The 72,089-nt window shown below is 37.8% G+C and overlaps 1 long non-coding RNA gene across 2 annotated transcripts; it reads left to right on the plus strand.

The window, feature by feature from the left end:
- The first annotated feature begins 10,233 nt into the window (after positions 1 to 10,233).
- On the plus strand, positions 10,234 to 50,535 carry LOC139185643 (uncharacterized). Of its 2 annotated transcripts, XR_011569142.1 has the most exons (4): positions 10,234 to 10,333; positions 29,664 to 29,757; positions 49,480 to 49,519; positions 50,165 to 50,535. It is a non-coding gene; the product is annotated as an uncharacterized lncRNA (long non-coding RNA). The 2 variants fall into 2 exon arrangements; XR_011569143.1 differs by lacking the exons at positions 49,480 to 49,519; positions 50,165 to 50,535 and adding an exon at positions 34,300 to 34,600.
- Positions 50,536 to 72,089: the final 21,554 nt, after the last annotated feature.

Genomic DNA, 72,089 nt, shown 5'->3' on the forward strand with positions numbered 1-72,089 from the left:
CATGCATGTTTGTCAGTAGATATTTTTAAGTAAACCTATACTTTAATTTCAGACCAATATTTCAAATGAGACCTACCAAGAAACTTTATTTCATATTTATTCATTTGCATTTAAATCTGCATAATCAAAAGCAGAGACATTACTTTGCCAACAAAGGTTCATCTAGTCAAGGCTATGGTTTTTCCAGCAGTCATGTATGGATGTGAGAGTTGGACTGTGAAGAAGGCTGAGAGCCGAAGAATTGATGCTTTTGAACTGTGGTGTTGGAGAAGACTCTTGAGAGTCCCTTGGACTGCAAGGAGATCCAACTAGTCCATCCTAAAGGAGATCACTCCTGGGTGTTCATTGGAAGCAGTGATGCTAAAGCTGAAACTCCAGTACTTTGGCCACCTCATGCGAAGAGTTGACTCATTGGAAAAGACTCTAATGCTGGGAGGGATTGGGGGCAGGAGGAGAAGGGGACGACAGAGGATGAGATGGCTGGATGGCATCACTGACTCAATGGACATGAGTTTGAGTGAACTCTCGGAATTGATGATGGACATAGAGGCCTGGCGTGCTGCAATTCATGGGGTCACAAAGAGTCAGACACGACTGAGCGACTGAACTGAACTGAACTGCTAAATCAATCAGTTCTAGAATCTTTAAGTTTGGGTCTAAATAGAGAAAACCACTTACTATGAAGTCCCTGAAGTTTCCTGTAATTAAAAATTAATCTATGGCATTATTCTAAAATTTTAAAAATTATCATTAACAACTATAAAAGTAATTGGTCTAGATAAAGAAACTGGCTTAAGAAAACTGACTGCTTCCTTAACATAGGAAAACATATGTACCTTGATTCTTGACTATGTGAGAGCAAGGATGAGTAAATAAAAGAAGAATAGCTAAAAGGTGCATGAAGCCTGTTCTCAATATTTCTGAAGATCCATTTTATGAAAAGGCTTAGTTTTGAGCCATTTTGCTTGATATACAAAATTCTGTAGTAAACTTAATCTCCTGAAAACTAGGAAGAGAGAGAAAAAGTACTTTATGAAGAGGATTGTTCTATATTGCAATGTTCAAAGGTTAACTCAGTAGTGAACAGTCTTGAATCTAACAACCTCTTACTGCCATAGCTCGTGGTGGTGTTTGAAAGCTGCATACTGGCAGGGTTAAGTCTGGGCTCAAATTCTAATTCTGCTACTTTCTCCCTGCATGTCCTCAGGAAAATGAGCCCCATATAATTCATGTGTAAAAGGAAGAATATAGCAATTTTCGCACAGGGATGTTGTGAGGACTTCATGAAACAAGAAAAGAGCCTATAAAGTACATGCATAGAGCAGGTACTCAGAAAATGAAGGCACCCTGCCCTTGTCTGTGGTTTTATATCCCTACTGAACATCAAGCTGAGTGGCAGATACAAGAGGAAATTAAATACTTGTTGACTTCAGGAGAGATGGAATCAGGGCAAGAAGAAAACATAAACTTACAGTGATTGAATTTGTAAAAGGACTAGACCTGAGGAGAGACAGGGCAACAAAGCAATATATCTCAAACAGGTAATGAAAGAGCTCAAGCTTCCATATCTTTAATTCTTGTTAGTTTGAATCTCTAAAGGTCTTTCTCCTACTTCAATAACCTCTTCCGCATTCTCCACTGGTCTCCAGAAAAACCTGTGCCTTTTACTTTGATTATATTGGTGTTATAGATTTAAATTAGGCTTATTATATTTACAGTCATTCAAAGGAAGTGGACTTAGGGTGACAGTACATAATAATATTTCTTATTTTTTAATGTCTTAAGTTGAAATTTAGGTAATAAATCGTGAGGGGATGGGTCCCCCCGCCACCCTCCAGCAAAGAGTTGGAGTTCATTCTCTGTGCACCAATACTACAAGACAAAAACAAGATGCCGATCAAGGGAGGAGTCCGGGCCATGCTCACAAGAGAGGCCAAAGACCACATATTCCTCATTCTTGAAGTTAAAGAGACCTCCCTGACTACATACGTGCATAAAGACTCCTGAGAAGGTCAAAAGAGAGGGGTCATCACCTCATGGTGAGTGATGCAACTACCCATAGGCCTCTTCACTAGAATCCATCTTGGCTAAAAATGTGCATGCACACCTGAGAGGACACTGAGACATACCAAACACAGACTCAGAACCAGGCAAAGCCAGGTTAGTGGTCAAAGGAAAGCTGGAAGAAATGCCCCCCAAAAGTTTTTCAAACTACTACTATGGCAGGACTCTTCCTCTGAGTCTGCCTGTGTGTCTACCCAAACATGCTCTTTTCCTCCTAATAAATAGTTTACTTGTTTCACTACTTTCTGTCCTTGTGGGAATTCCTTTTCTGCAAAGCCAAAGAGCCAGGGCCTTGTCACTGACCGCTGGTCTAGTGGTAAGGATTTGGTGCTCTTACCACCATGACCTGGCCTCAGTCTCTGGCCAGTTTCAAGCCACTATAGTCTGAAGCCACCTGAGATCAGATGGGTTGTCCCATTCTAAGACCCTACAGCCCAAATGGTTGGCTTCCTTAAATAACAATAAGTGAGAAAGGAAGGAAAATGAAAAAGAAAATATAAAGGAGAGTAATAAAGAGGGAGGCAGGAAGAGGAAATAAAAAACAGAAAAAGTAAATAGGACTTTTTAAAAAAATCTAATCAATTAGGTGAGTAATGGGTATGGGTACATAATAATATTTCTCAAGTGGGTGGCCACATGAGAACAGAGACATATGGTGCTTCTGTAAACTAAAAGTCCAGGTAGGCATGGATTGTTTGCAAAAATATAAGAAAATATTTTGCCTATTCCTTCTGCTTCTTCATCTATAATCCTATATATTATTTTGTTGTTGCATTTTCAGAAATGCCAAATGGATGTTGTAAAATTTCAGAAAAGGAAACCTCAAGCAATCACAAGGATTCAAAATGGCAACAGTGCTAGGGAAGACAGCCACCAATGCAAGAAGGAATTGAAAGCATAAAACTTTCTAACCTGGAAAGACAAAACCAGAGGATGCAACCAGATTAAGATCTTAAAAATACAAAAAAAAAAAAAGTAGTGATTGATACAACTAAAACAAGCAGAGACTTAACTTTCAAAATCTAAAATACTGGAGCATTCTTTACCATCTGAGCTACCAGGGAAGTCCAAGAATACTGGAGTGGGTAGCCTATCCCTTCTCCAGGGGATCTTCCCAACCCAGGAATCAAAGTAGGGTTTCCTGCAGTGCAGGCAAATTCTTTACCAACTGAGCTACCAGGGAAGCCTGAGTCTTATTTAGGGGAGATCCTTTTTAAAACTGAACAGAGAAACATAGGACCAAAAAAAAAAAAGGAAATACTTAAGTAATTCTTTATACAACAGATAATAATTTTATGAAACTCTTAATCCCTAAGAGGTAGATACAGATTACGAGGAGCTGACACATGCTGACTTACTTCTAAACTTGATGTCAGGATGAAAAATTACAACCACTCATTCACAATTCAATTCCCAGGGCCATTGTTTGCACGGATTTGGGGTCTGGATGGAACATTAATCTGGACCAGCCATGGTTATTTCTAAATTTTTAAGCATTATCCTCCTAATTTTGAAACTTATAAAGTCATGAAATAAGCTAAAAGAAAACTTGCTGCTGCTGCTGCTAAGTCTCTCTTCAGTCTTGTCCAACTCTGTGAGATCCCATAGACGGCAGCCAACCAGGCTCCCCCGTCCCTGGGATTCTCCAGGCAAGAACACTGGAGTGGGTTGCCATTTCCTTCTCCAGTGCGTGAAAGTGAAAAGTGAAAGTGAAGTCGTTCTGTCGTGTCCGACTCTTCGCAACCCCATGGACTGCAGCCTACCAGGTTCCTCCGCCCATGGGATTTTCCAGGCAAGAGTACTGGAGTGGGGTGCCATTGCCTTCTCCAAGAAGAAAACTTAGAACCTATCTAGTTTACTTCCTCATATTAGTCTCAGAAACTTGAGTCCCAGAGTCATACTGACTTACCTCACCTCACTTGGTGGACAGAAGAATAAGAGATAACATCAGTTCTTGTGATTCCTAGTCTGAGAATTCTCTAAAATTTATAGATAACAGAATCTACTTCCTTCTCTCCACACTGCAAACTATAAATAAATTTATAGAACATATGCATCAAGATGCATGGCCTGAGCAGGAATCATTATGGATCTCCTTTCTCAATTAGGAAATTAATTTCTTAGTAACAGTTTAAGGGGATGGTCTTGATCCCTGTCTCCTGTACAATGTCATGAACCTCATTCCATAGTTCATCAGGCACTCTATCTATCAGATCTAGGCCCTTAAATCTATTTCTCACTTCCACTGTATAATCATAAGGGATTTGATTTAGGTCATACCTGAATGCTCTGTCTAGTGGTTTTCTCTACTTTCTTCAATTTAAGTTTGAATCAAGATTGCCGGGAGAAATATCAATAACCTCAGATATGCAGATGACACCACCCTTATGGCAGAAAGTGACGAGGAACTAAAAAGCCTCTTGATGAAAGTGAAAGAGGAGAGTGAAAAAGTTGGCTTAAAGCTCAACATTCAGAAAATGAAGATCATGGCATCTGGTCCCATCACTTCATGGGAAATAGATGGGGAAACAGTGGAAACAGTGTCAGGCTTTACTTTTTTGGGCTCCAAAATCACTGCAGATGGTGATTGCAGCCATGAAATTAAAAGACGCTTACTCCTTGGAAGGAAAGTTATGTCTAACCTAGATAGCTTATTCAAAAGCAGAGACATTACTTTTCCAACAAAGGTCCATGTAGTCAAGGCTATGATTTTTCCTGTGGTCATGTATGGATGTGAGAGTTGGACTGTGAAGAAGGCTAAGTGCTGAAGAATAGATGCTTTTGAACTGTGGTGTTGGAGAAGACTCTTGAGAGTCCCTTGGACTGCAAGGAGATCCAACCAGTCCATTCTGAAGGAGATCAGCCCTGGGATTTCTTTGGAAGGAATGATGCTAAAGCTGAAGCTCCAGTACTTTGGCCACCTCATGCAAAGAGTTGACTCATTGGAAAAGACTTTGATGCTGGGAGGGATTGGGGGCAGGAGGAGAAGGGGACGCCAGAGGATGAGATGGCTGGATGGCATCACTGACTCGATGGATGTGAGTCTGAGTGAACTCCGGGAGTTGGTGATGGACAGGGAGGCCTGGCATGCTGTGATTCATGGGGTCGCAAAGAGTCGGACACAACTGAGCAACTGAACTGAACTGAACAGAACAGTTTAAGGTATTCTATCTACCTCTTCTTTCTATGTTCCTGCATCAGGTGCTTTGAGAGCAATATAAGTTTAGCTTCTTTACTAACTTTTTCAGTTCTCAGTTTTGAAACCAAAACTAAGGTAAAAACCTTGGGGACAGTTTGTTGTTGTTGTTGTTGTTTCCTGTTATAGGAACTTGAAATTATGGAAATTAGCACCATTACGTCCTACTGGATTTTAAAATTCATCCTGGTGACCTGTCCTACAGAAAGTAAACAGTATGCTTACCTAAGGTTTGGCATATGTAGATGTTTCCACCAAATCACTGATTTTGAAGTAAAACATAGTAAACATTTCTCCTGCTAACATGAGAAAGTGGAGCCACTCAGTCAGAGCTGCTGCTGCTGCTGCTAAGTTGCTTCAGTCGTGTCCGACTCTGTGTGACCCCATAGACAGCAGCCCACTAGGCTCTCCCTTCCCTGGGATTCTCCAGGCAAAAACACTGGAGTGGGTTGCCATTTCCTTCTCCAATGCATGAAAGTGAAAAGTGAAAGTGAAGGTGTTCAGTTGTGTCCAACTCTTCGTGACCCCATGGACTGCAGCTCACCAGGCTCCTCTTTCCATGCGATGGTCCAGGCAAGAGTACTGGAGTGGGTTGCTATTGCCTTCTCTGCTGTCAGAGCTAGTGAGCACCTTTTCTCTTCACTAAGGTGTGTGTACTTATTTTTGACCTTTCTACACAGAATTAAACTATTTGATATTGCATTTGCAGACTGCATTGAAGTAGCTGCTCTCAGATATTTACTAAAAACAAGTGAGAACTATTATTTGAGATATAAGCAGTGTTACCTCACTTCAAGGATAATGCAATTTTATTTCACTGATTGATATTCAGAGAACTCAAACCACAGTTGAAGTTAACCAGTCAGAAACCAGCAAAGATATGGTCACTAAAAGATCACTCATGGAATCCTATGTTAATACCATTTATCAGAACTTAGTAACCAAAAGGATGTGCAAAGTATAAACAGAATAGGTTAATTGAAAACATAAACTGCACATAATGACACCCAGCATATACGTGCCCATAAGTAGAAAAGAATATGAGAACATAATGCAAAAGGAGAATTGCCTATTATTTTGGATGAATGGAATCTATTTAGGGTATGAGTTTTGCCTAGAGTCTCATCTGCCCTCAGACATCTCTGAGTGAGCCATTACCTGGTTGCAACATGGAAATGTTAAGTTATTGGTTCACAGGACTACTCTCAGGACTGCCCAATGTTAAAATCAGGTCACTGGAATTCTTCTCTATATGCCACCCAAGAGTCCTCACTCTAGATTCTGTAAAATTCTAATACTTTATGTTTTATTTTAGTTAATGATTATATTTTATGTCTTGACTGTTTTACTAGATTATAACCTCGTCAAAGGAAACAATAATACTTTAAAATATTTTAAAACTCATCATGTCCCACATGGTAGCTGACCTGGCCCCATTGATTGACTGAGCAGTCATAGATCATGATAGGCAGTCAAAATGGAGCAGACAAGGAAAAGGAGGCCATATTTCAAAGTGCATTTATGTTCATGATCTGACCTTTAGATTCTCAGAGTTTTAGAAATGATTTTTTTGATAAGATAAAATTATTATTTTTACATGTAGTAAATCTGATAAGACTGACATTTTGAAATAAACAGAATTTTTTACACAGCAGAAAAAAATATCTAAATCTTTAAACAGAACTTCAACTCCTGCCTGGTCATCATGGAGCAACAGTGCAGAAACAATTCCTGTGCTGTAAATAAACTTAACAGTGGGAAAATATATGAAACTATTCTTTTAGTCACTGGAAAGCAGATAGCACAGACTTGTGCTGAAAACAGAAGCCCTTGGCTTTCTGCTTGCAGACAGTTTCAGGACTAAACAAAGGGAAAGGATAATTGAGAAAAAGACTGCCATTGGTCTCAATATAGGAGATAGAGATTGAAGTTCAATAAGTCTCAAATTGGTTGGGGAAAGGGATGTAAATACCAAAAGAGAAAGTTATGCAGAGAAAGAGGTCCAGATATGCATAACATTTTTATCATCCTGATACCAAAATCAGCACAGACGTTGCAAAACAAACAAACAACAACAAACTGTAGACCATATCCTCATGCATGCGACTGCAAAAACTCTTAACAATTTACAGTAAATAAAATCCAATAACATATATGAAGGATAACATATGAGGTTTACCCTGAAAATGCAAAGATGATCAAGACTTAAGACCCACAAATGGATCTTACCTGGGGAATTTGTAAAGGCTGAAAGAGGTAACTCCTTTGAATGCAAAGACACCAATACAAGACTTCAAGGAACATAAACCATCAAGAAAACATAATGTCACCAAAGGAACACAATACATCCTTTTCAAAAGTGGTATTGAAACAATGGGTAACCATATAGGAAAAAATAAATCTCAATTCTTACCTACATCTAAAAAAAAATTTTTTTAATGAATCTTAGACTCAAGTATAAACACTAAAGTTATAAAATTCTACAAGAAACTATAAGAGAAAGTTGTGTGATCTTGGGCTAGGAAAAGAGTTCTTAAGTCACACACACACACAAAAACTGAACCATAAAAGAATTAAACCTAATCAGAATTTTAAACTACTGCTTTCTCAAAGACAGTATTAGAAAAGAAAAAGGAAGGCCCAATCTGGGAGAAGATATTTACAATAGATAGTAATGCGAAGGAGATACAATTTAAAAAACGGGTAAATGGTGCTGGTCTTAGTTTCTCAGTCATGTCTGACTCTTTGTGACCCCATGGAATGTAGCCCGCCAGGTTCCTCTGTCCATGGGGATTCTCCAGGCGAGAATACAGGAGTGGGTAGCCTATCCCTTCTCCAGAAATGATTTGAACATACACTTCACCAAAAAAGAATATTCAAATAACTAATAAGCAGACAAAAATTTACTCGACATCATTATCAGAGAAATCAAATGTAAATAGCAATTATATAACATTATACACTCACATCCAAATGTCTAAAGTTTAAAAGACTATTGTCCAACAGTTACAATGTTCCAGTTATAAGATAAATAAGTATTAGGAAAGTAATATATGCCATGACAAAATACAATTAACACTGCTATAAAACTTGTTGAAAGTAAATCCAAACAGTTCTCATCACAAAGAAAAAAATGTATTTCTTTAGTTTTGTATCTATATGAGGTGACGATATTCACTAAACTTGTGATGACTGGTCAATTAATTAATTTAAAAACAAAATTAAAAAGACTATTGTCTTTGCAGTAAAGCAACTGGAAGTCATACATGACTGGTGGGAATACGAAAAGATCACATCTCTGGGAAAATTTGATTTTTCAAAAAATTTAAACATATGGTTACTATATGATCCAGCTATTCAAAGAAGATATTTACCCAATAAAATGGAAAACATATATGCATGTTCATATGTTTCATGGTAACTTTCTTCATTAGTCAAAAACTAGGAGCAAAAAGAATGTCGAACAAGAGGCAAGTGGAAATGAGTTTGTATCATACTACTCCAAGGAATAAAAGAACTAAGACAGTAAAGTGGCTGAATCCAAAAACAGCATGCCAAATGAAAGAAACCAGATACATAAAAGTATAAGCTATATGATACCATTTCTGTGAACCTCTAGAAAATATAAAATGACAGAAAGCTTATCAATGGCTACTTGGGACCCAAAAGTAATAGAAATGTTGAGGTGACAGAAATATTCTGTATATCAATTTTAGTGGTGGTTACACAGATACATACATTCATCAAATCACATAAAAATACATTTAAAATCCCATCCTTTCTGCTCTCTCTTTGGCCATCACAATCAAATACGACCACGTCTGGGGAGCCTTATGGAGCTTTCTTATGATCTGGACATTTATGATATTTACTAGTATAATGTAAAATGTACCATTGCAAATGGAGACATGTGCAAACTGTATACAAGGGTTTGTTAATAGGCTACACTGCCATGGAAAAGTCTATAGACTTTCTCAATGTTGGCTTCAGGTTTCTAAGTTCAGGTTGTTTTTAAATTGCCTGATTATCAGTGTATAAAAATGGCTTATTAGAATTCTTCTTTGGCAATTTTCCTAGACAATTCTGTGAATGTTTACCCCATATATATTTTGAGATTATATTAATGGATGTATTCAAGGTTCAGAACTTGGCAATTTCATGACAAATTTTTCCTTTTATTATTAAATGATAATTCATTATCCCTACCAATAATTTGTCTTTGAAGTCTATCCATTTTAATAATATTGCTAACACAACTGTTTTTTTTAATTTTATATTATTTTTAAACTTTACAATATTGTATTAGTTTTGCCAAATATCGAAATGAATCCACCACAAGTATACTTGTGTTCCCCATCCTGAACCCTCCTCCCTCCTCCCTCCCCATACCCTCCATTGGAGGTTTTTAAATATATATTTTCCATTTCTTACTTTTCAATTTTTTGATATTTTTGAATCATAGGGATGTCTCCTAAAATTAGCTTATAGCTGAATTAAGTTTTGCTTTTGTATTGAATGGTAAGTCTCTCTCTTAGTAAGAGGTTCTCATCAGTGAATTTACTTATATTTACAGTTATTGTAATTACTGATATATTTAATTTTCATTTTTTATGGCTCATTTTTATTAGTTTTGAGCTTTGATATTAAGTTTTTAATATTTATCTCTAGTTATATTTGTAATAAGACTGCAATTTTTCATTTGAAACTTTTGCAAACACTTTCCTAAATAAAATTATTAAAGGAGGGGAGAAGAGCCAGTGGCTCATGTCTATTTCTTAATTGAAATGATCATTCCTTCCCTCAATAATATGATATATTTGAGAATTCTGGAGTTGGCAAAGGTCTTATAAAGGTGGTCTAATCCATTGTACACATGAAAATAGAAGCCTGGAGGGTTTAGATATGTTTTTCAAGGTCACAAAGTGAGTTCGTAATTATGATATCACTGAATAGAATTTTACTCTTTGTCTAGTGTTCTTTCCATTCTGTCCTTTCAGATTTATGTTGTACAGGCTGTTGAATATCATCATCTCTGCAATCAGTAGTAGCACATGTCTTCCTCATAAGGAGCTTGTAAGTTGAATCAATTCTGAGATATACATATTAAATTAAGAAGCATGCAAAGCAGATGGTAAAATGCAAATGGATTAGAGCTCCAAGGTTATACAGATTTAAATAATTTGAAAAGTGATAGTCTGTTTTAAGTCTCATCAGTAACTTTGAAAACAATAGGCTCAACCATAATGGGAAATATGAAATATTTTCCAGTTTGCCGTTGTACTTTGTAAAAAATGTTTTATTTCAATACCCTAATTTATTATTTCTCATTTAGGTATACCCTGCAGCAATATTTTTCTACAAGCTTTACCTTCCCATTGAGTATTCAAATTTTTCTGTCATTTATTTTCCCTCAAAGGCATTAAACTGCTTTTCAGATCTTATTTCATTTTCTTTGTTACTTTTCCAGATACCTAAAATTTTAAAATATTATTTCCAGTTAATCCCATATGGAACACAAAATGAAGAGCCTGTATAGAGAATAATTACTCTGTATTTCAAAATGCAGAACTGCTGGCATAAGTTAGATGATGGAAAATTATAGCATCATATCTCATACTATTGACAATGGAAACATGGCAGTCATACTTGGAAAAAGCTTATTATTTCTCTACATGTGAAAAAAAGGAACATAAAAAAATCCAACTTTAAATCACACTTCAATTTCCAGATTCTCTTCTTAAAATATACATTGCCAACCACCCCCCCACTCCCCGCTTCCCCTTGCCCTGACTCAATTCAGCAGGTCTTTCAAAAACCAGCCTTTGAGATTTCATCTAGGGCTACATTCTGAGCATACACTTTAGCAGATAGACCAATTAGGCCTTTTTTCTGACAGCAGCCAATGTCATGGGGCTCTTGTTGAAATTTCTGTCACATTTTGTATTTATGAAAATGAACTATGTCCTTGGGAATTTCAAAAGGCTCTGAAGCACAGGCCTGAGGAGGGCACCAGAGGGAGGCAGAGCAGAGTGTATTGCTGTGAAGTTCTGATAGGGGTATTTGGATTCTAATGATAGTGATGATTCTCTATGGTAGGAAGTTAGAAAGAATCAGAATCAGAACGAAACCTCATGAATCCTCCAATGTAGGAAAAAAAAAAAAAAATCTGATTTTGAGTAAATTTACCTGTACTGCCAGTTAATTCTGAGAAAAGATAGGTTTGAAATCTTGTAGTCTTTATTTTTTAGAGACACACTTAAACCTGAGAAAAGGCAAACACGAGCGATCCACAGTCTTTTGGGCATAGGTGACACTGAGTCCACCTCATGTCTGCGTGGCTGCTCTCCGAGATGGCTCTTCACATCAGGTGGCCGAAGTATTGGAGCTTCAGCTTCAGCACCAGTCCTTTCAATGAATATTCAAGTTTGATTGACTGGTTTGATTGCCTTCCAGTCCAAGGGACTCTCAAGAGTCTTCACCAACATTACAATTTGAAAGCATCATCCTGCAGTGCCCAGCTTTTTTTTATGGTCCAACTCTCACATCCATATATGACTACTGTAAAAACCAGTTTTGACTCTACAGATTTTGGTCAGTAAAGTGATTCCACTGCTTTTTAATATGCTGTCTACTTTTGCCATAGCTTTCCTTCCAAGGAGCAAGTGTCTCTTCATTTCATGGCTGCAGTCACCATCCACAGTGATTCTGGAGCCCAAGAAAATAAAATCTATCATTGCTTCCACTTTTTTCCCTTCTATTTGACATGAAGTGATGGGCTGGATACCATGATATCATACTTTTTAATGTTGATATTCAAACCAACTTTTTCATTTTACTTTTTCACCCTCATCAAGAGGTTCTTCAGTTCTTCTTCACTGCCTGCCATTAGAGCGGTATCATCTGCATATCTGGGTTTACTGATATTTCTCCCTGCAAACTTGATTCCATCTTGTGCTTCAGTTTCTCAGGAGATAGATAAGGCAGTCTGGTATCCCATAAGTTTAAGTATTTTTCCACAGTTTGTTGTGATCCACAAAGTCAAAGTGTTTAGTGTAATCAATGAAGCAGAAGTAGATGTTTTACTGGAAATTCCTTGCTTTCTCCATGATCCAACAAATGTTGGCAATTTGATCTCTGGTTCCTCTGCCTTTTCTAAAACCAGCTTGAACATCTGGAAGTTTTGGTTCATGTCCTGCTGAAGCCTAGCTTGAAGGATTTTGAGCATAAACTTGCTAGCATGTGAAATGAGCACAATTATATGGTAGTGTGAACATTATTAGGCATTGCCCTTCTTTGGGATTAGAATTAAAACTGAGTTTTTCCAGTCCTATAACCATTGCTGAGTTTTCCAAATTTGCTGACATATTGAGTGCAGCACTTTAATGGCATCATCTTTTAGGATTTGAAATAGCTCATCTGGAATTCCATCACTTCCACTAGCTTTGTTCATAGTAATGTTTCCTAAGTCCCACTTGACTTCACACTCCAGGATGTCTGGCTCTAGGTAAGTGACTACAACATCCTGGTTATCCAGGTTATTAAAACAATTTTGCATAGTTCTGTGTATTCTTGCCACCTCTTCCTAATCTCTTCTGCATTTGTTAAGTCCTTATCATTCTGTCATTTATCATACCCATCCTTGCATGAAATAGTCCCTTAGTATCTCCAGTTTTCTTAAAGAGGTCTCTAGCCTTTCCCATTCTACTGTTTTCCTCTATTTCTTTGCAGTGCTCACTTAAGAAGGCGTTATCTCTCCACCATTCTCTGGAACTCTGCATTTAATTGGGTATACTTTTCCCTTTCTTTTTTGCTTTTCATTTCTCTTCTTTATTTTATATTCTTTCCTTTAACAGTTTCCTTCATCAAAATAAATAAATAAATAACCTACTGCCTGCTCTCTTTCCAAGCATGTCCATGTGCACACACACACACAGAGTGTTTAAAAATATACTGAGACTAAGTTCCAAGGCTTTGCTTCATTGAGGTTTCATCTAAAGGGCAGTTTCTTCTTTGCTCTTTCAGTATAAGCTAAAGCTTCACCAGAAAGACTTCTTTCAATATGCTTAGTGTCTGTGTCTTGAATCTCTGTGTTCCCCGGTTAGACTTGTGTTCAGTAGATGTGACTCTATTTGGCTCATCTCACCAAGTTTTCCACATTCTCTGATCATATTCACTGTTGTCTTAGGCTTACATTGGATGCTGAGCCAAACTAGGAGAGAAAGCACATGTTTCAATAGTGCCTCTCCACCTTATTTCCATGCAATGTGACATGGAATTGTCATGTTTTATATTGCAGAATTTGCCAGGCCAATGATAATTGCTCACCTTTGTATGGAACCTGATTTTTCCTACCTTAGAAGTTTTTAAAAGATATTTCCTTTGTCCCCATTATTTTGAAATTTCACAACTATATCCTTTGATGTGAGTATTTTCCCATTCATTGGGCTGGGGCACTCAGTGGGCATTTTCATTTTGAAAATCAATGTCTGTTGATATCTTTTTATACCAGTTTCCTATTCATTTACACATTCTGTGATTTCTCTGTGCTTTCTAATAGTTTATTCCTGCTGTATTCTTTCCATTATATATAACATCCTTTTCTTTTTAATGGATACAACATTGTCCCTTATTAAGATGACTATGAAATATAAATTTATTTAATATTCATTTTCATCTTTCTAAATATAAAAAAAAATTATTAGAATATAGCTCACAAAGGCTTTAATTGTACTAGTTATAAATAAAACTGAACAAGTTAAAGCTTAAAACCTTCATTTTATGAATGTTGAGACTATAGCAATATGCACTTAAATGAAATGTATTGAAGTTGTTCAAAGGACTGTGGAAAATCTTGTTTCTGGCATATGATGGCCCAGCCTTGGAGTGCAGTGAGAACGAAGAACAAAACTAATCTATCATATGTTTTGCTTCTGCCAAATCATGGATCATTCTGAAAGAGCCCATCACCTTTTTATTCCCAGTCCATGAAAGTCAGGAAAAATTGACATGTCTTAATCACTATCAGTGTTTGAATGAAAACACAGAAAAAATTCACTTAACTCCATATAGCTTTTTAAAATAATAGGATAAAAAGGGAATGATCTTAGTCAATTAGAAATCATCCAAAGACCAAAGAAATTTTGAGTAAAATCAGTCCTTGAGGATAAAACCAAATTAAAAACTTCTTAATGGCACAAAGATTCTTAGACATGGAAAGGAAAACAATAATGAGTTATCATTGGATTAATAGCAAAATACCTTCTCTATTAACAAAATCATACTACACTACAACTAAGATGATATGAAAATCCAGTCATAAATAAATGTTCATCTGAGAGTGACAATATAGAACAATTAGTCCAAATCATTTTATAGAAAAGCAACTGAGATCAAATAAAAGAAGCAATGTATTCAACTCCGCACAAATAGTTAATGGCCCATGCAACAAGTATGTTGTTGTTCCATAATCAAGCTCTTTAGTCTTTTTATTCTTACAAACTCCAGTGTTTTTTTTTCACTATGATAATTGGTCTTTTAATATCTAATTCATGTACAATTAAACTCTCTAGGTGAGAAATAATTGGTAGATCCTAGTTATGGCCCATATAATTTAATATTCATTACAATGCAGTTTCAAAAAAGAGAAAGCATTCTAAATTCATATGTTTTAAAGGAAACATCATTTAAAGTAGAACATGAAGTAGTAGAGAAATGGACAAAAAAAGAAAGAGTTTTCAAAAACAGAAAGCCAAATATTTGTAGGGTAATGAGAAGAATTTAGGTTGTAAAACCTAGAGAAAGAATGTTAAGGAGTGACTTTCTATGGTTAAATGACAGATCTAGGCTATTATCCACCATCTTCGTTGAGGTAAAATATAGTTATATCAAGGTGAGTACCGATGTAACCAAGTAGTTCTTAAGTACAGAAAGAGTTATGTCTGGCCCAGACTCTAGTTAGTGAAATAAGAGGGTTATATAGATGAAGCCTTAAAGTTTTGGGGAAAATAGACTAACTGTTATCATCCTACTCTTACTCAAAATTTGCTGGTTAAAGGTTTAGGAGCTAAACCAAGTGACCAACTTGATATCATAATATCACCAAGCAAGCTGTGTTTCCCAGTAAGGAAAAGAACATGTTCAATTCTTCCCAATTAAAGGCTTAGTATAATGATTAAGTCCACATACTCAGGGACCAGAGTGCCTGGGTTCAAAACCCAAGCTTCTTCACTGGTTACATAAATTTAGACAAATTACTTTAAGGTGACTTGGCTCTTCTCACAGGTAAAAGGAAGAGATTTTGTTATCTGTTATTTTTTAACAATTGTTAAGACAGTGCTTAGGAAATAGCAATTATTATTATCTTCCACATATCTGAACTCAAGTCATCTAACATATCCCAATATTACCTTAAAAATAATTGTTGAAAATATCAAAAATAAAGACTTCAAAATTACCTATTAAGGGTATCACAAGCTTATTTTAAGAGGGGAGAATGTAGCTGAAGTTACTTAACAGTACTGAATACATCCAAATGATACATCAGCTGGGCAGTGATGAATACTTTGACTAAATTCTAATCAAGAGTTATCGAGTTAGTGAAATTTTCAAATCTCACAATTGATATTTGTCTGCTCTGAGTAATGTTCGGTTCTATTCACGTGAACACTGGAGAGGCAGATTTCCAGTGTTTTTTATTAGAAAACATGAGGCAAGACCATACCATAAAGGTCTACAAACACTCATAGTATATAGTCTCAAAGTATAACTTGTCTCCTAATAGCTGAGTCTATTGGCTGCCAAATGAGCTCTCAGTTGAAACAATGGAAAAAGCACAACGGATCTAGAATTTAGACTAGCAAAATGACTTGTTAGCTAAACTCACAGTAATGAAAGGCAGAAGTCTTACATTTATTTATGGCAAGCATCTCAGTCAAGACTTTATAAGTATGGCGAAATGACCATAGAGCAAGAAAAGGAGACAGCAGAGTCTTAGCTGGTAAGATATGCCATACAGTCAGTTCTGTGATAATGAAACATATGTGTTTCTGAAACTCACTTTGTTCAGAGCATTTCTTCAGTAAAAATCTATCGAGTCTATGCCAAAAAAAAAAAAAAAAAAGAACCTAATGAATTTGGGATTCCCTGATGGTCCACTGGCTCAGATTCTATGCTCCCAATGCAGGGGGCCCATGATCGACCCATTGTCAGGCAACTAGATCCCACATGCCATAGCTAAAAAAATCTCCCTTGCCATAACTAAGATCTGGTACAGCTGAATCAATATTAAAAAAAAAAAAAAGAATCTAATAAACTCGGTAGAACAGTTTTACATATGTTGCCTAGTTTAAAACTATATAAATAAACAGGGTATTTACCTTAGAAAGGACTGAAGTTGTCTTGTGTACAGAAAAAACAGACAGGTTGCAGTTTGTGTGTGATTGTGAAGAGGTAGAAGGATTAACAAAAGTCATAGGGAAAGTTGTAGTACCAGATCCAGTTGGGTGTGGTGCTTAATACACATGAACTGAGGCAGCTGGAAGACATCAGACGTGTGTGCCTGTGTGTATGTGTATGAATTTTGTGTATTCTTACCCAAACCAGTTCAGCTGAGAATATGCTTCTTCATTCATCTAGTATTTCTCACAGATATATTCATGCATAAGCAAATGTAAAATTCACATTATGCTCAAATTGTTCCCTAAAATATCAATTGCCTGGGAATAAATTGGTACTCAAAACAGGGGATATGTATATGTATATGACAACTTAATCATTGTTATAAAGACTTTTGAGACTGGGAATAAGATTGCCAGAAAAACAAAATAATTAACACTGAACTTTCTAGGACTGAAGAGGTTTTGAATAAATTGACTAATTTAAAATAGAAAGGTTAGCACCTGGAATAAAAAATCTTCCTTTCTGAATTTTTTCCTACTTCCTTGCCTTTTGATGATGAATTGTATGACTTCCTAATATACCTCCAAATTACCTCTCTTCTAGTCTTTTTCTTAACATGACTTTTCCTTCTCCCTGTTCATCACCTTGAATTATTTTTTAAAGTGTTTTTAACATAACATTCATGATTTTCTTTCTTCTAAACAGAATATTAACTTCAAGTATGAGAAGAAAAAAAATAAGTATCTTATTTTGAGATGAATAGGGGAGGTATAGAGATTGGTAAAAGGTATAGGTGGGATTTGAATTGTTTCTAGAGCTTCACTTCCATTCTCATGAAGATTCAATTTGTAAGACAAGTACACTTTTTAAAAAAGCTTTTAAAAAATCAGGTTGCAACTAAATGATATCAAGAGCCTGAAACACCCATCCAACTATATTATAATCCATTTGTTTCTTTAGATCAGGGAGAAAGATATAAAGATATATCACAGAGAAAGATATCTCCTCTCCATGAGGAGATACCCCACTTCCAAGGTCAGGAGTGGCAGCTGCGCTTTGCTGGAGGCCAGAGAAACCCCAGTAAGACTGTAGGCATTGGAGTGGATGTGAGGAGATACCCCATGTCCAAGGGCAAAGGAGAAGCCCCAGAAAGATGGTAGGAGGGCTGAATTTGCATTTAGAATTAAACCCCATTCCCACCAGAAACCCTCAGAGGGCTCAAACAAACCTTGTGTGCACCAGGACCCAAGGACCCCAGAGAGACTGAGACAGAACTGTGTTTGAGCATCTCCTGTGGAGGTACTGGTCAGCAGTAGACTGCTGCAGGGACAGAGGCTCTGGGTATAGCAGACTTGGGTATGGCATAAGCCCTCTTGGAGGAGGTCTCCATTAACCCCACCATAGAGCTGCCAGAACTTACAGAGGACTGGGAAGTAGACTCTTGCAGGGCACAAACAGAACTATGTGTGCACCAGGACTCAAGAGAAAGATCAGTGACCTCATAAAAGACTGACCCAGACTTCCCTGTGAGTGTCCAGGAGTCTGCAGTGGAGGTGTGGGTCAGTGGTGGCCTGCTGAAGGGTTGGGGGCACTGAGTGTAGCCGTACATGCATGGGATCTTTTGAAGGAAGTCACCATAATCTTCATTCAGTTCAGTTCAGTCGCTCAGTCATGTCTGACTCTTTGCGACCCCATGAATTGCAGCACGCCAAGCCTCCCTGTCCATCACCAACTCCCAGAGTTCACTCAGACTCACGTCCATTGAGTCAGTGATGCCATCCAGCCATCTCATCCTCTGTTGTCCTCTTCTCCTCCTGCCTCCAATCCCTCCTGCACCAGAGTCTTTTCCAATGAGTCAACTCTTCACATGAGGTGGCCAAAATACTGGAGTTTCAGCTTCAGCATCATTCCCTCGAAAGAAATCCCAGGGCTGATCTCCTTCAGAATGGACTGGTTGGATCTCCTTGCAGTCCAAGGGACTCTCAGGAGTCTTTTCCAACACCACGGTTCAAAAGCATCAATTCTTTGGCACTCAGCATTCCTCACAGTCCAACTCTCCCATTCATACATGACGACTGGAAAACCATAACCTTGACTAGACGGACCTTTGTTGGCAAAGTGATGTCTCTGCTTTTGAATATGCTATCTAGGTTGGTCATAACTTTCCTTCCAAGGAGTAAGCGTCTTTTAAATTCATGGCTACAATCACCATCTGCAGTGATTTTGGAGAACAAAAAAATAAAGTCTGACACTGTTTCCACTGTTTCCCCATCTATTTACCATGAAGTGATGGGACCAGAGGCCATGATCTTAGTTTTCTGAATGTTGAGCTTTAAGCCAACTTTTTCACTCTCCTCTTTCACTTTCATCAAGGCTTTTGAGTTCCTCTTCACTTTCTGCCATAAGGGTGGTGTCATCTGCATATCTGAGGTTATTGATATTTCTCCTGGCAACCTTGATTCCAGCTTATGCTTCTTCCAGCCCAGCATTTCTCATGATGTACTCTGCATAGAAGTTAAATAAGCAGGGTGAGAATATACAGCCTTGACGTACTCCTTTTCCTATTTGGAACTAGTCTGTTGTTCCATGTCCAGTTCTAACTGTTGATTCCTGATATGCATACATATTGATCAGGAGGCAGGTCAGGTGGTCTGGTATTCCCATCTCTTTCAGAATTTTCCACAGTTTATTGTGATCCACACAGTCAAAGGCTTTGGCATAGTCAATAAAGAAGAAACAGATGTTTTTCTGGAACTCTCTTGCTTTTTCCATGATCCAGTGGATGTTGGCAATTTGATCTCTGGTTCCTCTGCCTTTTCTAAAACCAGCTTGAACATCTGAAGTTCACAGTTCACGTATTGCTGAAATCTGGCTTGGAAAATATTGAGCATTACTTTACTAGTGTGTGAGATAAGTGCAATTGTGTGGTAGTTTGAGCATTCTTTGGCATTGCCTTTCTTTGGGATTGGAATGAAAACTGACCTTTTCCAGTCCTGTGGCCACTGCTGAGTTTTCCAAATTTACTGGCATTGAGTCCAGCACTTTCACAGCATCATCGTTCAGGATTTGAAATAGCTCAACTGGAATTCCATCACCTCCACTAGCTTTGTTCATAGTGATGCTTTCTAAGGCCCACTTGACTTCACATTCCAGGATGTCTGGCTCTAGGTGAGTGATCACACCATCGTGATTATCTGGGTCATGAAGATCTTTTTTGTACAGTTCTTCTGTGTATTCTTGCCATCTCTTCTTAATATCTTCTGCTTCTGTTAGGGCCATACCATTTCTGTCCTTTATTGAGCCCATCTTTGCATGAAATGTTCCCTTGGTATCTCTAATTTTCTTGAAGAGATCTTTAGTCTTTCCCATTCTGTTGTTTTCCTCTATTTCTTTCCACTGATTGCTGAGGAAGGGTTTCTTATCTCTTTTTGCTATTCTTTGGAACTCTGCATTCAGATGCTTATATCTTTCCTTTTCTCCCTTGCTTTTCACTTCTCTTCTTTTCACAGCTATTTTTCAGGCCTCCTCAGAGAGCCATTTTGCTTTTTTGCATTTCTTTTCCATGGGGATGGTCTTGATCCCTGTCTCCTGTACAATGTAATGAACCTCTATCCATAGTTCATCAGGCACTCTATCTATCAGATCTAGGCCCTTAAATCTATTTCTCACTTCCACTGTATAATCATAAGGAATTTGATTTAGGTCATACCTGAATGATCTAGTGGTTTTCCCTACTTTCTTCAACTTAAGTCTGAATTTGGCAATAAGCAGTTCATGATCTGAGCCACAGTCAGCTCCTGGTCTTGTTTTTGCTGACTGTATAGAGCTTCTCCATCTTTGGCTGCAAAGAATATAATCAATCGGATTTCAGTGTTGACCATTTCATGATGTCCATGTGTAGAGTCTTCTCCTGTGTTGTTGGAAGAGGGTGTTTGCTATGACCAGTGCATTTTCTTGGCGAAGCTCTATTAGTCTTTGCCCTGCTTCATTCCGTATTCCAAGGCCAAATTTGCCTGTTACTCCAGGTGTTTCTTGACTTCCTACTTTTGCATTCCAGTCCCTTATTATGAAAAGGACATCTTTTTTGAGTGTTAGTTCTAAAAGGTCTTGTAGGTCTTCATAGAACCGTTCAACTTCAGCTTCTTCAGCATTACTGGTTGGGGCATAGACTTTGATTACTGTGATATTGAATGCTTTGCCTTGTAAATGAACAGAGATCATTCTGTCGTTTTTGAGACTACATCCAAGTACTGCATTTTGGACTCTTTTGTTGACCATGATGGCCACTCCATTTCTTCTGAGGGATTCCTGCCCGCAGTAGTAGATATCATGGTCATCTGAGTTAAATTCACCCATTCTAGTCCATTTTAGTTCTCTGATTCCTAGAATGTCGACGTTCACTCTTCCCATCTCCTATTTGACCACTTTTAATTTGCCTTGATTCATGGACCTGACATTCCAGGTTCCTATGCAATATTGCTCTTTACAGCATTGGACCTTGCTTCTATCACCAGTCACATCCACAGCTGGGTATTGTTTTTGCTTTGGCTCCATCCCTTCATTCTTTCTGGAGTTATTTCTCCACTGATCTCCAGTAGCACATTGGGCACCTACTGACCTGGGGAGTTCCTCTTTCAGTATCTTATCATTTTGCCTTTTCATACTGTTCATTATCTTCATTACCTCCAACATAGTTTGAAGTCGCTCAGTCGTGCCCGACTCTTTGCAACCCCATGGATAGTAGCCTGCACCAAGCTCCTCCGTCCATGGGATTTTCAAGGCAGGAGTACCGGAGTGGGTTGTCATTTCGTTCTCCAAGCAATCTTCCCAACCCAGGGATCAAACCCAGGTCTCTCACATGGTAGACAAACACTTTACCTTCTGAGCCACCAGGGAAGTCCCCCAGGTAAAAGCAGGGAGGGAACACAGCTCCACCCATCAACAGAAAATTGCATTAAAGATTTACTGAGCATGGCCCCTCCCATCAGAACAAGTCCAATTTTCCCCTCTCCCAACAGGAAGCTTCCATAAGCCTCCTATCCTTCTCCATCAGAGGGCAGTCAGATTGAAAACCACAGTCACAGAAAACTAACCAATCTAATCACATGGACCACAGCCTTGTCTAACGCAATAAAACTATGAGCCATGCTGTGTAGGGCCACCCAAGATGGACAGGTCATGGTAGAGAGTTCTGACAAAATGTGGTCCACTGGAGAAGGGAATGGCAAACCAATTCAGTATTCTTGCCTTGAGAACCCCATAAACAGTATGAAAAGCCAAAGAGTTAGGACACTGAAAGATGAACTCCCCAGGTCAGTACGTGCCTGATATGCTACTGGAAATCAGTGAAGAAATAACACAAGAAAGAAGAAAGAGATGGAGCCAAAGCAAAAACAGCACTCAGTTGTGGATGTGACTGGTGATAGAAGCAAGGTCAGAAGCTTTAAAGAGCAATATTGACCCCAGGGTTAGTAGAAGGAAAGAAATCTTAAAAATTAGAGCAGAAATAAATGCAAAAGAAACAAAAGAGACCATAGCAAAAATCAACAAAACCAAAAGCTGGTTCTTTGAAAGGATAAATAAAATTGACAAACCATTAGCCAGACTCATCAAGAAACAAAGGGAGAAAAATCAAATCAACAAAATTAGAAACGAAAATGGAGAGATCACAACAGACAACACAGAAATACAAAGGATCATAAGAGACTACTATCAACAATTAGATGCCAATAAAATGGACAACGTGGAAGAAATGGACAAATTCTTAGAAAAGTACAACTTTCCAAAACTCGACCAGGAAGAAATAGAAAATCTTAACAGACCCATCACAAGCACGGAAATTGAAACTGTAATCAAAAATCTTCCAGTAAACAAAAGCCCCAGTCCAGACGGCTTCACAGCTGAATTCTACCAAAAATTTAGAGAAGAGCTAACACCTATCCTGCTCAAACTCGTCCCAAAAATTGCAGAGGAAGGTAAACTTCCAAACTCATTCTATGAGGCCACCATCACCCTAATACCAAAACCTGACAAAGATCCCACAAAAAAAGAAAACTACAGGCCAATATCACTGAGGAACATAGATGCAAAAATCCTTAACAAAATTCTAGCAATCAGAATCCAACAACACATTAAAAAGATCATACACCATGATCAAGTGGGCTTTATCCCAGGGATGCAAGGATTCTTCAATATACACAAATCAATCAATGTAATATACCACATTAACAAATTGAAAAATAAAAACCATATGATTATCTCAATAGATGCAGAGAAAGCCTTTGACAAAATTCAACATCCATTTATGATAAAAACTCTCCAGAAAGCAGGAATAGAAGGAACATACCTCAACATAATAAAAGCTATATATGACAAACCCACAGCAAACATTATCCTCAATGGTGAAAAATTGAAAGCATTTCCTCTAAAGTCAGGAACAAGACAAGGGTGCCCACTTTCACCATTACTATTCAACATAGTTTTGGAAGTTTTGGCCACAGCAATCAGAGCAGAAAAAGAAATAAAAGGAATCCAAATTGGAAAAGAAGAAGTAAAACTCTTACTGTTTGCAGATGACATGATCCTCTACATAGAAAACCCTAAAGATTCCACCAGAAAATTACTAGAAATAATCAATGACTATAGTAAAGTTACAGGATATAAAATCAACACACAGAAATCCCTTGCATTCCTATACACTAATAATGAGAACACAGAAAGAGAAATTAAGGAAACAATCCCATTCACCATTGCAACGGAAAGAATAAAATACTTAGGAATATATCTACCTAAAGAAACTAAAGACCTATATATAGAAAAGTATAAAACACTGGTGAAAGAAATCAAAGAGGACACTAATAAATGGAGAAATATACCATGTTCATGGATTGGAAGAATCAATATAGTGAAAATGAGTATACTACCCAAAGCAATTTATAGATTCAACGCAATCCCTATCAAGCTACCAACAGTATTCTTCACAGAGCTAGAACAAATAATTTTACAATTTGTATGGAAATACAAAAAACCTCGAATAGCCAAAGCGATCTTGAGAAAGAAGAATGGAACTGGAGGAATCAACCTACTTGACTTCAGGCTCTACTACAAAGCCACAGTCATCAAGACAGTATGGTACTGGCACAAAGACAGAAATATAGATCAATGGAACAAAATAGAAAGCCCAGAGATAAACCCACGCACATATGGACACCTTATATTTGACAAAGGAGGCAAGAATATACAATGGATTAAAGACAATCTCTTTAACAAGTGGTGCTGGGAAATCTGGTCAACCACTTGCAAAAGAATGAAACTGGACCACTTTCTAACACCATACACAAAAATAAACTCAAAATGGATTAAAGATCTAAACGTAAGACCAGAAACTATAAAACTCCTAGAGGAGAACATAGGCAAACCACTCTCCGACATACAGCACAGCAGGATCCTCTATGACCCACCTCCCAGAATATTGGAAATAAAAGCAAAAATAAACAAATGGGACCTAATTAACCTTAAAAGCTTCTGCACATCAAAGGAAACTATTAGTAAGGTGAAAAGACAGCCTTCAGAATGGGAGAAAATAATAGCAAATGAAGCAACTGAAAAACAACTAATCTCAAAAATATACAAGCAACTCCTACAGCTCAACTCTAGAAAAATAAACGACCCAATCAAAAAATGGGCCAAAGAACTAAATAGACATTTCTCCAAAGAAGACATACAGATGGCTAACAAACACATGAAAAGATGCTCAACATCACTCATTATCAGAGAAATGCAAATCAAAACCACTATGAGGTACCATTTCACGCCAGTCAGAATGGCTGCGATCCAAAAGTCTACAAGCAATAAACGCTGGAGAGGGTGTGGAGAAAAGGGAACCCTCTTACACTGTTGGTGGGAATGCAAACTAGTACAGCCACTATGGAGAACAGTGTGGAGATTCCTTAAAAAACTGGAAACAGAACTGCCTTATGATCCAGCAATCCCACTGCTGGGCATACACAATGACGAAACCAGAAGGGAAAGAGACACGTGTACCCCAATGTTCATCGCAGCACTGTTTATAATATCCAGGACATGGAAGCAACCTAGATGTCCATCAGCAGATGAATAGATAAGAAAGCGGTGGTACCTATACACAATGGAGTATTACTCAGCCATTAAAAAGAATACATTTGAATCAGTTCTAATGAGGTGGATGAAACTGCAGCCTATTATACAGAGTGAAGTAAGCCAGAAGGAAAAACATAAATACAGTATACTAACGCATATATATGGAATTTAGAAAAATGGTAACAATAACCCTTTTTACGAGACAGCAAAAGAGACACTGATGTATAGAACAGTCTTATGGACTCTGTGGGAGAGGGAGAGGGTGGGAAGATTTGGGAGAATGACATTGAAACATGTAAAATATCATGTAAGAAACGAGTTGCCAGTCCAGGTTCGATGCACGATACTGGATGCTTGGGGATAGCGCACTGGGACGACCCAGAGGGATGGTATGGGGAGGGAGGAGGGAGGAGGGTTCGGGATGGGGAACACATGTATACCTGTGGCGGATTCATTTTGATATTTGGCAAAACTAATACAATTATGTAAAGTTTAAAAATAAAATAAAATTTAAAAAAAAAAATAAAGAGCAATATTGCATAGGAACCTGAATGTTAGGTCCATGGATCAATACAAATTGGAAGTGGTCAAACAGGAGATGGCAAGAGTGAACGTCAACCTTTTTGGAATCAGAGAACTAAAATGGACTGAAATGGGTGAATTAACTCAGATGACCTTTATATCCAGTAGTCATGTATGGATGTGAGAGTTGGACTGTGAAGAAAGCTGAGCGCCAAAGAATTGAATCTTGTGAAGTGTGGTGTTGGAGAAATTCTTGAGCGTCCCTTGGATTGCAAGGAGATCCAACCAGTCCATTCTAAAGGAGATCGGTCCTGGGTGTTCTTTGGAAGGAATGATGCTAAAGCTGAAACTCCCGTATTTTGGCCACTTCATGCAAAGAGTTGACTCACTGGAAAAGACTCTGATGCTGGGAGGGATTGGGGGCAGGAGGAGAAGGGGATGACAGAGGATGAGATGGCTGGATGGCATCACTGACTCAATGGACATGAGTCTGAGTGAACTCCAGGAGTTGGTGATGGACAGGGAGGCCTGGCATGCTGCAATTCAAGGGGTCGCAAAGAGTTGGACACGACTAAGTGACTGAACTGAACTGACTATTATATTTACTACTGTGGGCGAGAATCCCTTAGAAGAAATGGAGTAGCCATCATAGTCAACAAAAGAGTCCAAAATGCAGTACTTTGATGCAGTCTCAGAAATGACAGAATGATCTCTGTTCATTTCCAAGGCAAACCATTCAATATGGCAATAATCCAAGTCTATGCCCTGGCCAGTAATGATGAAGAAGCTGAAGTTGAATGGTTCTATGAAGACCTACAAGACCTTCTAACATCCAAAAAATATGTCCTTTTCATTATAGGGGACTGGAAACTGCAAAAGTAGAAAGTCCGAAAACACCTGGAGTAACAGGCAAATTTGGCCTTGGAGTACAGGATGAAGCACAGCAAAGGATAATAGAGTTTTGCCAAGAGAACGCACTGGTCATAGCAAACACCCTCTTCCAACAACACAGGAGATGACTCTACACATGGACATCACCAGATGGTCAATATCAAAATCAGACTGATTATATTCTTTGCAATCAAATATGGAGAAGCTCTATACAGTCAGGAAAAACAAGACTGGGAGCTGACTGTGGCTCAGATCATGAACTCCTTATTGCCAAATTCAGACCTCAATGAAGAAAATATGGAAACTACTAAACTAATAAGGTAGGACTTATATCAAATCCCTTATGATTATACAGTGGAAGTGAGAAATACATTTAAGGGACTAGATCTGATAGACAGAGTGCTAGATGAACTATGGACAGAGGTTCGTGACACTGTATAGAAGACAGGGATCAACACCATCCTCAAGAAGGCAATGCAAGAAGGGAAAATGACTGTCTGAGGAGGCCTTACAAATAGCTGTGAAAAGAAGGGAAGCAAAAAGCAAAGTAGAAAAGGAAAGATATACCCATTTGAATGCAGATTATAAAGAATAGCAAAGAGGGATAAGAAAGCCTTCCTCAAAGATCAGTGAAAAGAAATAGAGGAAAACAATAGAATGGGAAAAACTAGAATTCTCTTCAAGAAAATTAGAGATACCAAGGGAATATTTCAAGCAAAGATGGGCACAATAAAGGACAGAAATGGTTTGGACCTAACAGAAGCAGAAAATATTAAGAAGAAGTGGCAAGAACAAACAGAAGAACTGTACAAAAAAGATCTTCATGACCCAGATAATCATGATGGTGTGATCACTCACCTAGTGCCAGACATCCTGGAATGTGAAGTCAAGTGGGCCTTAGGAAGCATCACTACGAACAAAGCTAGTGGAGGTGATGGAATTCCAGTTGAGCTATCTCAAATCCTAAAAGATAATGCTGTGAAAGTGTTGCACTCAATATGCCAGCAAATTTGGAAAACTCAGCAGTGGCCACAGGACTGGAAAAGGTCAGTTTTCATTTGAATCCCAAAGAAAGGCAATGCCAAAGAATGCTCAAACTATTGCACAATTGTATTCATCTTACATGCTTGCAAAGTAATGCTCAAAATTCTCCAAGCCAGGCTTCAACAGTGCATGAACTTCCAGATGTTCACGCTGGTTTTAGAAAAGGCAGAGGAACCAGAGATCAAATTGTCAATATCCACTGGATCATCACAAAAGCAAGAGTTCCAGAAACACATCTATTTCAGCTTTATTGACAATGCCAAAGCCTTTGACTGTGTGGATCACAATAAACTGTGGAAAATTCTGAGAGATGGGAATACCAGACCACCTGGCCTGCCTCTTGAGAAATCTGTATGCAGGTCAAGAAGCTACAGTTAGAACTGGACATGGAACAGCAGACTGTTCCAAATAGAAAAAGGAATACACAAGGCTGTATGTTGTCACCCTGCTTATTAACTTATATGCAGAGCACATAATGAGAAATGCTAGGCTGGATGAAGCACAAGCTGGAATCAAGGTTGCTGGAAGAAGTATCAATAACCTCAGATATGCAGAGGACACCACCCTTATGGCAGAAAGTGAAGAGGAACTAAAGAGCCTCTTGATGAAAGTGAAAAAGGAGAATGAAAAAGTTGGCTTAAAGCACAACATTCAGAAAACTAAGATTTTGGCATCTGGTTCCATCACTTCATGGCAAATATATGGGGGAAACAATGGAAAAAGTGGCAGACTTTATTTGAGGGGGCTCCAGAATCACTGCAGATGGTGACTGCAGCCATGAAATTAAAAGACGCTTACTCCTTGGAAGGAAAGTTATGACCAACCTAGATAGCATATTGAAAAGCAGAGAAATTACTTTGCCAACAAAGGCCCATCTAGTCAAGGCTATGGTTTTTCCAGTAGTCATGTATGGATGTGAGAGTTGGACTATAAAGAAAGTTGAGCGCCGAAGAATTGATGCTTTTGAACTGTGGTGTTGGAGAAGACTCTTGAGATTCCCTTGGACTGCAAGGAGATCCAACCAGTCCATCCTAAAGGAAATCAGTCCTGACTATTCATTGGAAGGACTGATGTTGAAACTGAAACTCCAATACTTGGCCACCTGATTTGAAGAACTGACTCATTTGAAAAGACCCTGATGCTGGGAAAAACTGAAGGTGGGAGGAGAAGGGGACGACAGAGAATGAGATGGTTGGATGGCATCGCCCACTCAGTGGACATGAGTTTGAGTAAACTCCAGGAGTTGGTGATGGACAGGTAGGCCTGGCGTGCTGCGGTCCATGGGCTTGCATAAGTTGGACACAACCTAGTGGCTGAACTGAACTGAAGTAAACTGATCAGGGAAAAAATCTTCAACTAACATGGAAATCAAAAGACTCCTATGTTCTAGATTTAGAGCTGTGCATCCTTGAAATGTTTTAGTAAATACTTTCACATTGGCTTCAGAATGTTTTCTTCCCCTCTGGGTATTTCGTTTCATTTTAACTTAAGGTGCACATGCTAAGTTGCTCAGGCAAGTCTGACTTTGCAATCCTATGGACTATAGCCTGCCAGGCTCCTCTGTCCATGGGATTCTCCAGGCAAGAATACTGGAGTGGGTTGCCATGCCCTCCTCCAGGGCATCTTCCTGACCCAGGGATCGAACCTGGGTCTCTTATGTCTCTTGCACTGGCAGGCAGATTCATTACTATGAGTGCCACATGGGAATCCCAAGCTTAGGGTATAAGGTCTAAAAAAGAAGTTCCTGTCAGACTCTAAATTTCAGTTTCTGGTTTGGCCAACTTATGACCACAGACACACACACACACACACACACACACACACACACACACACACATATATATATATATACTTTCATTTTGTCAAGTTTCAATCAGAACAAACAGCAAATATTCCTTCCAGTATTCAACAACCCCATGGACACAAGAGATGTCCCCCAAAGAGTGCAAAGGTACTAGGACACCCTCCCAAAAATTCAGAGCCACTCCCAAAGAGAACCAAAAGAAATAAAGACTTAGAGAATTCCCTTGAGAACTGGCAATACTAGAGGAACCTAGCTGCAAATGAAGTGCAACCTGCATTTTGTTTGCCCATTTTGGGGGCCTCAAAGTGGTGGTTACCCAGTCAACATTTCAGGACACAAAGCAAGATAAAAAAGAAGGCAACAGCTGTCTTGAGGGAGAAAGGATCCACAACCAATGGGTATTTGAAAACAAATTCCTGAGTCAAATTCAATAATCTAATCCTCACAGGTTTTGTTTTCTGCTTTTGTTTGTTTGTTTTTGCCTGCCAATCTGAATTTGGGAAGGAAAGGACAAGATGAAATTCTACCTTCCTCTCTTGACCAAGCACCACAGATAGAAACCTGGAAGCTCTCAGTTCTGACTTGGTAAGAATCTCACCCCTTACCCTCTTCTCTCAATTTTTCCAGGAACCTGTGTTTAGCCTCTAGCGTACTCCCAGTGGATTTCATCCTGGTCAACTGAAATTATAGAGGAAAAGCAATTTTCCCTCCACCCTTTGTGGTGAGTGCTTCTTCTTTCTCTAGGACATCTGTTAAATAAAAAAGCTCATCCAGGTTAAACATTCTCCACTGTGGCCCCTGTAATTCAAGGCTATCTTTGGTAAAGTTAACAGTCTTGTTCAGCCTTAAAACAAAATTTTCTTCACCTGTAGCCTCATCCTGGACCTAGTCTAGTATAAGCCAGACCCAGTCTGGTTTCAGGATAAGTTAGACCTGGACCCAGTCTAGTTTCTAAGTCAAACCCAGTCTACCTGGACCCACTCCAGTTTCCAAGTCTAACCCTGTCCAACCTTGAACCCAGTCTGGTTTTTCAAGTCCAACGTTGAAGTCCAAGTTTTTCAAGTCTAACCCTGGCTGGTATCCAGATCTGGTCTGAGGAAAAAAGAAAGAAAAAAAAAAAAAAAAGCTCAGAGAAAGTCTGAAAGCTTCTAACACAAAAGTTGCAGAGGTAGGATCCCAGAGGGATGACTCCCAGAAGCAGCAAGAAGGCAGTGAGCTCTAGGGGCTCTATCAGTACTTTCACCTGGTTGCTCGTTGCTCCTGGAGACCGTCAGGGTCTTCGTCAGTTCCTTCTTCTGACAACAGAACTATTAGAAGATAAACTGAGGCATACAAAAAAATTTAAGAGTTTATTTGAGAAAAATCAATTCAGATCAGGCAGCATCAAATGTAGCAGATAGAAAGGAGCCCTGAGGAGCAGCAAATCAAAGACTTTTCTAGGCAGAAGGATGCAGTAATAAGGAAGTTGCACTGGACAAAAACTGGGCTATTACCGCAAGGTTACTTTCCTCTGTGGGATTGCAGGGGTCGATCAGGCAGATAACCAAACTAGTGCTGATCAGATAATTACTGATTGGCTGGCTTAAGATCCCATTTCTGGGAAAGATCAAAACCATAATTAAGTCTGGGTTTGGAAATGTGCGCCTTAACCTAAGAGATTCCATATTGGGCCTATTATGTTGTTTCTAGCCAGCATTTTTAATTTTGTTACTTTCATTGACATGTACTAGATGCATTTTATGAATGTGCCTTTTTGCTAAATTTTCAAAAACCCTCGATATTATTGATTTTTATCATTTGCAATTATCTGATGGATACTTGTAAAAGTGATACTGCATTGTTGGCTTCATTCGAAGTGCTTATATTTTTATTTACTTATTTATTTTTAATTTAAATTTACTTATTTTAGTTAGAGGCTAATTACTTTACAATACTGTATTGGTTTTGCCATGCATCAACATGAATCTGCCATGGATGTACACGTGTTCCCAATCCTGAACCCCCCTCCCACCTCCCTCCCCATACCATCCCTCTGGGTCATCCCAGTGCACCAGCCCCAAGCATCCTGTATCCTGCATCGAACCTGGACCGGGATTCATTTCTTATATATTATACATATTTCAATGCCATTCTCCCAAATCATCCCCGCCTCCCTCTCCCACAGAGTCCAAAAGACTGTTCTATACATCTGTGTCTCTTTTGCTGTCTCACATACAGGGTTATTGTTACCATCTTTCTAAATTCCATATATATGCATTAGTATACTGTATTGGTGTTTTTCTTTCTGGCTTTCTTCACTCTGTATAATAGGCTCCAGTTTAATCCACCTCATTAGAACTGATCCAAATGTATTCTTTTTAATGGTTGAGTAATACTCCATTGTGTATATGTACCACCGCTTTCTTATCCATTCATCTGCTGATGGACATCTAAGTTGCTTCCATGTCCTGGCTATTATAAACAGTGCTGCGATGAACATTGGAGTACACGTGTCTCTTTCAATTCTGGTTTCCTCAGTGTGTATGACTGACAGTGGGATTGCTGGGTCATAGGCAGTTCTATTTCCAGTTTTTTAAGGCATCTCCACACTGTTCTCCATAGTGGCTGTACTAGTTTGCATTCCCACCAACAGTGTAAGAGGGTTCCCTTTTCTCCACATCCTCTCCAGCATTTATTGCTTGTAGACTTTTGGATCGCAGCCATTCTGACTGGCGTGAAATGGTACCTCACTGTGGTTTTGATTTGCATTTCTCTGATAATGGGTGATGTTGAGCACCTTTTCATGTGTTTGTTAGCCATCTGTATGTCTTCTTTGGAGAAATGTCTATTTAGTTCTTTGGCCCATTTTTTGATTGGGTCATTTATTTTTCTGGAATTGAGCTGCAGGAGTTGCTTGTGTATTTTTGAGATTAGTTGTTTGTCAGTTGCTTCATTTGCTATTATTTTCTCCCATTCTGAAGGCTGCCTTTTCACCTTGCTTATAGTTTCTTTTGTTGTGCAGAAGCTTTTCATTTTAATTAGATCCCATTTGTTTATTTTTGCTTTTATTTCCAATATTCTGGGAGGTGGGTCATAAAGGATCCTGCTGTGCTGTATGTCGGAGAGTGGTTTGCCTATGTTCTCCTCTAGGAGTTGTATAGTTTCTGGTCTTACGTTTAATCTTTAATCCATTTTGAGTTTATTTTTGTGTATGGTGTTAGAAAGTGCTCTAGTTTCATTCTTTTACAAGTGGTTGACCAGTTTTCCCAGCACCACTTGTTAAAGAGATTGTCTCTAATCCATTGTATATTCTTGCCTCCTTTGTCAAAGATAAAGTGTCCATAGGTGCATGGATTTATCTCTGGGCTTTCTATTTTGTTCCATTGATCTATATTTCTGTCTTTGTGCCAGTACCATACTGTCTTGATGACTGTGGCTTTGTAGTAGAGCCTGAAGTCAGGTAGGTTTATTCCTCCAGTTCCATTCTTCTTTCTCAAGATTGCTTTGGCTATTCGAGGTTTTTTGTATTTCCATACAAATTGTGAAATTATTTGTTCTAGCTCTGTGAAATATATCGTTAGTAGCTTGATAGGGATTGCATTAAATCTATAGATTGCTTTGGGTAGTATACTCATTGTCACTATATTGATTCTTCTGATCCATGAACACGGTATATTTCTCCATCTATTAGTGTCCTCTTTGATTTCTTTCACCAGTGTTTTATACTTTTCTATATATAGGTCTTTAGTTTCTTTAGGTAGATATATTCCTAAGTATTTTATTCTTTCCATTGCAATGGTGAATGGGATTGTTTCCTTAATTTCTCTTTCTATTTTCTCATTATTAGTGTATAGGAATGCAAGGGATTTCTGTGTGTTGATTTTATATCCTGCAACTTTACTATAACCATTGATTAGCTCTAGTAACTTTCTGGTGGAGTCTTTAGGGTTTTCTATGTAGAGGATCATGTCATCTGCAAACAGTAAGAGTTTTACTTCTTCTTTTCCAATTTGGATTCCTTTTATTTCTTTTTCTGCTCTGACTGCTGTGGCCAAAACTTCCAAAACTATGTTGAATAGTAGTGGTGAGAGTGGGCACCCTTGTCTTGTTCCTGACTTTAAGGGAAATGCTTTCAATTTTTCACCATTGAGGATGATGTTTGCTGTGGGTTTGTCATATATGGCTTTTATAATGTTGAGGTATGTTCCTTCTATTCCTGTTTTCTGGAGAGTTTTATCATAAATGGATGTTGAATTTTGTCAAAGGCTTTCTCTGCATCTATTGAGATAATCATATGGCTTTTATTTTTCAATTTGTTAATGTGGTATATTACATTGATTGATTTGCAGATATTGAAGATGAAGTGCTAGTATTTTTAAAATTAGCAGTTTTCATATGTTTATTAACCATTCACATTTCTTTTTTGAATAGCATATTCATAGTCTTTGCCACTTTTTCATTAAGCTGAGATTTTGCAAAACATTTTACTTTATTGCTATATAAACCTCTATTATAGGTCTTATAAATAATTTTCACTTTTATGCCCCATAATGGAACTTTTCATAATGGAGAAGTTTCCAATTTTTATGTAGTAGATTTTGTCTATATTTAACTTTATGCCTTCTGGGTTTGGAAAAAAACTTGCATACCAATAAGTATTTAAATCTCATTATTCCCCTGATATTTTTTAGATTTTTTTATTGTTATATTTAATATATCTGAATTTTTTGGTATATAAAATGAGGGCAAGACCTAACCTTTTCTTTAAAAGTATAATAAATTGTCCTTACACCGTATGAAATGCCACTTTTATATATATAAATGTGTTATATATAATATATATATAAATGCCACTAAATTTCTATGTACCTAAATATGTTTCTACATTTTTATACCATTTTACTAATCTATGCTAAATATGAATCAAATATTTAAAATGAAATATTAGCAAATTAAATTTGATATTTTATTAAAAGAAAAATTATCAGATCAAGCTGAATGGAAGATTATACAGAGCTTTCTCTTTTTGTCTCTGCTTATTTTCTAATTTTCCTTTTTTTTTTTTTCTATTTCTTATGTTAGCTGAATTGATTAGGTTTTTCTAACTCCTTTTTTCTTTGCTGTATCAGAAGATCACATTTCTGGTACTATTAGTGAAATTTCTTAAGCTTAAAATGTTTATTTCTACACATGTTCTTATGAACTTTGAGAATTAGTATCTGCAACTATTCCTTGCATAAGGCAAACATTTTGCATATTTAATTTCTCTTTTTTTTCCATGCAGCGTGAAAACTCTATTTCTCAATCTTACTTGCAGCTAGACATGACATGCAACTAAGTTCTGGGGTTCTGGCCACAGGGTTAGGAGTGGAAGCATTCTACGGCAAATTTTTGGCACTGTCTTAAAAACAGATACCACTCATTCTTTGGAACTTCTCTTCTTTGTCTCTTCCTCCATCCTACTGCCTGGAATATGGGTATCATGGCCAACATTCTAGATTGGATGAGAGCCCGCATCTCTGAAGAGCAAATCTCCGGATGGCCTCCCTGTGGATTTTTACATGACCAATAAAAGCTTACTTTTTTAAAAGTCACAATTATTTTTATTCTCTTACTTGCAATTAAGGTCAATCCTAACTGATATAGACTTCCTGGACAAATCCTATTTCATTTTTTTCTTACATTTAATATATTTTCATCTTTTTTACCACATTTTACGAGAATCACATGAGGCGGGAGACCAAAATGGAGTGATGAGGCTCAAACAGCACAAATTTCACAGTTGTAAGAATAAGTTCTGAATCTAATGTACAGCATGGCTCAGTTCAGTTCAGTAGCTCATGTCCAACTCTTTGTGACCCCTTGGACTGCAGCATGCCAGGCCTCCCTATCCATCACCAACTCCTGGAGTTTACCCAAACCCATGTCCATTGAGTCGGTGATGCCATCCAACCATCACATCCTCTGTTGTTCCCTTCTCCTCCTGCCCTCAATTTTTCCATCAAGATCTTTTCAAATGAGTCAGTTCTTCACATCAAGTGGCCAAAGTATTGCAGTTTCAGTTTCAACATCAGTCCTTCCAATGAATATTCAAGACCAATTTCCTTTAGGATGGACTGGTTGGATCTCCTTGCAGTCCAAGGGACTCTCAAGAGTCTTCTCCAACACCACAGTTCAAATGCATCAATTCTTCAGGGCTAAACTTTCTTTATAATTCAACTCTCACATCCATTCATGACTACTGGAAAAACCATAGCCTTGACTAGACAGACCTTTGTTGGCAAAGTAATGTCTCTTCTTTTGAATATGCTGTCTAGTTGGGTCATAACTTTCCTACCAAGGACTAAGTGTCTTTTAATTTCATCGCTGCTATCACCATCTGCAGTGATTTTGGAGCCCCCAAAAATAAAGTCAGCCACTGTTTCCAGTGTTTCCCCATCTATTTGCCATGAAGAGATGGGACCAGAGGCCATGATCTTAGTTTTCTGAATGTTGAGCTTTAAGTCAACTTTTTCACTCTCCTCTTTCACTTTCATCCAGAGGCTCTTTAGTTCTTCACTTTCTGCCATAAGGGTGGTGTCATCTGCATATCTGAGGTTATTGATATTTCTCCTGGCAACCTTGATTCCAGCTTGTGCTTCATCCAGCCTAGCGTTTCTGATGATGTACTCTGCATATAAATTAATAAGCAGGGTGACAACATACAGCCTTTGCATACTCCTTTTCCTATTTGGAACCAGTCTGTTGTTCCATGTCCAGTTCTAACTGTTGCTTCTTGACCCGCATACAGATTGATCAGGAGGCAGGTCAGGTGGTCTGGTATTCCCATCTCTTTCAGAATTTTCCACAGTTTATTGTGATCCACACAGTCAAAGGCTTTGGCATAGTCAATAAAACAGAAGTAGATGTTTTTCTGGAACTCTCTTGCTTTTTCTATGATCCAGAGGATGTTGGTAATTTGATCTCTGGCTCCTCTGCCTTTTCTAAAACCAGCTTGAACATCTGGAAGTTCATGGTTCATGTATTATTGAACCCTGGCTTGGAGAATTTTGAACATTACTTTACTAGCGTGTGAGATGAGTGCAATTGTGCGGTAGTTTGAGCATTCTTTGGCATTGCCTTTCTTTGGGACTGGAATGAAAACTGACTTTTTCCAGTCCTGTGGCCACTTCTGAGTTTTCCAAATTTGCTGGCATATTGAGTGCAACACTTTCACAGCATCATCTTTTAGGATTTGAAATATCTCAACTGGAATTCCATCACCTCCACTAGCTTTGTTTGTAGTGAGCATGGTAACTATAGTTAATAACATGGTGTTGTATACTTGAAATTTGCTGAAAATAAATATTAAGTACTCGTATACACACAAACACACCCCCCAAAAAAAATTTAGCTATGTGAGGTGATGGTTATATGTTAATTATCTAGATTTTGATAATAATTCTACACATATATACAGTTGTATATGCATATCAAACCCTGATAGCTCAGTGGTAAAGAATACACCTGCCAATGCAGAAGACATGGGTTTGATCCCTGGATCAGAAAGAGCCCCTGGAGAAGGAAATAGCAACCCATTCCGGTATTCTTGTCTGGGAAATCCCATGGACAGAGGGTACTGGTGAGCTACAGTCCATGGGGTCAGAAAAGATTTGGACATGACTTGCAACTGAACAACAACAAGCAAACCATTATATCATACATTTTCAATATATGCAATTTCATTTATCAATTTACTTAACAAAGTTGAATCCCTTGGATGAAGCTTCCAGTTCAACTCATCATGTGATTTAGTTTCAGCTGTATCATTTCTCCTGACTCCTCTAAGTTTACATTTTAATTTCATTTTCATGTTTTTTTTTAACTCCCAAGACTTCAAATTTTCTTTTTAACTGAGGTCTGTTATTTTATTCTCTCACAGAGAACACTAAAAACTAGTATGTTAAAGTTTTCTTCTTCTCCTATGTTGAATTTTTTGTATATAGTTATTTCTTAATTTTGTTTCCTAATTTATTTCTCTTTGGTTCTCTTACATGCCTGGTAACACTTATTGAATGCTCTAATGTTTAGAATAGCATATCAGATCAGATCAGATCAGTTGCTCAGTCGTGTCCGACCCTTTGTGACCCCATGAATTGCAGAACGCCAGGCCTCCCTGTCCGTCACCAACTCCGGGAGTTCACTCAGACTCACGTCCATCAAGTCAGTGATGCCATCCAGCCATCTCATCCTCTGTCGTCCCCTTCTCCTCCTGCCCCCAATCCCTCCCAGCATCAGTCTTTTCCAATGAGTCAACTCTTCGCATGAGGTGGCCAAAGTACTGGAGTTTCAGCTTCAGCATCATTCCTTCCAAAGAAATCCCAGGGCTGATCTCCTTCAGAATGGACTGGTTGGATCTCCTTGCAGTCCAAGGGACTCTCAAGAGTCTTCTCCAACACCACAGTTCAAAAGCATCAATTCTTCAGCACTCAGCTTTCTTCACAGTCCAACTCTCACATCCATACATGACCACTGGAAAAACCATAGCCTTGACTAGACGAACCTTTGTTGGCAAAGTAATGTCTCTGCTTTTGCATATAAGAAACACTAAACAACCCTGGCAGTGAAAAAATGTTCTTATTTAGGAGTCTGACCTCCAAAGGTTATACAATAGGGCACAAGGCAGCACTTGTGGCTGGTTTAGCATTTTATAAGTGCATGAGAATATTTTGTTCACCTAGGAAGGGTAGGCTCCCTTTCTTCATGGTAAACATAAGTTATTGGAAACTTTCTCCATACCATCTCCATAACTCTTGAAATCTCTTATGAGAATATGTAAATTAGAGTGCCTTATTCATGCCCTCACCCCACCCTGAGGCAAAATTAGGAAATTTTGGGAAAGATTAACCAATGGACAATGTCATTTGTTTTGCTTACCCAGCATCAGAACCCCTTTCTATGTTAGAAGTTTCCATCCAGTGAGTCTTAAGGAGGCAAAGGGTACAATCTGAGATGCTCATGATCTGCTTTTCTAGTTATCTGACCTAGGCTCTGCCATTCAAAATACATCCAGAGCTGAAGCTCCAAAAGCAAAAGCTTGTGTCTATGCTTGAGTGTCCTGGAACAGAATAGGCTCAGTGGCAAACCATTGTGTTGCCACCTGAATGAAGGGACAGAAATTTCATAAGAAGACACTTCTGTGGCTTGGATTTTGTTGTTGCTCTTGGCAGTCCAGACATAGTTTAATTCTCCAGCCTTCCTGCAGCTCTGTGAGCCACTTGAGCCCTTATCTGCTTTACCCAGAGCAGGCATTTCTTGCTTACGGTTAAGAACCTGATTAATACAATTGGCATGACTATGTCACAGCTTTTTAATTAATTACCAAGCAAACCTCATATAACCTCCTTTTCTAAAACTTACTACCTCTAGGGGAAAAAAAGTAGTTTGAGGAGCACTTATCTTTCTCCAGTAGCACTTTTTAGAAATCTTGTATTTCATCATCAGTTGAGCTTCCCTGAGAGCTCAGTTGGTAAAGAATCTGTCTGCAATGCAGGAGACCCCAGTTCAATTTCTGGGTCAGGAAGATCCACTGGCGAAGGGATAGGCTACCCACTCCAGTATTCTTGGGCTTCCCTTGTGGCTCAGCTGGTAAAGAATCCACCTGCAATGTGGGAGACCTGGGTTCAATCCCTGGAGAATTCCATGGACTGTGTAGTCCATGGGGTCACAGAGAGTCAGACATGACTGAGCCACTTTCACTGATATCATGTGTTTCATTTCTTCTTTAAAAAAATGCATCCCCATTTTTGTTTTTTGAAGGTTCCTGCCAAGTTTCTAAATTTCTTTTTATCTAATTTTCTTTTCTATATGTTTCAGTGAGATTTGGGCTGGTAGGAAAAGTAAATCATGTATTTAGGAAGTCATATGGAACTCAAGGCAATGGCACCCCACTCCAGTACTCTTGCCTGGACAATCCCATGGACGGAGGAGCCTGGTGGGCTGCAGTCCATAGGGTTGCTGAGTCGGACACGACTGAGTGACTTTACTTTCACTTTTCACTTTCATGCATTGGAGAAGGAAATGGCAACCCACTCCAGTGTTCTTGCCTTGAGAATCTCAGGGACGGGGAAGCCTGGTGGGCTGCCAGCTATGGGGTCACACAGAGTCGGACACAACTGAAGCGACTTAGCAGTGGCAGCAGCATGGAACTGAAAGGCTTCCCTGGTGGCTCAGATGGTAAAGAATTCGCCTGCTATGCAGCAGACCCAGGTTTGATCCCTGGGTCAGGAAGAACCTCTGGAGAAGGAAATGGCAACCCACTCCAGTATTCTTGCCTGGAGAATTCGAAAGTTAACTATTTTCTACAATTTCTTCCTGCTTCATTTTAAAAATAATAATGGCTATATCAGTGTATTTTAAATATACCTACGTATGTCTGTATGTCTGTATGTGTGTGATCTATAGGACATTTGAAGGGTTTCTAATTTAATGATGATGTAAGGAAATAAGCAGAGTCCTTGGTATCAAAACTACTGCACTTACATGCAACTCTTTACCATCTTCATTGATGTAGTCAGATTCTTTTTACATGCATTCGTTGTCTATCACCAGAGTAAACATTCTATCTCAATTTGTGCCTTAGCTCCTCCTCTGCTTTCAATTGAAATCATCTATAGGGTGTTTATTCTCTTTTGGTCTGTGTGTTTGCCTAAATACCTCTTCGAGATGAAATCACGAAGTTTATGATGCTGTCGGTTTACCATGGTAAATTTGATATTTCCTGATTATCAGGTCCACAATAAAATCATTACCTAGCTTTATTCAACATCATGGTCCATTTAACTTTTGGAATCATGTGCTACCAAAAAGCTTGACTAAAATAATGTTTTGTAAACGAGACTCTACTTTGAATGTAGCTAAGTCCATTATAAGTGGATTTACTTAAAGCTGGTAAAAAGAATCTATACTTGCTAATGCAAAGTTGTCAACATAGAGCATATGCCCAATCACAATTCTTGTGAAATTGATGGTCTCCCTCTCCCCTGCCCCCAACAAAATCCTCTAAGTCATTTGTCCTTTTTTAATGTTCAATGTTTGTACTGGGTTTTCCTAAGACAGAGTACACCTGCATATATTTTTAACAGCTGAATTGTCTGGTTACCTCAACATCATACCCACCCCCAACATTGTCCTAAAGACATTCTCATTTCTGCTTCCTTTACCGTTGGTGGTTTTCTCCTGGTGAACTAATATTTCTCAGGCACTTTTTTCCAATTTATTTTAAACTTCTGACTCTAATCTCTGAATTTTCCTGCTTCTCTTTAAACTCAAATCAGGCTGTCAACACCACTTATTGAATGCCTGCTGTGAAAAGATACAAAAGGAATCAAAGCAACATATTCTATCATTGAAGAAAGTAAAATCTACTGGGTGAGACAGAACACACATTCCCATTAAAGGGGTCTTAATAAAACATTCTCAAATAGTGTGAAATAAGCATGTATTAATTTAGTATAACCCTTATGTGAATTCTGAAAGAATGAATATTATTTAGTACAAAGCAAGATTGATTAAGAAATTCCTTCAGGATCTGAGTTTTGAGTCTCAAGGCTTTCAGACATCATGCCTCCTTCTATAAGAAATATTGTATGATAGCCCTCATTGTCCTTAAATAAAAATTAATAAATGATAAATTATACCAATACATATAATAATACAATACAGAGGAGTCTGGCAAGTGAGAATCCATGGGGTTGCAAAGAATCAGACACAACTAAGAGACTAACACTTTCACTTTCACATATTTCAAAATATAAATCAAGCACATACACACAACATGTGAGAATCAGATGCTGGTCCTAAATATGACAACTACAGATGTGGTAATGACTTGAAAATCAAGAGAGACATGGCTGTTTGAAGTGTGGTTTTCCAAAGTGGTGACCAACTCTTGGTCAAATTCCAAAGGAAAACAAATCTTCCCTTGGTTTATATTGTGGGTTATACTTATATAAAAATTTAGTGTTTGTTTGCTGCTGCTGCTAAGTCACTTCAGTTGTGTCCGACTCTGTGCGACCCCATAGATGGCAGCCCACCAGGCTCACCATCCCTGGGATTCTCCAGGCAAGAACACTGGAGTGGGTTGCCATTTCCTTCTCCAATGCACGAAAGTGAAAAGTGAAAGTGAAGTCACTCAGTCGTGTCTAACTCTCAGCGACCCCATGGACTGCAGCCTACCAGGCTCCTCCATCCATGGAATTTTCCAGGCAAGAGTACTGGAATGGGGTGCCATTGCCTTCTCCGAGTGTTTGTTTAGAACAGTACAAAAAACACCTCATTTCTTCTATGTCAGAGTTAAATTCTGGTATCAAATAATTAGAAACAGGCTTTTCATTGACGTGAATTGCCAGTGGCTATGCAAATATGGTGAGGATTGGGGACAGTCCTTCACTGTGCAAGATTGTCCTCACATTGAAGAATGTGACAATGTGACAGCTCAGAGTGTGACAGTTGTCCAATCATGTGACTGCTCAGCATCTCCACATCCTTGCCAAAGCATCCCTGGGGATGGTACTACTTCCATTGAGAATAACAAGAGATAGGAAGGAAACAGATCTTCAATGAGAAAAGGGCCATGCATTTCAATGCCTACTTTGTTTCATCACATTGGTTTCTAAACCTTATTTGTCCCAAAACCATGTGGAGAAACTTCTGACTCATCTAGTTAACACACTTACCACACACTTAGGTAGTGCTTACTATACTGAAACTGTTACAAACCCTTTCCAAATGCTATCTCATTTAATTTACTTAACAACACTTTAAATAGGCACTACCACTGCAGATTACAGATTAGGAAACTGGGTTACCAAAAGCGAAGTGATTTACCCAGAACACAACTAAGAAATATAGAAGCCAAGATTCAAATATACTGATGTCTTGGTTTTAGGGTAACTGGTAAGCATTATGCTATGCAGTAGACATAATTCCACCCTTGATGATTTTGATGCAGTAAATCTGAAATGACAACAGAGAAACCCGTCGGCATTTGAATAAGACATTTGCACTTAGTGAGAAGGGCACCGATTGGTATTCGGAAACCACAGCAGTATACCACCACTCAGTTAGCAGTCACAGGAAGGAACCTTATCTGATTAGAGTCAAATCTTTGTGTCTGAGTATAAGGAGAAAAAAAGGAAGAACAGTAGGTGGAGGACTATTCATGTGCAACCTTGGAAGACAAGCTAATATACATCATAGTTATAAAACGGCCAGTAGGGAGCTATATATTATTCAATAGAATGAAATAGGTTAAAAACATAGCATCAGCAGAAGAGAATGCATAGCATTAATCAGCATAATAATGTAAGAATAACACATTCAACACCATATTAAAAAGCAGACACATTACTTTAGCACAAAGGCCCATCAAGTCAAGGCTATGGTTTTTCCAGTAGTCAAGTATGGATGTGAGAGTTGGACTGTAAAGAAAGCTGAGCATGGAAGAATTGATGCTTTTGAACTGTGGTGTTGGAGAAGACTATTGAGAGTCCATTGGACTGCAAGGAGATTGAACCAGTCCATCCTTAAGGAAATCAGTCCTGAAAATTCATTGGAAGGACTGATGCTGAAGCTGAAACTCCAATCAATACTCTGGATAGCTGACGCAAAGAAGTGACTTATTGGAAAAGACTGTAGTGCTGGGAAAGACTGAAAGTGGGAGGAGAAGGGGATGACAGATGATGAGATGGTTGGATGGCATCACTGACACAATAGACATGAGTTTGAGAAGGCTCTGGGAGTTGGTGATGGACAGGCAAGCTGGCAAGCTGCAGTCCATGGGGTCACAAAGAGTCGGACATGACTGAGTGCCTGAACTGAACTGAACTGAACACATTCAATAATGTATCACTACAGTCACTCAGTCGAATCCAACTCTTTGTGACCCCATGGACACCAAGCTTCCCTGTCCATCACCAACTCCGGGAGCTTACTCAAACGCATGTCTGTCTAGTTGGTGATGCCAGCCAACCATCTATTTCTCTGTCATCCCTGTCTCCTCTGGCCTTCAATCTTTCCCAGCATCAGGTTCTTTTCAAATGAGTCAGTTCTTCACATCAGGTGGCCAGAGTACTGGAGTTTCAGCTTCACCATCAGTCCTTCCAATGAATATTCAGGACTAACTTCCTTTAGGATGGACTGGTTGGATCGCCTTGTAGTCCAAGGGACTCTCAAGAGTCTTCTCCAACACCACAGTTCAAAAGCATCAATTCTTAAGCACTCAGCTTTCTTATAGTCCAACTTTCACATCCATACATGACTACTAGAAACCAAAGCTTTGACTAGAAGCACGTTTGTGCTAAAGTAATGTCTCTGCTTTTTAATATGCTGTCTAGGTTGGTCATAACTTTTCTCCCAACGAGCAAGCATCTTTTAACTTCATGGCTGCAGTATTCATCTGCAGTATTTTGGAGCCCCCAAAATAAAGTCTATCACTGTCTCCATTGTTTTCCCATCTATTTGCCATGAAGTCATAGGACCAGATGCCATGATCTTAGTTTTCTGAATGTTGAGCTTTAAGCCAACTTTTTCACTCTCCTCTTTCACTTTCATCAAAAGGCTCCTTGGTTATTCTTCACTTTGGGCCATAAATGTGGTGTCATCTGCATATTTAAGGTTATTGATATTTCTCCCGGCAATCTCGATTCTACCTTGTACTTCATCCAGCCCAGCATTTCTCATGATGTACTCTGCATATAAGTTAAATAAGCAAGGTGACAATATACAGCCTTGACGTACTCCTTTCCCAATATGGAACCAGTCTGTTGTTCCATGTCCAGTTCTAACTGTTGCTTCCTGACCTGCATACAGATTGATCAGGAGGCAGGTCAGGTGGTCTGGTATTCCCATCTCTTTCAGAATTTTCCGCAGTTTATTGTGATCCACACAGTCAAAGGCTTTGGCATAGTCAATAAAGCAGAAATAGATGTTTTTCTGGAACTCTCTTGCTTTTTCCATTATCCAGCAGATGCTGGCAATTTGATCTCTGGTTCCTCTGCCTTTTCTAAAACCAGTTTGAACATCTGGAAGTTCACAGTTCACATATTGCTGAAGACTGGCTTGGAGAATTTTGAGCATTACTTTACTAGCATGTGAGATGAGTGCAATTGTGCAGTAGTTTGAGCATTCTTTGGCATTGTCTTTCTTTGGGATTGGAATGAAAACTGACCTTTTCCAGTCCTGTGGCCACTGCTGAGTTTTCCAAATTTACTGGCATATTGAGTGCAGCACTTTCACAGCATCATCTTCCAGGATTTGAAATAGCTCAACTGGAGTTCCATCACCTCTACTAGCTTTGTTCATAGTGATGCTTCCTAAGGCCCACTTGAATTCACATTCTAGGAGGTCTGGCTCTAGGTGAGTGATCACACCATCATGATTATCTGGGTTGTGAAGCTCTTTTTTGTACAGCTCTTCTGTGTATTCTTGCCACCTCTTCTTAATATCTTCTGCTTCTGTTAGGTCCCTACCATTTCTGTCCTTTGTTGAGCCCATCTTTGCATGAAATGTTCCCTTGGTATCTCTAATTTTCTTGAAGAGATCTCTAGTCTTTCCCATTCTATTGTTTTCCTCTATTTCTTTCCGCTGATTACTGAGGAAGGCTTTCTTATCTCTCCTTGCTATTCTTTGGAACTCTGCATTCAAATGGGTATATCTTTCCTTTTATCCTTTGCCTTTATCTTCTCTTCTTTCCTCAGCTATTTGTAAGGCCTCCCCAGATAGCTATTTTTCCTTTTTGCATTTCTTTTTCTTGGGGATGGCCTTGATCACTCCCTTCTGAACAATATCATGAACCTCCATGCATATTTCTTCAGGCACTCTCTGTCTATCAGATCTAATCCCTGAATCTGTTTGTGGCTTCCACTGAATAATCATAAGGGATTTGATTTAGGTCATACCTGGATGGTCTAGTGGTTTTCCCCTCTTTCTTAAATTTAAGTCTCAAATTGGCAATAAGGAGTTTATGATCTGAGCCACAGTCAGCTCCCGGTCTTGTTTTTCCTGACTGTATAGAGCTTCTCCATCCTTGCCTGCAAAGAATATAATCAATCTGATTTTGGTATTTACCATCTGGTGATGTCCATGTGTAGAGTCTTATCTTGTGTTGTTGGAATAGTGTGTTTGCTATGACCAGTGTGTTCTCTTGGCAAAACTCATTAGCCTTTGTCCTGCTTCATTCTATACTCCAAGGCCAAATTTGCCTGTTACTCCAGGTATTTCTGGACTTCCTACTTTTGCATTCCAGTCCCCTATTATGAAAAGGACATCTTTTTGGTTCTTAGTTCTAGAAGGGCTTGTGGGTCTTCATAAAACTGTTCAACTTCAATTTCTTCAGCATTACTGGTTGGGCATAGACTTGGATTACTGTGATATTGAATGGTTTGCCTTGGAAACAAACAGAGAGCATTCTGTCATTTTGAGATTGCATCTAAGTACTGAATTTCAGACTCTTGTTGACTATGATGGCTACTCCATTTCTTCTAAGGGATTCTTTCCCACAGTAGTAGATATAATGGTCATCTGAGTTAAATTCACCCATCCCAGTCCATTTTAGTTCGCTGATTCCTACAATGTCAATGTTCACTCTTAATATCTCCTGTTTGACCACTTCCAATTTGCCCTGATTCATGGACCTAACATTCCAGGTTCCTATGCAATATTGCTCTTTACAGCATCAGACTTTACTTCCATCACCAGTCACATTCACAGCTGGGTGTTGTTCTTGCTTTGGCTCTGTGTCTTCATTCTTTCTGGAGTTAGTTCTCCACTGATCTCCAGTAGCATATTGGGCAACTACTAACCTGGAGTGTTCATCATTCAGTGTCCTATATTTTTGCCTTTTCATACTGTTTATGGGGTTCTCAAGGCAAGAATACTGAAGTGGTTTGCCATTTCTTCTCCAGTGTACCACATTTTGTCAGAACTCTCCACCATGACCCGTCATGATTTCATTGAGTTAGACAAGACTGTAGTCCATGTGATCTGATTGGTTAGTTTTCTGTGATTGTGGTTTTCAGTCTGTCTGCCCTCTGATGGAGAAGGATAAGAGGCTTATGGAAGCTTCCTGATGGGAAAGACTGTCTGAGGGAGAAACTGGGTGTTGTTCTGATGAGCAGGGCCATGCTCAGTAAATCTTTAGTCTGCCTGCAATACAAGAGACTAGGTTTGATCCCTGGGTTGAGAAGATCCCCTGGAGAAGGGAAAGGCTACCCACTGCAGTATTCTGGCCTTGGGAATTCCATAGACTGTACAGTCCATGGGGTTGTAAAGAGCTGGACATGACTGAGTGACTTTCAACAACACATAAAGATAATAAATCTTAATCTGGACAGAGCACATTAGGTCATAAGTATTATGAAGGAAAAAAGTGATAGTATCATCTAACTAGCTGTTGAATAGCTTTCTATTATGAGCCTTTCAAACCAGTTACATAATTGAGGGGTCATAGATGGATAGGCTGGCTTCCCTGGTAGGTCAGCTGGTAAAGAATTCACCCGCAATGTGGGAGACCAAGGTCCAATCCCTGAGTTAGGAAGATCCCTTGGAGGATGGTATGGCAGCCCACTCAGGTATTCTTGCCTGGAGAATCCCCAGGGACAGAGGAGCCTGGTGGGCTACATACAGTCCATGGAGTCACAAAGAGTCATATACGACTGAACGACTAAGCACAGCACAGATGGATAGGCACTGGGAGTTAACTAAAGTTAGAGAGTATTAAAAGTGCAGACCACAAACACAAACACCCATAGGATCAGGTAGATGATGAAGCAGAACAATTCTCATACAACCGGGAGTAGTGGGGAGGGTGTCAAACTAGAATGTGCATGAAGGACAACTGTCACTCCATTGTAGGCAATTTATCAAATAATTATGCTAGTACAATATTAACAGATGAGACAGAGGATGAGATGGTTGGATGGCATCACCAACTCAATGGACATGAGTTTGAGTGACCTCCGGGAGTTGGCGATGGATGGGGAGGCCTGGCGAGCTGCAGTCCATGGTGTTGCAGAGTCAGATACGACTGAGCAACTGAACTGAACTGAATATTAACAGATAAGCTCTTTTAAAGAGAGCCAAGACATTCTGAATTTTAATCAAAGAATTCACTTTTTACCAATATGCTCAAACATATTTTGGGAGTTTTATCAACTAGTTTATTGAAACATGGATAGAGTGTAATTTTACATGTTTCCTAGATTTTATAATGTAACCAAAATGACTGATAGTGACTTTTAAAGTATAAGAGACTATTAAAGTATTGCTGGATGTTCCTTTACTAATTTCTTACCTATGCCAAGTTGAAAAAATAATAAAACCGGTTGTCCCACCTACAGTGACCCCTGCTTTCAGAATGACCGGTGGTAATAAACTACATGATCTGGGAGTTCCAGAGCCATGTTTCCCATTTATTAACATGTTACACTCTCCAAATCACTTAAGCTTCTGTGCCTACTCTGTAAAGTGAAAGGGAAAGTGTTAGTCGCTCAGTCATGTCCAACTCTTTGTGACCCCATGGGCTGTAAATTGGATATAATTCCTAATCCATATTTCTCAGTAGATTGCTATAAAAACCAAATGAAATAGTGTTTATTAAACCTGTAGAATCCTGTACAAAGGCAGCACAATGGGAATATCACTGAACTGGAAATTAGGGGTTCTAGTCAATTAGTTGTTAGTTTTCTAAACTTGATATGAGAAGGTTGATCTAGAGCAATGATCTTTAATAGGAATGTCATGTGAGTCATGCATGTAACTTTAAGTTGTCTAGAGCCCACAATGAAAAAGGGACAAATAAAACCAATTTTAATATAATTTATTTAACCCAATGTATCTAAAATATTACCAGGTCAATACAAAATCAATATGAAATTGTTATTGAGAGAGTTCACATATTCCTTCACAACAATCTTTAATGTGTATTTCACACTTACCGCATGTTTCCATTCAAGTTACTCACATTTCAAATGCTTGATGATCACAGGTGGTAGTGACTACAGTACTGCACAGCACAGATCTAGATAATGACTAAGGGGCTTCCTAGGTGGCTCAGTGGTAAAGAAGCCCCCTGCCAATTCAGGAGACATAAGAGATGTGGGTTCAATCCCTGGGTGGGGAAGATCCCTGGAGGAGGGCATGGCAATCCACTCCAGTATTCTTGCAGGGAGAATCCTGTGGACAGAGGAGCCTGGTGGGCTATATTTCATAGGATTGCAAAGAGTTGGACACAACTGAGGTGACTTAGCAGCAGCAAAGTTATCTTCCACTCTGAATTTTGATACCTGTCTCATTATTATAAAGGTAATTATACATCAATCTTTTTCACTGACTAAAGCATAAAACTACATCATCATGAATTAAATATTCTTTAAGGCTTTTTTTTAAATTAGAAGTTTAAACAGTCTAGCTAAGTCATTCTTCTTTAATTCCAAAGTAAGAGAAGACCTTAAGAATAACATATATAAACAATATCCTTAAAGTTTACATAATCAAAACTAAAATTTTATTAAATGGAAAACTTATTCAGCTCTTTCATTGAATAGAAGGGGCATACACAATTTCACTCATGTAAGCTGCTTGCTCTATTTGTTGTCAAATCAACTGAACACCAGACATATAATTAAATTTTGAAATCCTCAGTCTGCTCTAGGTGATAGCCACCACTGCACTTGCACAATGAATTTGTTTGTTGCAGATATATCTATCAATATGATGGTAAAGAAAACAAATGCTTGGGAAAACTTTCCAATATTTTTTCAGATACACTGAACTATTGTCTTCCATTTTTAACATCTCAGGGAATTTCTTACAATATATGGTAGGATCTCATCAGATTTCTTAGATAATAAATAGAGCCTTAACCCTAAATGCAGGCAGGTAGTTAGTCATTAATTAAACACTTGAGCTTTTAGCCAGGAAAGTAAGAAGGAACTCCCTGATGCCGGGAAGATATGGTTCCAGAGATTTCCCCTGGCCTTCTTTAGGGGAAATTCTTACATCTATACACATTATATTATCAACAATGCTCTAAATTCAACACATCACACACAGAATGCTGAAGGACCACAGCATCACACCAATCCAGAGGGCACTATTTACACTTTATTTCACTGAGCCCACTGCAAGAGGGGCATGGCTCGGCGTTTGCAACTTGGCATCCTTAATGATCTGCGTTTCTCCTAAGAATATTTAAACATGTCTTAACTTGTGATTGATCAGCATAAGTTATTCACTTCAGCCATCATCTACACTTATTTTCTTTCTGAAAATTCTCTAAGTACACATTTATAACCACTTGTTTTGCATTTTCTATTTCTCCATCAGAGAGTCCTAACTCTTTCATTATTTAGTGAAGAAGCTCCTATTCATCATCCTCTACTGTTTATTATAAAATGACAATAAAGCATCACTTTTTCCCTTGCAGATGCTGTCTGAAATACAAATATCAGAAAAAATACCTGGAGGTAAATTATCCATAAAGTGACACATCTTAGCTAATCATATATCTACAATTTTAATAGCTGTTTCTACTACAAGTAAATGAAGCAATCTTATAGAAATTTATTATGTGTATTCTTCCAAAGAAAACATATAATTAATTTTAATTATCACTAGTATTAGTATTATTAAAATCAGTATCATTTAATTACATGAATTATTTATATTTTCTTTGCATATTTATAATAAAACATGATTCAACGTTGAGTATGTTAAGTATTTGGGGTACAGTCTACCATCTGTCTAAAAATCATAATTAATTTGAAGTTGAAAACCTCACCCAAAGTTATACAACACAACAGCAACGTTAAAGAACTAGGTTGAATCTAAAATTTCCATTTAGGAAGCCTTACTTCATAGAATGTGAAAATCCTTTAACCAAAGTTATATATGTATACAAGAGAGTGAAGGAGAAGACACAGAACAGAAAAGATCGCTTACCTCATTCTGTTGCTGTAAATCTCCATTTGTCCATAGTGAATTCAGAACTGAGGCCAGTTTTATACTAATGTCTCTTTCCCCCTATTACTATTGTTTTTAAGTAAAATATGATTTTACTGCCTTAACTACTACCCAACTCTAATTTTCTTTCTTTTTTATTTTTGACACAGGAGAAAAATGAAATGCATATTACCAAGTGAAAGGAATCAATCTGAAAAGGCTGCATGCTATACAATTTCAACTATATGATGTTCTGGAAAAGGAAACACCATGGAGATATTGAAAAGATCATTGGTTGCCAGGTTTTCAAGGGATGTATGGATGAAAAAAACAAAACACAGTGGACGTACCACTCTGGTGCTAGACGTAGATAGTGGGAGAACTTATGCATGTTGCAGACAGGGAGTGTATGGGAACTCTGAACTTTTCACTTCAATTTTGCAGTGAATCTGAAATTGTTCTAAAACACAAAGTCTTACAATTAAAAAATGTTGCTTCCCTTAGGATGTTACTCTTGTTCTCTAATAATTAGTTTTGCAAATATTTAGGCCTCCTTTTTTGAAGTTGCAATAAAAATATATAGCAAAAAATTTTAATTAAAAAATAATCATGTCATCCTTTTGTGTTAAGAGAAAGTTGAACACCAACATTTGCTTCTTACGCTTCCTGAATTGCTTCTATTAGAAAAAACAAAGCAAAGTATGCTGTATTTAAATACTTATTCATTTATTTATATCTTCTTCCAGCTTTGCTGTTGTTGTTGTCTAGTTGCTAAGTTGTGTCCAGTTCTTTTGCAATTCCATGGACTGTAGCCCATCAGGCTCCTCTCTGTCCATGGGATTTCCCAGGCAAGAATACTGGAGTAGGTGACCATTTCCTTCTCCAATCAGTCTCCTGCATTGGCAGGCAAATTTTTTTTTTACCACTGAGCCAGGTCACCAGCTTTACAGAGATATAATTGACATATGACATTGTTTAAATGCAAGGTGTTTAGTATAATGATATTTATATATGTATATAGTTCAAAATAATTGCAGCAAGAAGGTTAGTTTACACATTCATTACTTCACATATTAGTTACCTCTTGTGTGTGTACATGTTTGGGTGCACATATAATCAATACTGTTATATCCTCTAGATGAATTGAACTTCTCCTCACTAGATCCAATTTTGTCCTTTTTTGACTGATTTTAACTGAAATTTTGGCTGATACGGAGGTGCCTGGAAGGCTGCAGTCCGTGGGGTCGCTGAGGGTCAGTCATGACTGAGCGACTTCACTTTCACTTTTCACTTTCATGCATTGGAGAAGGAAATGGAACCCACTCCAGTGTGATTGCCTTGAGAATCCCAGGAACAGGGGAGCCTGGTGGGTTACCATCTCTAGGGTCGCACAGAGTCGGACACGACTGAAGTGACTTAGCAGCAGCAGCAGCAGATGTTTTTAATCTAAGAATAGCCATTTCTATTCTTTTGGCTATCATTTGCATGCAGTACTTTTTTCTTGCATCCTTTCACTTTCAACCTGTGTGTGTCCAAAAAGCTAAAGTAAGTCTGAGACTACCAAAAGCTGCTTTCTTAGTGAGTTTCTGATCAGCTTTTATGATGTAGAAAAAACATTGGGCACTAAGAGTAAAATCAGATAAAGCCATTTTTTTTTTGCATATTTTGGGAAGAACTTGGAATGAAGAAGTAGGATATATGGTACTTGTGTTCTTGGCAACCCCACCACGGTAGCCTGCCAGACTCCTCTGTCCATGCGATTTCCTGGCAAGAATACTGGAAAGGGTTGCCATTTCCTTCTCCAGGGGATCTTCCCTGACCTAGGGATCGAACTCGTGTCTCCTGCATTAGCGGGAGGATTCTTTACCACTGAGCCAGCAAGGAAGGTTAGGATATACAGTAGCTGAGTATTAATTCTCTGTTTTAGATGGCTTACACTGACATATAAAAAGCCCAAAATAAAAAGTTTTTTTTTCTTTTCCTTACAATTTTCTTGGAAGCCTCACATATGTAGTCTCTAAACAAAAAAAAATTTACAATGTGTGTTATATAATAAAAACAAATTTGAGGATGTACTTCAATTTTATATTATATTTAGACATATAAGTATGAGTTATATACATACACTAACTTCTTTTTTTTTAATTTTATTTTATTTTTAAACTTTACATAATTGTATTAGTTTTGCCAAATATCAAAATGAATCCATCACAGGTATACATGTGCTCCCCATCCTGAACCCTCCTCCCTCCTCCCTCCCCATACCATCCCTCTGGGTCGTCCCAGTGCACTAGCCCCAAGCATCCAGTATCGTGCATTGAACCTGGACTGGCATACACTAACTTCTAATACATCTATTCAGCCTCTGGGTTGCATGCTTCCCATTCTGGAAACAGCTGGCTTACCCTATCATATATCCTTTATCTTCTTAATAATACATTAATTATTCCCATTAGTATTTAAGTCAGCAGGTATAGAATTCACCTGCAATGCAGGAGACACAGGAGACAAGGGCTCAATCTTTGTGTCAGGAAGATCACTTGAAAGAAGAAATGGCAACCCATTCCAGTATTCTTGCATGAAAAATCTCATGAACAGATGAACCTGGTGTGCTATAGTCCATGGAGTTGCTAAGAGTTGGACATGACTGAGTACAACAGTCAGGGCCTTTGTGAGGCTGACTGTACCCAAAATCAGGCCAGTATTTTCAAGAGCTCGTGGCACTAGTGGTAAAGAATCTGCCTTCCAATGCAGGGGATGTAAGAGATGTGGGTCTCATTCCTGGGTCATCCTCTGGAGGAGGAAATGGTACCTCACTCCAATATTATTGCTACAGTCTATGGAATCACAAAGAGTCGGACATGACTGAGCATCTGAGCACTTACTCAAGACTCTTTTATGTTTAAGAAAATAAGACCAAATTCCTTGATCCAAATGTTCCCCTCCAGCTATAATGATAAATTTTTTTCTCTTAAATTATCTAGTTTCATTGTGTCCATTTCCTCATCTCCCATCCACCTTCACTCTATGCCATTCCATTCACCATACCAAAATCACTCTCATCAAATTAATTAATGACTTTCGAATTGTTCAATCCAATGAAATTTTAATTCAAATAACAATCTCTATGTAGCGTTTAACATTCTTAAGCATTCTTCTCTATTCTTTTAGTGATCTCTTAATTCTTTATTTGGCTTCTAATATATTTCATGCTTCAGGTTGCCTTCTATTTCTCTAGCTACTATGGTTCAGACTTCTTTGCAAATTCATCATTCTCTAACAGAATTGTACATATGGGAGCTCCCTAAGGTCTAGCTCAATGGCTTCCAAATTTATATCTCCAAGACCACTCCTCTGAGACTAGATACTCATATTAAGCATCCTACCTACCTTTTGCTCTTGAGTATCTTAATAATATTTCAAACTTAACATTACTGAGACAAAATACAAAACTTTCACTATAAAATAAAATCTGCTTGTCTTTTAGTGTTCCATAGCTCAGTAAATGAGACTACCATTTATCTGATTGAGCAAGTCTGGGTAGAACAGTCATCTTTGAATCTTCCCTAAATATCCCTTGAATTCATTCATATACTCCTCTCCATTTCCTTCTCCAGGGGATCTTCCTGACCCAGGGATCAAACTTGGGTCTCCTGCATTGCAAGCAGATTCTTTACATTCTGGGCCACTTGGAAAGACCTTCATTCCCATTCTATATGCTCTAGTCCCACCTAACCTACTATATCAGCATCTTTATTGATGTCTCACTGTTTACTTGGTCCATGCCACCCTGTCACAAAGAATATTTTATCCTGAAGCTAGAGCAATAACTTCAATATAGCAATAACCTAATAACTTCACTGTAATTTGATTATACTCCTGTTTAGAATTCTTCAATGGTAACACATCAAACCTAGAATAATGACCAGAATCCTCAATGCAGTCTCTAGTCCCTACTTGTGTTGGGAAGACATCTTTCCAGCTTTGTGTCATATTCTCTGACGCTAATACTCTGTTGCTTTTGTTTTTGTTTTTAGTAACCCTGGCCTATTTTATTTCCTAGAGGTTACCATGCAAGCACCAGGCACAGAGACTTTTCACATGCTGTCCCTGTGCATGGAGTGACAAATCTTCCTCATTCACCTCCCACATATTGGCTTCTGAATGCCAATGCATTCTTTAGATCTTATCTCAATAACCTCTGCCTTGAATATATTTCTTTGATCCCCTGAGTCCATGAGATTCTTTGTTTGTACATCATGAGATTGTTTCTCTCCTTTAGAAAATTTATCAAAATTTCTTATATTTGTTGTATGATCATGTTTTTAATTGCTGACTTCCTCAGTATACTGTAAGTTCCAGGAATGCATTTCTGTTTCTACTCACCATTGTGCCTCCAATGTTCAGCTCTTAATAAAGTTCTTATTTGCTTTTAAACTGTAATATGTAAATCCACTGAATATGAGTAAATTATATCTGAAAACATACAAGTTGATGCTACATAAAATTACCTGTCAACACACCATCTTACAAAATATTACAGGACATTTTATTGTTTAGCACCTATTTCTAAGGGAAAACAACTAGAGAAAGGTAAATGTAAATCTATAGCTTTATAAAGCTAAAGCTAATAATAGCTTTGGACCAAATAATCACTTTCCTTTATTCCTAGGAGTACAGATTATTTCTATTGAACCTATAACCTAAGTTATAAAAATTTTTAAATTGCACAGGGACTTAATGAAAACCTAAGCAAGAACAACAAAAAGTTGTCTAATTTAAATTCTAGTAGAGCTTTAACTCCCAGAGTTTTCCTTTACCACTGTGAATATGAGAAAATCATTCCAGCCAGAATTTGCCACTAGATCCAGAAAACTTTTTAAAAGAGCTATCAGACATAAAATATATGTTTTGAGTAAGTTTTCATTCAGGCTTTGTTGAAGAGAACCTCCCAAAACAACGGTGGGGTTAAACTCTTTTTCTTACTTTGTGTTTTAACTAGGATCTCACAATTGCCCATCCTCCACACCTCGAGAAGTAAACCTTGCCAAAAGCATGTGCTTTAATATTTAAATGGTAAAGATAGGCCCTTGAGTCCCTTAGCATTGAATACAGAATAAAAATAAATGCCACTGCTTAAACAATTATTTGGTTGTTAAACAATGATTCGATATATATTTTCTAACATTGTCTGGAGTTTACACAGTAATCACTGATAAAGTGTTTAGTATACAAGTGACAGATTCTCCAAACACGGGGAACTTTACATGTGGTCATACAGGAGAAACAGCCAGATGGAGAGGCAGAATATGAGTTTAAAAACAGATTCAGTTGTCAACAACTAATAAAAACAGCCAACATGAATATCAAACTAGAGATGAAATGAGGATCAGCATTGTCAAAGACCCTGAACAAACAGGTAACAAGAAGAGCCCTGTGAATCCTAAGTGAGGCATACTGTACAACCTCCCTTCTTCCCAGCAAAGCATTTTACATCCTTGTAGATTGCACAGAGTGTTAAGCATCTGTGGACAGCATCTCCTTCCTTGTTCCATTGTCACTGGGCCACTTGACTTGCCTTTGCCAATGAAATATGAGCAGAAGAGTCATTTACTGATTCTAAGCATAGGCTTTACCAACAACTGAATTCTTCTGCAGGCTTTCTTGCTCTTTTCTCTGCCACGAGATGGAGAGTCCAAGATTATAGGCTGCTTCTTCAGCCTGGATTTTGGAATGAGACACAAGGACCATACTCATCTGTGAACAATATAGCCACTGTCGTCTACTAGCACTGTTAATAAGATATTCATTTCTGTTCTAATCAGTGAGATTGGGAAATTGTTATAACTAGGTGCCTTACCTAGTAGTGAATGCTAACTAATACATTAAGATCCACCAGAACACTACCATTTTGTGCGTAGTCTGGAATCATTACCACTAAGATTTGGAATCTTAAGAAAGTCAGGTAAGAATGCAAGGGTATTTGCCATGAGCAAGGTTTTGTGCCGAGGGCTGAAGGAAAGATGACAGTTTTTGCGTTGAAGGACTTTAGATTCTATTAAGGAGAACTTTAGGACTTCCCTGGAGGCTCAGACGGTAAAGTGTCTGTCTACAATGTGGGAGACCCGGGTTCAATCCCTGGGTTGGGAAGATCTTCTGGAGAAGGAAATGGCAATCCACTCCAGTACTATTGCCTGGAAAAACCCATGGGCAGAGGAGCCTGGTAGGCTACAGTCCATGGGATCCCAAAGAGTCGGACACGACTGAGTGACTTCACTTTCAAGGAGAACTTTTATGAGGTCACTAACCTGTAAATGGAGATCCTTAAAGTAAAGGAAAACAAATACCAGGGGAGTTTAAGGTTCACTCTTTCCTGAAAGACATTATCAGAAGACGTTTCATAGGAAAGTTAGAATTTAATTTGAATTTTGGAAGGAGTGTAGGATCACCTCTTATAAGTAAAAGCAGGAGAAATATTCATATTTCTGAAAGAGCATAAGCAAATGTACATTTAAGGGGAAATCATAGGTAAACATGCCTAGAAGTGTGGAAATTAAGGTCAAACCAAATTGTGCAGAGTCTTGAATGCCAACCTATAGAGTGCCAGTATGGTGTCTTACCAACAAATTCTCATCGACGCCTGGAAATGACATGAAAAGTGATGGCTGTTGCCCTTACAAAACCTCTAGATAGAAGTCTAAGTAGCAATGGTCAGATTTCACTTTACCTGTCTTGAGCCACTAACCAGAATATAGAAATTTAGCTCAGAAATTCATACACAGCATGGTGTTGCTAGAAAGCTATTGTGTGTTTCTTTAGGCAATCAGCTCATACTTCTTCAAAATCACAACTCTGCTCTCCAGTGCAGTTCTTTTTACTAACCTGCTGTTTTAAACGCCCAGGAAATGTAGCAATGTGAAATCATTAAATAAAGCACCTAGACTAGATGTAACCATATGTATATTTTCTTACTGAAGAATTTTAAAAAATACTCATAAAAATACATATACTAATGAGTTACTTTAAGTTGCAATTTTATGAAACAATTATTTGAGTTAGCCTTTCTTTTTCTTCAACTATTTCAATTATCTTATATTCTCTCTGGAAAATTTCCTTCTAATATAAGAAAAAAAGATTGTAAAAATGCAACTTTACAGATGAAGTTTAAAACTCAAGAAGTATTTTTATCAAATATTATAGCTACAATTTCTAATACTAAATGTATTTTGTTCTGTGGAATGCTCAGTAAGTATTAAAACAATATTGCAATGCTAATTTAATTTGAATACTTCTTGCATTATTTTTATTTGAGGCCACAACTTCAATATTTCATTAACAGTCTAGTAATATTTACATTTGTACATTATAAACACCACTATTAGGGCTTGTGTTACTATGCATTTTCATGCATCTCTTATTTAGGAAATCACAGGACTGATTTTTAAATGTTAGCTAGGAATTAACTGATTTGAAGGCATTTCCTAGATGACAGTACTTGGAGGACTGATTTAAAATCATTTTATAGTCAATCAAGTCTGTATCTACAGTATCTGCAGTATAAAATGAAGAATAAAACAATTTTCCAAACAATTCACGCAAAATTTCATTTGAGGTGTGTTGTTTGCTAGTTTGGTCGGTTGGTTATATTTTGTGTTAAAATAACATTTAGCCTGAATTCCACCAAAGGTATTAATCTATAGTCATCACTTTGCATTAGATATGTAGACACAATATCTATGCTAATTATATTTTGTGTGTAAAACAGGAATAGTTACAGATATAAAACCAGTAATTTTTAGGAGGCTCTTATCATTATGCCTATAGTACAATATCAAACAAAATATCTTGTCCATAATATAAAGAGTATTTACAGAGGACCAATTTCTTAGGAAATTCAATTCACAAATATTTATTGAAGGTATACCAGGGAAAAGGCACTATGCTAGGGGTGCAATCAGAAGGAATCTATAAGCATTTAATATCTATTTAAGGGACAAAGCTTTAGTACCTTAAATTAAGTTAAAAATGCATTTTTCAAGCTAAATCCAAGACTGATCTAGTCACTCCTGTATTTAAAAAATCCCTTCAATGAAATTCTACTGCTCTTGGCCCCTGCCTCCCTCTTCACTTTTCTGTCTAGCCACCCAGAAACTGGAGAATCTGTAAATTTTGAAAAATTTTTTCCATGCACAATCACACATCACCCCATAATAATGAGATTATTTCTTCCTTTTCAGTCATTATTCATTTTATTTCTTTTATCTTTCTGCACTGCCTTGTTTTAAAATTATTATATGTAGCAAAACATTCAAAAAAATGTAAAAAGACAAATAACAAAGAGTATCTGGAAGCCCCAAGTGCTCCTTCTGGATAATAATGCCCATCCTATCCTCAATGGTAACTATGCTACTGAATATTCAATTCACTTGTTTGCCTTCATTTATGGTTTTACTACCAAATTGTTCGTCTTAAAAAACTGTAATTTAATTTATTAATTTCTTAAATGGAGTCAGTTTATGTTCTTTTATACCTAGCTTCTTTCACTCAACATTATGAAGATTTATTCACATTTTTGCATGGATCTGTATATATTGAAATCTAATATTTTTAGATAACTACATAATAGTTTGTTTACCCATTCCAATTTTTGTGGAAATTTAACTATTTCCAATTTGGAGCTGTAATGAACAGCCTTTATATGAATATTCTCATCCATGTTTCCTGGATAGACTTATGTGCATATAGAAATATAATTGCCCGATCACATATTATAGATGTTTTCAGCATCTTCCAGACATCTTCAGTGTCCAGCTGCAATCCAAAGTAATTATCATTTCACATTTCCACCATCAATTTATGAGAGTTGTTGATCCAAAACTTTACCATATTTGATGTTTTAAAATTTTGCCAATCCAGTGGTCATAGAGTGGTATTTAGGTTTTTTTCAGTTTTACTGTACATTTTTAAACTCATCTTTTACAACAATTATACATTTAATTTATTTTGCTGTGATATCAGAAGTAAGAGATTATAGCATGTAGCCATCTCTTTTCTGACCACCAAGGAAATCTTCCCAGTTTTTATTAAAGAAGTCATCTCATTTTCCTAGTTTATGAATTTCAGCATAACTAGGTACTATATTATAGGAAATTCTTGTTCTGAATCTAATGGGATAATCATATGATTTTTCTTTTTTTTCAGCTAATGTGATGAATCACACATTTTATTACACATATTATTTCATATGTTAATGTAAAACCAATCTTGTACCTTGAAATGAATTTAATTGTGAAGTATTATTCTTTTTATCTATAGGCAGATTTGAATTACTAGTATTTTATTTAGGATTTTTATAACTATGCTAATGACAGAGATTTATCTATAATTTCATCTTTTTGTGAATTTTCTAGGAAGTAGAACCAAGATCATACTGCCTTCAAAATATGAGTTGAGAAATTTCTATCCTTTTTATTCTGAAAGAATTTGTAGAAGATTTGGAATTTTTTCTTCCTAAATATTTGGTAGGTAGAATTTGCTGGTGAAGCATCAGTGTGGGCATGTGTATTTCTCATGGTGTCAAAGTTAACTTGCAATTCTCTTGGAATACGTCCATTGCATCCAAATATTAATACATACTCTCATTAAGTTTTTGTAATATCCTTATGTTTTCTTTGAAATTTCTTTAACATTTCTAGCAATATCTTTTTTTCAAACCTCAGTAATACAAATGTATTATATGTGAAAACTGTGCTGTTTTACTTACTGTTTCCTTCTATTTTCTCTGAATTTTTGTTATTCTTTTTCTATCATTTTCAGATGCTTCATCTATGTTTCTTGTGAATGCCATACAGCTTGAGTTTTGTGATCCAAATCCAGTTCAACCATATTTGTCTTTTATGGAGAGCATTTAGGCTATTTACATGTTATATAATTACTAGTATATTTGAGTTCATACCTACTACCTTACAGTTTGGCTTCTATATGTGATGATTGTACTGCATTCATTCCTTTTCCTCTTTTTTCTTGCATTTATTTAACATAAATGACTAGTGTGTCCGAGTTCAGTTAGAGAAATGGTACCACTAGGAAAGGTGATGATAAAGATAAGTTTAAAGAGATGTGTTACATGAATTTGACTTTATGCAATTATGGAAAGTGGTTAAGCAGTCTCTGCCAGCCTGTCATTTTCACATCTGATGCTGGGGCTGGAAATTCAGAGGATAGGCAGTTGGGAAGAAAATATGGAAGTAAAGTACTGGAGTGCAAGAACAAACTGAAATCTGGAAGCATGAACTGGAGCCCACAGGTACAGACTGATACCTGGGTCAGTTTTTGTTGTCTTTAAGCTTGATAGATTGGGTGTCCTACAGAAGACAAGGACCTTCATCCTATTGCAAACACACACTCCCTGGGCTCAGGAGTCAGAGAAGTTGATGGGGATCCAAGGAAAGAAGCAGTTTCAGGTCTGGTCACTGACTCAATTTAATAGGTGAGGGAAAACATGTATTTCCTACATGATATGCAGTTTCATGCTACAGAGTGGCTTTCTATAGCAGTGGCCTTTCTGTAGTTACACAACTATATAGCTACAGAAAGCCTGCTGCTTCACTCCCAACTTCCAAATCCCCCACAAGATTTCTCCTGTAGACTGCTCTAACCAGAAACTTTCAGAATAGAAACTCTAAGAAATGTAGTTTAACTTGGCCAAGTTGATGTTTTGCAACTTGTGTATACTATTTCACGTTTTCCATAATCTGGAAGTCATATACATTTTGGTTTTCTGTACTTTTGCTATATGTGTCCATATGTAGATTTCCTCTTAATTATCTCACTGGCTCATTGTTGGGCTTATTAATCAGTTTTAGAAAACTGCCAATAATTATCTCATATGTTTCTTTTTTCTGTGTTTGGGACATTTTTATCCTTTATACTGATTACTCTCTCAACTATACTTCTGTCTTTCCAACACTTCATTTCATTCTGAATTTCTTCTGTCCTATTATCCTCCTCCTTAATTCTCTCTTCAGTTGTATCTCATGTGCCATTACGGTCATCTGTTAGATTTTAATACAAGTTATATTTTTCAGTTATATCAGTTCTAGTCAAATCCTTTTGATTTTTTAAATTAATTAATTTATTTTAATTGGAGGCTAATTACTTTGCAGTATTGTGGTGGTTTTTGCTAGGCATTGAAATATGCAATATCATAGTTAGCAGTTTCCATTGTTTTTCAGAAACTTTTTGCATTTAGGTTTTATTTATAAGAATATAATAAGCATAATGCTAATACAGTCTGCATTGGGTAATTCCCAAGTTTTTGTCTGTATGAGATTTTTCTCTTGAGTGGTTGTCTCTGCTGATTTTAGTTTATATTTTATTGCCTCCTGTGCATCAAAAACTTTCATTGCTTTCTGGATACTTCATTCAATAGGTCTTCTTTAGAAAGAATGTGAGACCTAGAGCTTTATTATCTGATGTCAAAAAGAATTTCTTTTTAACCTTTCTTCCAAATTCCTGGGAAGCTAATAGTCTAAGGTCAAGGTATCAGGATTTTCTGTGATACCTAGATTATCAGGATATTATTCCTATCCCCAATCTATAGTGAAGCATATTGGGATCCCTGTCCAGAACAGGAGCATTAACACAAGTTTTCCATCTTTGGAGGGGACTGAAATTTGATCTTTTCCCTTCAGTTCTAGGAATCTGCTTCAAAGTTCTGCTTACTTGATAACAACTTTCCTTGAATTGGCAGAGGAAAAGAGGAAACAACAAACAATTCTTTGACAGCTTTGTTCTTGTTGACCAGAGAACTTTGACTCTTGTCTTACAGTTATCTCTCATGGGGACCTGGCTCTCTCATCTGTTTAGAAAAATGTTTCTGGGTAGAAACAGTTCTGGATTAATTTATTGGCTATCATCTTCCCTTTTTTCTCAGTCTGATGATATCTTACTATCTTACGGATTTTGACCAGTTCTTTTAGTTATTGTTACTGGAATAACTAGTTCAAATTATCTAGTTAATCATTTATGGAAGCCAAAGTGTCTCAGTAAGCTTTTATTTCACTACCTAGAAGTCTTCATTTTTCCCTGCTGCTGCTAAGTAGCTTCAGTTGTGTTCGACTCTGTGCGACCCCATAGGCGGCAGCCCACCAGGCTCTCCCGTCCCTGGGATTCTCCAGGCAAGAACACTGGAGTGGGTTGCCAGTTCCTTCTCCAATGCATGAAAGTGAAAAGTGAAAGTGAAGTTGTTCAGTCGTGTCCAACTCTTAGAGACCCCATGGACTGCAGCCCACCAGCCTTCTCCATCCATGGGATTTTCCAGGCCTACGGTCTTCAAAATTCTTTCATCAACACGAAAAGTTTCCACCCATCTTTAGTATCTTTGAATCTCAAATTGGAGCCTCAGAAATGTTCTCAGACTTCTTAAATTCTCTCTTAAATATTAAATAAAACATTTTATAATAAAAATTAACTATATAATTGTTTAAGTCATTTACTCATATTAGCATGTAATACCAATAAATGTAAATAACAATATGCTGATAATAATTAACATTTATTTAGTTCTTACTTTGTGCTAGATACTCTTCTCAGCAGTTTGTATTTGTGAGCCTCAAAGCATCTGAGTAATTTGCCCTAGGTCATGTAGTTAAAAAGTGATGGAACCTGGTTAAAAATATAAACTGGCTCCAGATTCCTTCAATAAACCATCACACAAAAAAGTCCTTGGAAGCAGTGGGAGCAGCATCTCATTTACCCCCCATCTTCACTAATGCAATGACTTGTACACACTAAGTGGTCAATAAATATTTGTTGGATGACTGCATGAATGAATTCAATAATTTTCCTGTGTATTATGAACATGATAATTTCTATAAAAATAAAAAGAATGATCAGGTTGGATTGTCAGAAAATGTTTTACAAAACAGATTCCAAATTAAGTCCAGAAGCCTGAATCTTGAATGCTAATTATGATTTGAATAGGAAAATAGAAATAATAGCAAAACCAAAGAGGCATAAAAGCACAAATATATTCAAGACTTGCTTGTAAATATGTTTGGAAGGAGTAAAATTTGAGGGAATCATAATATATATCTCAATATTTATATTAATTGCAGACTTCCCTGAGAGCTCAGAAGGTAAATAATCGGCCTGCGATACAGGAGACCTGGGTTCGATTCTGGGTTGGGCAGATCTCCTAGAGGAGGAAATGGTAACCCACTCCAGTATTCTCACCTGGAGAATTCCATGGACAGAGGAGCCTGGTGGGCTGCAGTTCTCAGAGTCGTAAAGAGTTGGACACAACTGTCTGACTAACATACATTCACATTATTATTTTGAATAAGAGTTCTAGACTAAGTAGTTTATATTTCATTAATATTATAAAGTATATATTATTTTCATTTTCCAGATAAGAAAATTGAAGTGCCAAGAGAAGCAGTTACTTCAAAATAATATAGCTAGCAAATGGCAAAGCTTTTAAATACAGAAAGCATAGTAGAAGAAAATGGGTCAGGGAATTTAGGGGCTAGAATTCAGATGTTCCATGCCTACATATGACATTTGGATTTTGCCCAAAATCTAAAGGCAAAGACTAAAGAAATTTCACTTTGGAGAAGAGAAGTAAAAAAGTTCACATGTCTGGAAGAGAAGTCTCACAGTGTTGAGTAGTAGGCATGATAGACTATCAACAATAAAGTTGAAATGAGAGTTTTTATTCCTTATACTCTTTTTAATTAGATAAAATTTATCCATTTGTGACTGTTTTTCCATCTATTTATTGTTTTGTATCTGATGTCACACCAAACACATATCTTAACACGCTCTGTGTCAGGTACTGTGTTTGTTCCCAGGAACACAGAGAAATGAAAGCAGAATGTGCAAACAACTTTCATACAATATGATGCATGCTATTCATTTTAGAAGTAGGAATAAGATATCCAAGAAAGCTTTCTAAAAAGGCCATACTTAAGCTGATTTAATGCATGTAGAATTGAGTTTGAAAAGTATGGCAAAATAGGCTCATTCCCAAGTATATGGTGTGTGCAAGTCACTTCAGTCGTGTCTGACTCTTTGCGACCCTATGGACTATGATCTGCCAGGCTCCTCTGTCCATGGATTTCTCCAGGCAAGAACACTGGAATGGTTTGCCATGCCCTTCTGCAAGGGATGTTCCTGACTTGGGGATGGAACCCTGAGTTCAGTCTCTTGCATCTCCTGCATTGAGCAAGCAGGTTCTTTACCACTAGCACCACCTGGGAAGCTGAAAAGAGAGAGCGCAGGGAGAACATAAATACAAAGCAGCTGGGGTACAGGGAGCTAGTTCCTAAAGATGGCGGCAGAAGAGATGTCCAGAGCTGGAGACAGACATTTTGTCATGCACATCATAATAAGAAACTTTGCCTTTATTCTATAAGATATGTGGAACCATTGAAAGTTTCTACCCAGGGCCCTGGCATGGATAACTGTCAACATTTTGGTTCATGACTTGAAATTTGTCCTTGGTGAGTTTTCATTAAGAATTTTCAACATGTCTGTGTGTGGTCATTCCATTTCCATTAACCACACAGGGTTTCAATTTTGGAGTTCCCGATAGTTTTAAATTTAGAATCTCTTCTTCTTTCACAGATGCTTCTCAGAGATGATTTAATTTACAGTAATCTGAAATGAATGCGATTGCAGAGTGATCTGTAATGGGATAAACTACTCCAAGATATGACACTTCACTAAGGAATGAAAAGTGTTGAAGGAGAAAATCCTGATATAAAAATATGACATTTAAAAAATGTATGAAAAATTACAAAGAAGAAATTTAGGGTTATCAGTGTAGATGGGAAAAAACTTCCCACTTTATCACTCTTGAATGTTTTATTAGTGCCAGATATTTTCAAATGAAGACTAACAAAGCTATAACTAGGGAAGCAAATAGATTCAGAATCAGGCTCTCAGTCAGGTTCCCAAGGAACTTTGATGAAAGTCACAAAAACTATTATGAATGCCATGGTGAAGATAGCTGCAGATTCAAGGGCAACTGTAAGCTGAAAACCTCTTCCTGATCGTTTCTCCATCGAATATGCATCCACAGTTGCTCTCATAAGCAGGAATTGGAAAGAGGTAGGAGGATACAGATAAAGATAATAAAAAGCTTGTCCTGGAGTGACTGTAGGGTTTGCAGACCAGTACACTCATGTTTGAATACTATTTCCACTTTAATGAATGTGGAATATACTTAACATGCTTAGTTGTTCATATAATCGAGTGAAGTTCATTTTCTTGACAGTACTTTCATTATCACCTGTCTTGCTTCCCAATATGCTTACTTCAACTTTTTTCTAGAATACAAATTTAAGCTAAAACTTTGATTATAAGACACTGACTTGTCTGCTTTGATTCATTTATGCATAATGTGCCAGATACACCCTTTTGGAAAACACTATCCTTCACAGACCACAAACTTTATTCGCCTTGGTGTTACCTAGAACTCAATGCAGCTTTCTAAAAACACTGAACATAGAATATTTTCAATAAAAGGTGTTTTCTTTAAAGGGCATACACTAAAAATTCTAATTAATGCTGTTTAAATTTGACAGCCATAGTTTTATCAATTGCATTACCAATTGATAATCTTAACATCAATTATACATCAATCCAGTGTATAATCAGGGAAATGGGGCTTAAAAGAGGAAAATTAAGTAGGGAAAGCCCCACAGATTTTAAAACTTTGAAATCCAAGTTATTAATCAACCACATAAAATGAATTTGAAAGCAACCAAAATCTTACGCTAAAACAGCAGCAAATTTTTAAATATTTCCATATTTGGCCATGGAATTTCAAGATCAATTCAATGTATAAAGTTAAAATATGCTACAGGATAAGTGAACATAGGCCTTCTCACACTAAGGTTTTCTGGTTAACAGTCTTAACTAAGCTCAGTAACGTCTGTCTTTTGGGGATTCTGTCATTGCTTCACAAACTGTGTGAGGCTTTTACTGAAAATGGGCTTCCCTGGTGGCTCAGATGGTAAAGAATCTGCCTATAGTACAGGAGACTGGGGTTTGATCCCTGGGTTGGGAAGATCCCCTAGAGAAGGGCATGGCAACCTACACCAGTATTCTTGCCTGGAGAATTCCGTGGACAGAAGAGCCTGGTGGACTATAGTCCATGGGGTCACAAAGAGTCGGACATGACTGAGCAACTAACACTTTCACTTTACTGAAAACAAACAGCTCCATCGCTCTTTAGTGCTATGGGCAATAGCTTTCTACATCAATATTACATGGCTAAAATTATCCTCAATGCCTGTTACCCCAGCGTTTCTGCTTCTCTTTGTGTCCAACAAACTATTAACCATGAAGGTGCTACTTGATGCCATGCCGTTAGACATTCTTTTAACATAACTAGTCCAACAGAGTGGAATTGGCCAAGAATTGAGCTTACATGTAGCAACTCACTGAAAGTGCAAGTCATTGTAATATAAAACCCAGTGAAACAAGGAGGTTATCAAATCAAAAGAGAAATAGTAGGAGCATTCAGCACTACTAAATGATAATCTACTCCTCCTGGTCAATTTAAAGCAAATGATAAAAGGCAACAGAATTTAAAGAGGAAGCCTTACTACAAAGTGGTCCAGCCAATTCACAGCTAGAAAAAAAAGTGCTTTCCAAGTGCAACTTTAAAAGATGAAAGGTTTTAACTGCAAACTCTAACACAGACAGACTGGATTTAGTCCTTCGAGAGACTGAGGTTGAAGAGTCACAGCGTAAACCACAAATGAAGAATGTGGGAAATTGTCACCATCAATTTCAGTGGCTTTGGAATGCATTTGGCAGTCTGTGAGGGAAGACCAAGTAATACCAAATGATGAATTTAGCTCTGTTGTCGACTGCTGAGCTGATAGATACAAATCACTCCCTTTAAACTCCAAGTTGTGGAAATAGGATGCATTGAGCTGTAAGGGGATCAAATGGATGAAAGTCAGATACCGACAGATCAGAAAGTACACATCCCAATGTAGTCTGGATCAATTTTCTTAAATAGTTTACAGTAAAGAAAAGTAATGTTCTCACTGAATTCCAAGAACTGGACTTTCTTAACCAGTAGTTTTATAATAATGGTGGAAGGGAAGGTGATATGATTTACGTGTCAGGTAGGGGCTATTCCTAGCATCACTTCCAATCTCGCCAGGTGGTTGAACCTGTTTTAAGCCTGCATAAATCTCTTAGTGAAAACAGAGTATGAGAAATGGAAGCTGGGACCATTTCTAGTCTTGTGACCCTGAGCCAGCCACTTCATTTTTCTGAAGCTTATTTTCATTATAAGAGATGTGAAGATTTAAAAAAAAAAAATTCAGGTACCAGAGTAACATAAAGTTTCCAATGTCCAGTGACTCAAGAGTAAACTCATTGTTTATCCCTCCTTGATAAAAAAAAAAATCTGAAAATGTACTCAGGATGATAGAGAAATACATTCTTTAAAAAGTAGTTCAAGAGGAAAAAGTAAGGCTAGAATCTGGTGACAATACTTCTGAGAAGACACTGAGAAATGTAAGTGTAGGGAAAAATAGTGATATTCTTTAAAATAGAAAACTGATTAGAAATAAACAGAAAACATAATAGAAATTAGAAATACGCAGAAAAGTTAAAAGGCTAGAGTTAAAAATAAGTAAAAAAATTAGGAAAGACTTCAGGTTCATAGCCAACATTCTGGCTCAAATACAAATCGATTTTTGTTAAATCTAGAGAGGATATTGCATCTCCAGTTTCTAAGTACAGCAGATGAGTGGCTCAAGCCACTTCCTCTGTATGTCCAGACACACCAGCCTGGGACTTTCAGAGCTATATTTTAGTGCACCTTTAGTTGCCCCACTTCTGTGGGAAATATCCCAGCCTGAAGGGGCCCGCTCCAGCAGGAACACGCACTATCCAACTTCATTCACTTACTCTCATAAGAGATAGAGTGTGCCAGGCACTTTCTAGTGCTAGGGAGAAACAGAGCAAAATAGACACGAATTCCTGCCCTCGTGGTGCCTATATTCTAAAATGAGATTATTGTCCTTTTTATCCAAAATCTCTTCTCATCTTATATTGCCAGGAAAAGAAAGGCTGCGTGAAATGCTATTGCACCAATAGGGTTTAATTTTTTTTTCCTAGTTTTTCTTTTCTTCGCCTTTCTTTTTTTTTTATATACTCTTCTTTGATTTTCTTTATTCTCATTTTGTTTCTTAAAATGTGATGTGAACTTTGTTAAGCAACCCTGCTTTGCTGCTGAGGATCAGAAGTAATAGTAGAATGAGGCAGTATATCAACTACGGATGAGATGTGTGAAGTCAGGGCACCTGGCTTTGATCTCCAGCTTCATCACTTAGAGATAATAGTCAAGGGAACTCAAATTCTTAATACATCTTAATACTAGTTTTCTTGTATATGTAATAAAGCCAACAATAAGATTTACCTTGGGAGGTTGTACTAAGGATTAAATAATATAAGTAATGTAAAGGTTGTTAAGTGTCAGAGAATGTACCATGTGCCCAGCAACTCCTACCCTCACATTTAATCCTTACAGGCAATCCTAAATAAATGATTTGCCTTTAATGTGTAATAATACTAATACTGGTAATAGTAATAATAATGACTGTTCACTAAAACTTTATATCCTTTTTTTAAAAAGATATAATAAAAAGTAACCTCCACACTGCAGATGGTGACTGCAGCCATGAAATTAAAAGATGCTTGCTCCTTGGAAGAAAAACTGTGACCGACCTAGACAGCATATTAAAAGGAAGAGACATTACTTTGCCAACAAAGGTCCGTCTAGTCAAGGCTATGGTTTTTCCAGTAGTCATGCATGGATGTGAAAGTTGGACTATAAGGAAAGCTGAGCACTGAAGAATTGATGCTTTTGAACTGTGGTGTTGGAGAAGACTCTTGAGAGTCCCTTGGACTGCAAGGAGATCCAACCATTCCATCCTAAAGGAGATCAGTCCTGGGTGTTCATTGGAAGGACTGATGCTGAAGCTGAAACTCCAATACTTTGGCTACCTGATGCAAAGAGCTGACTCATTTGAAAAGACCCTGATGCTGGGAGGGACTGGGGGCAGGAGGAGAAGGGGACGACAGAGGATGAGATGGCTGGATGGCATCACCGACTCAATCAACATGAGTTTGAGTGAACTCCAGGAGTTGGTGATGGACAGGGAGGCCTGGTGTGCTGCAGTCCATGGGGTCACAAAGAGTAGGACACGATGGAGCAACTGAACTGAACTGAATCTCCACACACAAAGTTGTGAAGATATAAAAGTGAAAAGAAAGATCGTATATAAGTCAATCCATAACTTGAAGTCAGTAAATCTGACTTTAACACTTTTCTGTTTTGCTTATGTCACTTCCTTAGGAAAAGTGTCTGAATCTCTATTCATTCAAATAACCCAATCCAATCTAATTCCTTTGCAACAATACAAAGCCTTTCAGTACATTGAACTGATTGTCACTTACCCTGGCACTCTTCTAATGACAAAAGACTCTTAAAAGAAAAGTGCAGTTTAGAAAATGGCATTATGACATTATTGGGCAAGAAATAAAGCAGACTGAGCAGTTGAGGAGAACCCACTGACCTCAGAGAAGAGCTTCATATGTCACTCCCAGAGAAAAGCAATCCTCATGAAAAAGGGTAAGATGGATCATGTAAGAGGAACCTCACACTTGATAGGATGATGAGCTACCAGCTCAGGGGCAGAGAGAGAGAGCACGAGTTTATGAACAGGGTCATGAAAATTAAAGGATACCATCCGAAGGGTAATTGGCCTGAAAACACCCTCTGCTATTTTAACACTAATTATAACAATAGTAAACATTTGTAAAATGCTCATTATGTGAAAGGCACTGTGCTGAATGCTTTACTTGCTTTATTACATTCAGTTCCCACATTAATAAGGTAGGTTCTATCATTATTCTGAGTCACTAGATGAGGACAGTAAACTCAGGGAGTTTAGGAAATTTCCCCAAGATTCTGAAACTAAAAAGTAGAATTTCTAAGACCTTAATAATAAATTCTTAAGAAAAAAGTTGCTAATTTGAATTAAACAAAATTAATCATTTTCTTATTCAATTAACATGATCATTCCTCAAAGAAGAAAGTATATTCTGCCGCGGATTTTAACACAGATGATTTATCAATTTAATTATTTGCTTATAATTATGAACAGGTGCGTTTACTAAATGCCTATTAAATGCAAACACTTTGCTTGGCATTGTAGGAAGTCAGAGTATATAATACTCAAAAGTGTAAGTTCACAATAGAAGATGCTCCTAAATATCCCAGAACCTGCATTATCTATACCAAGAGTCAGTACTAGTCATTACTATGGGATCTAGATGCACTTGTTATAGCCTGGAGCTAGATACTATCATATTGACCAACCTAAATGCCAGCCCCCCAACAAGATAAAACAGCCTCTTGTTCACTCTTTGATTTTTACTGAGTCCTGTTAAGATATCAGCTTTCTAACCCTGTGCCAGGATATTTGGGGGAAAATGCTGAGAAGTTTAAGAAAATGTTTTTACCTACTAACAGGTGATTTTTCAGGATGTAAAAATTAAAGGAGGGAAAGAGAACTGTATTAGGATTGAGCAGAGAGAAAGTAGAGCTGAAATGCCATCCCAACAAAGTCTCAGCCAACCCTATGGTAAGCGTCAGTGTTGCAATGGTCCACCTTCATGGGTGCAGGTTTCCCTTGGAAGGACCTTGGGTCAAACTTTTCCTTCTCATTCAGTCCTCCAAAGGAAATTCTCAAATAGGGACATTAATGGCAATATTTTTAGTACTCAAGAACCGGTGGAATAAATTCTTAATTCCTAAACCTAAATGAGAACTATAACAGCCGTAGGAGTTCACACCTTGTGCCCTTTGGATACATTTTTGTATATGTTCTGAGAACACATCCTTTAGGACTAGAGTGGGCTTCTCTTCCTGGGGGAAATGTAGAAGGGGAAAATCAATGGGATGAACCACAGCCTCTGTCACTGTTGGTCATGGGGCCACAGCTAATATCATTGCTTCCCTTTTCCATCTCTATTCCTCTCACCCTCATCTCACCCTAAGGCTAATCTCAGTGAATTATCTGGTGGTGTGACTTGGACCCACATCCCTGTGGGTTCAAGCCCTGGGTCATTATTCTTTCTTCAGGGCAGGTTTATTGCATTTGTTCCTTTACTATCAGAATTAGTCCAAGCAGTATACAAAGAAATCACAAGTAATCAGTTAAGTGTAAGCCATGCGGTAACGGCAGCCTTAACTCCCTGTGATAATTAGGGTCAATTACTCCAGCATGGCTGCAAAGAATATAATCAATCTGATTTCAGTAATGACCATTTGGTGATGTCCATATGTAGAGTCCTCTTGTGTTGATGGAAGAGGATGTTTGCTATGACCAGTGTGCTCTCTTGGCAAACTTTGTTAGCCTTTGCCCTGCTTCATTTTGTACTAAAAGGCCAAACTTGCCTGTTACCCCAGGTATCTCTTGACTTCCTACTTTTGCATTCCAGTCCCCTATGATGAAAAGGACATCATTTTGGGGGTGTTAGTTCTAGAAGGTCTTAGAGGTCTTCATAGAGCCATTCAACTTCAGCTTCAGTATTACTGGTCAGGGCATAGACTTGGATTACTGTGATATTGAATGGTTTGCCTTGAAAATGAACAGAGATCATTCTATCATTTTTGAGATTGCACCCAAGTACTGCATTTCAGACTCTTTTGTTGACTCTGATGGCTACTCCATTTCTTCTAAGGGATTCCTGCCCACAGTAGTAGATATAATGGTCATCTGAATTAAATTTGTCCATTCCAGTCCATTTTAGTTCACTGATTCCTAAAATGTTGTTGTTCACTCTTACCATCTCCTCTTTGACCACTTCCAGTTTACCTTGATTCGTGTATCTAACATTCCAGGTCCTATGCAATATACAGACTTTATTTTCTTAGGCTCCAAAATCACTGCAGATGGTGACTGTAGCCATGAAATTAAAACATGCTTGCTTCTTGGAAGAAAAGTTATGATACCTAGACAACATATTAAAAAGCAGAGACAGAAGAACAAGATG

Source organism: Bos indicus, chromosome 11 (genome assembly GCF_029378745.1).
Source record: "Bos indicus isolate NIAB-ARS_2022 breed Sahiwal x Tharparkar chromosome 11, NIAB-ARS_B.indTharparkar_mat_pri_1.0, whole genome shotgun sequence".
NCBI lineage: Eukaryota > Metazoa > Chordata > Mammalia > Artiodactyla > Bovidae > Bos > Bos indicus.